The sequence below is a fragment of the Cupressus sempervirens genome, chromosome 7 (assembly GCF_028749045.1).
Source record: "Cupressus sempervirens isolate cs-2001-9-10 chromosome 7, ASM2874904v1, whole genome shotgun sequence".
Lineage (NCBI taxonomy): Eukaryota > Viridiplantae > Streptophyta > Pinopsida > Cupressales > Cupressaceae > Cupressus > Cupressus sempervirens.
The window spans coordinates 148,296,243-148,368,331 of NC_143124.1; the positions used below are offsets into that span (position 1 = coordinate 148,296,243).

The 72,089-nt window shown below is 36.5% G+C and overlaps 1 protein-coding gene and 1 pseudogene across 1 annotated transcript; both read right to left on the reverse strand.

Annotated features, from left to right (window-relative positions):
* Positions 1-1,328, reverse strand: part of LOC149545957 (GDSL esterase/lipase At5g03610-like) — a 2,741-nt pseudogene extending 1,413 nt beyond the window's left edge.
* Positions 1,329-42,095: 40,767 nt separating this feature from the next.
* LOC149545958 (uncharacterized) lies at positions 42,096-43,526 on the reverse strand. Its single transcript, XM_089790900.1, has one exon. The coding sequence runs from the start codon at positions 43,443-43,445 to the stop codon at positions 42,417-42,419; it is 1,029 nt and encodes a 342-aa protein (XP_089647026.1). The 5' UTR covers positions 43,446-43,526; the 3' UTR covers positions 42,096-42,416.
* Positions 43,527-72,089: the final 28,563 nt, after the last annotated feature.

Genomic DNA, 72,089 nt, shown 5'->3' on the forward strand with positions numbered 1-72,089 from the left:
AAAACAAAAACTTTGGTAAATGCATTCACCTATATATTTAAAACCATGGCAATATAATCATAAAGAAAAGAAGTATTTTAATTAATGAGAATATATTTTTACAATCTATGACAATTATTTGCAAGAGCTTCTGGATTTGATTTTGTATAGTTTTTTTAGCATCGACATTTTGAACCATCATCAGGATGAAATCAAGCATAAGAGAGATGAAACCAAGCATAAGAGGCCACAAGAAAAAAGATACACAATCATAGAGCATGGAATTTGATTGGAAACATCCATGCTTAAAAAACTATACACAATCAAATCTAGAAGCTCTTGTAGATAAGCATTTTAATGTTAATATATTAAGGAAACAAGACTGTTTCGGTCCATGGCTTAGAGTATACAAGAGAAGCACTACTATAGAGAACTTTTCATAGTTATCAAGACTTTGAAATTGAAAATTTCTTGTTCAATTATAATATAATTGTATCCTGAAGAGGGCATCAATTATGAGGAGTTATATGGATGGATTGAAAAAGGATTTTCAAAGGATCCTATAGTGCAATCCTAAAGGGTCATGATTTTTTTGTTTCATATGATTACTTTGAAAAGTTTTGGCTTGCCTTCCAAATGCAATTTCAATAAGATTTTTTTGATAGGATTTTTATATCTTATAAATTTTGGGGGAATTTCTAGATTCACAATGCAAAATATAAATGTACAAAATTGCAGACGAGACCCTTAAGCATTATTATGCTTAGAAAATTAGAAGTCAATACCATGATCTAAAATCATTATATAATTAGAGAGAAGTCAAACATATACCTATATTAGCTTATGGTGTAAAGGACTTGGAAACCCCAATACATAGCAATGGAAAAGTTTGAGGTAAATTGACTTCTATTTATATTATCTATCCAAATATTTTGGGCTAAAATATGCAACAACAGTTCTTGATATGAACAACAGTTTCTGATATGGACCTTTGAGATCATTAGAAATTTATTTTGAGAAAGATTACCTAAATAATTAGTAAGAATTCTGCTAGATGGATACCCTGCCTGATGGGTACCCAGGCCAAGTGATACCATATAGAAATTTCCATGCTGAAACTATTCTATTTTTCATACCAGGATAGTAATTTCCAGTGTCTGCATATGAATCTCCAAAAACAAAAAGAGCATTTGTTTCATCTCCACTGCATGTACTTACAAAAACAACGCTTCAATCAACAACCACACTAAAATTATATACAAATTTTGCAATAAGAAAAGCAATTATCAATCATTACCCATTAAAACTAGCAGAAACACCAACATGACTGATGACATTTTGGCAATCATTTTTCATGACCTTCTACATCTACGGTCAGCAAAGTTGATTATTTGGTTTATGTAGCAAAATCATCTGACTTGTTTGGTCAAGACCAATGTTTGTGAAGTTTTCAAATACCTTCTAGAGGAGTTCAAAATTAGAAGCTTGAAGACTGAGTTTACATTAAAAGCTCAAGAAAAGTAGAGAAATGTTGTGCTTAGTAAAACAAAACTTCTTCCAATCAGTAACCACACTAAAATTACATCCAAAAATTTTAATATGACAAGCAATTCTTAGTCATTACCAATTACCAATTACCAATTACAAAGAGTACCAAGAATATTGATGACATGTGGGCAACCATATTTGATGACCTTCTAGATCTATCATGGACAAATATCATGATTACACATGCCAATTAAAGGTATGATGATATAATTTCTTCCCTTTTTTCATATTTTTGGTGGAACATGCTACTTTATGCTAAAACCTTCATACCAATATTTAATAATTGACTAATTAGTACTGATCTTTATATCTATATCATCTAACATATTTCAAACTTTTCATAGGTTGCAGGACACATCAAAGGCAACAAAGGTGAGGCTAGAAAAGGTTGGGCAGCACAGACTTGGGCTCTAGGGGATATTCGAAAATCAAACCACGTGTTGTAAGTAGAAATAAATGAATTGCAAAGAAAAATTATTTATAAAATGCAAATAATTTTGTTAATTAATAAAAAAATGTAGGGCTCTAATTTTCATTTGGAGGCCATGGAAGAACACAAAAAAATTACCTTTAAGCAAGGCTATGGTGGCTGAACACCTATGGCAAGCTTCCATTGCCCCAATTGAACAGTCTCTTGCATCATGTGCACAGGTAAATATGCCAAAAAATATATTAGAAATTGAATATTTGAGCAACAATTTATTTGATAATAATGTGCATGACATTGCAATGCAGCCTGTTAATCGTGACACAGATCATATGTAGCATCGTGAAGCCCCTGATGTGCATCGTACTATCGATGGAGGTGCTCATTTGTTATTTAAAACTAATTATGTAATTATTAATACAATTTAACATCTTCAATAGAACTTGGTGTAACCTTTTTGTGTTGAGGATATAGAATCATGTCGTGCTGAATGAGTGCCAAAGGATGTTTAGACTGATCAGCAGGTAGATCATGTCACACATTTAGGTAAAGAAAATTTTAAATTAATTTTTTGATTTATAGTTCTTTTACTTAAATAAAAACTTGTAATTCACTAATATAAGATGGTGAGAATTTAACTCATGAAGTACTTGTTACTGCAATGGACCCCCCTTTGGTGTAGCGGCCTCATGATGTTCTTGAACGAATGAGGAGGAGACGTGTTAGAACCAGTAGAGGAGGGGGATGACAAGGAAGTTGATATTCCTCTTAGAAATTTTATGAAAAAAAGAAATGGCAAGAAAGCAAAAAAGATATGATTATTCATGAATGACTTACTCTTGAATGTTGCATGTTAATGAATTTTGTGTTAATGAATTATTCATGAATGTTGTGTGTTTATGAATTTTATGTGTTAATGAATGTTATCATGTGATTATAATGATTGAATGTTATATTTTTAAAATGGATGAATTGAATGTTATTAAATGTTAATGGGGAATTTAGAGCGATGTTAGGGGAGGGGGAGGGGGGGAGGGGCCAAATGAGCTTCCACCTTCACGTGGTTGGCCTTGTTAAGTAGAGAATATTTAACTATTCTCAAAACCAAGTGAAGCTCAAACTTTAAAGATAAGCTTATAGTTAATAGTGACAACCAATTAGCAATTCGAAATGAAGTTCTTCATTACAAGTACCTTTTTAGTTAAGTACTAAGTTTTTTGGATTTGATTGTGTTTGTTTATTTCATCAACGTTTTGGATCACACTACATGATCCATCATCAGGATACGAAAGTGCAGGATAGTAAGATATGGCAATAATTGTGGTATTAGTAATGATAGCGCAAAGAGAGCTTGAGGGACAATTGTGCATACCTGAGTGATCAGATAAGGAGCCGTTGTATGAAAGTGAACGTTGGGGATCACCCAAGGGAGAAATGGATCGAAACTCTTGCGCTGCAGTAGTGTGAAGCATAGCTAACTTAGAGTTAGATTGCAGTTGCTGTGAGTGCACTTGGGAGGACCTGGCCGCCGATAAATCCTCATGCAAAAGTGACAGTCTGTGCTTTATGATGCGCGGTGAGTCCTTATTGTGAGTTGCACGCGTTTCCTCTGCCATATGTTTCGTCGCAGGAGGTTCAAACCCAAGTGAGGACTTTTTGCTGTGACCTACAACAACACTGGAGCTGGACATGACATGTACAGACATATCCGCAGGTGCGACAATACCTTGGTGCAGCTCTGTAGGCCCCGAAAGGTGAGGGTGTGCAGAGAAAAGGGTGTACGAATGGGAATGATGCCAACTATGGCATTTCTTGAGCAAGGAAAAGAACTTCTTCTTTTGTCTTCTAATGCACACCGCTTGGCGTCCTGAAGCTCTAGCAAAAGAAGAGGTATCCAAGTGAATCCATAGGTCTGGACGAAGGGAAGCAGGCAACTCTAGATGAAGAGGCATCAATCTGGCATTGATGTGGTTGATCACTCTCCTTGTAGACTGGATGATTGATTTGAGCAGAGAGAGACCAGCACGGAAGAAAATATGCTGAGTGTGCACACTCCACAGATGGTGGTGGATACATATGAAACCCGTAAGTAGACAGGAGTCTCTACAACATTTGAGAAAGGCTAAGTCTGCAAACTTTTTCATTAGCTTAATCCTCAACACTTCTAGTTGTTCAGCTTTGTGATATAACTCCCTCCCATGAAGGGTATTAAAAGTACGATGTCATGTTTTAATATTGTATTGGTTTTTTTCTTAAGTTAAAGTATTCTTTTACTATAACAACATAATTTATGACCATTTTAGTAACTATTCTAACATTGCTTTATGACAAATCCTATTTTGGCAAAGATGGCGATAAGTGGTGTTGTCTATTCCTTAGGAGATTGGATTGCACAGGGTTGTATCTCAACATCATTTGCATGTGGTAGAAATGCATACTTAAAACCATTTCATTCTACATTTAAAAACATTGATGATAATATTGCTTGTTTTAATTTATATTTTTGTCTATAGTCATTATAAACGTTGCAACCTTAGTCAGCTTTTATAGGCTATGAAGAACATAGTTGAATACTACAATAATTTTGTGGTTAGGCAATGATAGTGATTCTTCTAAGCCAAAAAGATGAGACAACTATGTTTCATCTTAAGAGTGTAGCATAGTTATTCATGTATGATTCCTTTCTTTAATGGTGATTTGGATGTTTGACTAGTTCTAAATATGTTGCTATAGTGCCTATTCAACCTTGTCTATGTATACTGATTTTTTATAGTGTAAAGTATATAATCAACATCTTTTTGTAGCTCAAATGTTCAGACAGGTTGGGAAATACTCTATCCACATGCATATTCCATAGCAGACTACCTTTGCTTGTCTTTGATAACCTTGGTTTATTGGGCTTTTTGCTCTGGTCACAATCCTTCAAACTATTTGGTTATAAAAATATCTTGTGCCAAGATAAGTATTGCAAATCTAAAGGTAGTTTGACAATAACTCATAGCCATTATTTTTGAATAGGATCAGTTGATTTTGATTTTAACTAAATAAATAACCATCTCTAGCAGTTTTGGTGTGAAGCATGCTAACGGTGGTTTCTTTTATGTCCTATATTTTTAGTTTATAAATGCTTGTTGGTCCTAATGGTGAGCTTCTTGATAAGTTGCATAACTTGGAACCACATCTGATAGAGCATGTTAGTAATGAGATAATGGACCAGGATCCCAATGTTCGATGGGATGATATTGGTAAATTTAATATGGCTGAATGAATTGATGATAATATTATTCATGTTTATTTCTATGTACCCATGAACATTAATATTTATTTTTCCAAAATTATGCTAAAGCTGGGCTAGAGCATGCCAAAAAGTGTGTGACGAAAATGGTCATATGAACTCCATTACAACCTGACATCTTTCAAGGCTATCACTCTCTAGGCAAAGGGCTCCTCTTATTTGGCCCTCCTTTAAGTCAGTCTAATTTATTCTCTATTCGTTATATGTTGGAAATTCATTTTTGTTTACAATAAAGTACATTTAATTTGCTCTTAGGGTACTAGGAAAATGATGATTGGATAAGCTATGGCAAGAGAAGCTAAAGCTACTTTCTTTTATATTTCTACCAATTCATTGATGAGGAAGTGGCTAAGTTCCTAATAAAATCATGCTTTCAAGTTCTTTTATTGTTTTGATTCTTGAATGCAGAAAGCCTTGTATAATTGTTTTTCCAGGGAAGCACTTGTGCTTAATGAAAGTCTTACGTAATAAAGATAACATCAAAAAATAGAACAAATGGTTTCCATTTATGAGAAATTAGACACATATAAGGTTTGCATGTGCAAGTGCAATTTCTAAAGCATATACCATGGCAAGAGTTAATGACCAACAAATTTCAATAACAAAAAAAAAACATTTTCCTATGATTGATTGATGGAATTAAATATTGATTTAAGGGAAGAGTATAAATTGAAAGAGGTGGGCATCTATTATCATCATATTAGAACATGAAAAATGGTGTGAAATTGCACTTTCCTTAGTCATGGTTGCATACCTACTACACTCTTTTGTATGAAAAATGAATAGAAATACCATATCTAGTAGCTTCTCTATGTTGTATTCATTTATTGGTAATGATTCAATGTCATGCCATTTGATGGTAGCTTCTAGAGTTTCATTTAGTTGTAAGGTGTGTCTTATCTTTTCAAGTTTGTATACTCCATTTGGTAGTTTGGTATTAATTGATGATGTCTGGGATCTTCTACCATCACTATAGTCTTCATCATCATCCAACTTTTTGTTTGGTATTTTCCATGTTATCCTCTATTTCTATGGTCTTTAGCATGGTTTTGTATTTTATCTATCTAGTTCAAAGACTCTATGCACCTAGGGTGGAAGCCATTTAGAACTAATAGTTGGAGAGATCATGTTTCCCCCCATAAAAGTAGAAAATTTCATGAGTTTAAGGTCAAGAAGGAAGAAGTCGTAACATTTTGAGTAGCAAAATATGCTTAAAGATACATATTTAGTTGATTCTTTGGTGAAGTTTCTTATTTCAATTCAATTGATTTTGGTTGTCAACCAAATTCCTAACTCCAATGTATATTGTATTTCAGTGCTACATTTTTAAAGGGATCTAAGTAAAATGACAGTTGAATACTTTAGTTTTATTGATGTAGCTGAACTACAAGTGCCTTTTGTGTTCTTGACAAATCATAAGCTTTCAACTTTTGTGAAGCCATTACAGATGCAAATGAACAACTAGTGAGGTGTCAATTTTAAGGCAATTTTTTGTTTCTATAACATATAGTTCAATTGCTAGAAGTATTTCATCTAGATTGTTAATTGATAGATTTTTAACTTTTCATGTCATTTACTACTTTGGTTGGGTAGTTCTCCTTGCATTTGTAAATCATAAATCTTGTTGAAGTCTTTAGCCTAATGACAGTTTGGTATTACATCCAGGGTGATAACATAGTTGACTTAAAATTTTGCATTAAAGAAAACATCAAGGGATAATATTTGAATTGTGGATATTTGTAAATTATGTTGGTTTTAGACATATTTATAGTTATAGTTATATATGCACTCTTATGATGATGTTATTGGGACTGTAAGTTTTTTTGTCACGTTTATCTATTTGAAAAATAGATGAAATTATTGGCTTTCATTCCTGATAAATAATTCTTTCCTAATTTTATTCTTCCCTATAGGAACCAAAATTTAGATGCACTATGCCAATTATTGCAAAGACTTTGCTCTCATAGGAGCCTTTTAAACTACACAAAATTTGAGTTGTAAAGCATAATTTCTCAGTGGAGACTCAGGATATTGTGCACATTTCTTCCTCCTTCCCATTTTTTTGTATGAAATAAATCATGTGACAAATGAAACAATGGTGTGGAGGTAGAAATGTGCACGATACCTTGACTCTCATGCACCAAGCAATTACACTTTAGAATCAAGTTTTGTTCAGTTTAGAATGCTCTTGTGAGAGCAAAGCTTTTACAATAATTGGGATAGCTTGTTGAAATTTCTACATATCTTGGTCTCAATTTCTACACAAATGCATAGAAAGGGAAGGTGTTTTGGTCGCAATTTTGACTCCAAATTGGTCGCCTTTGACATTGCCTGTATGGCACCGGCGTAGAAAAGTAAGGGGTTTTCATCGCAATTTAGATGCCAAATTGGTGTAGGTTTACATCAAAATTTTGACCAATGGCGTCCACAAATGAGAAAATAACAGTTTAGGTTGGACTAGGAAAATCGACGAAATTCGCATCGATAAGTCCACCTTTATGAAGTTAAAATTTTGACGTAGAATGTATGTGGCAAAAAAATGACCAAAAAAGACTAACAGCAAGCTTGGTTGCCTTATCGACCTACTCTTGTCAAAATTTTGACCTTTTCGCATCGAAATTTAGGCCTAAATTTACTAGTGGTAGCATTAATCACAAACAATGCATGGATGTTAGGAGATACCCCTAGCTAAGATGTGAAAAAGATAAAATTATAAGAAGTGTGAAACAAATACCTTTTCATCTAGTGTACACCACTTACACAGGATGGGACCCATCATTAGGAAAAATAAAAGTAATAAGATGGGAAGTGCTAGGGGATAATAACAAATAAAAAGGAAGCAAATGCACCACTCTTATAAATGCATGTAGCAGAAGGTACGTTGACTAAGGTGACTAGGCATTACACATGGGACCTACATATAAAGGATAACTACAAAAAGGTATATGTTAAGTACACATTTTCATTAACTAATTCTCACTTATTTATTACAATAAACTTAGGGTGAAAGTATGTATATATTTATTTATTTATTTATATAATGAGGATTATTCTCAAAGTAACATTAAATGGAATGATAGGATATTTATGTACAAATGAGTATTTATTATTGTTGAATATTTTTTATTTATATAATCATTGTATTGTCTCCCTTACTTCTTTATGAGCTTTTGCCTTGATCTTTTCCTCTGAGAATGTTATTGTAGGAAGAGGGAGATTGAAATTCAGAGAGAGTTTGGCATCTCATTTGAAACAATCTTGAAAGAGAGGGAGTAAACCACGTTATGTTAGATTCACCAATGATAGGAATACACAAATTGTAAGATGTGTGTAATAGAGGCCAAATCAAAGATCAAACAAATACCTTTGCATGAACAAAGAAAATTTGAGTTGTTGTGAGATGTTAACGAAGTTTTCAAAATTCATTTGAACTATCTACGAGTCTCTCTTTGATGAGTGAAACCCAACATATGAGTTGTAGATTCACTCATGTGGCAAAACCATACTAAATCAATACATTGGTATATTGTGAACAAATTTAAGAAAATGGAAGGACGTGTTTGATTCTACTGTTAAGCTAAATGAATGCTTGGGCTTTCAATGATTAAAAATAGCAAGTTGGAACTTTAAAAGGAATTGTCATATTTGATATAAAATTGTTCACCAATATAAGAATGAGTGGAAATTCTTACATTGAGGGGGGAATAATGAACAATGTTCCATTCTCCCTTGAACCTTGTTTAAATGGGAGATGTTCCATTCTAAATAATCTAAGAAGAAAATTTTGGATCTTCATGTGTAGATAAGCATTCTTATATTAATTTAACTCCTAGTAGTCTCTCTCTTAATTTTAAATTTTAAATGTACTATATGAGTTATTTCTCTTGATCTTTTCCTTTGTATCTAAAGATGATCTTGCAAGAAAAGAAGAATGGTACATTAGACATATTGTGCAGACTCAATCTTATGAAGTAGCTCCAAAGAAGTTGTGAACTATAATTCATTAGTCTTATGATGATCAATTTGGATAAAGTGAGGATCTTTGATGAAAATATCAATGATGATTGAGGTTTTGAGTATCCTTCCTTATTAAGAGGGAGTTTTACACTTCTTCTAAGGCAACATTGGAGCTTGAAAGAATTATAATCAAAGGGAGTCTAGAAATACATGGGTGTGACTTCATGATTTTAATGGGCCTACCTCTATGTATATCATGAGAAAGTATTGACTTATCACCTAAAAGTTGAAAATATTAGTTTTTGATTCAGAGGGAGTAAACCATATCACTTCAGAGGTAAACTTGATATGATTAATGTTTGTTGTTTCTTATGCACTTATTGACTAACATCATATGGTTGATGATTATATGCATACAATGATAAATCTACTCTTGTAGAAAATTTACCATGACATAATGGCATGTGACCTTGTGTTATGTATCTTAAGAATGATATTGGTGCACTTATCACAAGGATGAGTTAAATCATTTAGTTGGTGCAAATATGTCATGGAAGGTGATGATCTTTCATTGACATATGTTTTAAGGTATTTATTATAAGATGACGATCTTATCAATAGATGGCCCTCCTTCAAATGTGTTCAAGGTAAATTGTTTATTTAGATTGGATGACCCTCATTCAAATGTGTTGAAGGTAAATTCGTGTCATTGTTCTCTAGGTCAAATTTTTTTGAACACATTGATAACCATCGTAGTTCTTGTTGTCACTTAGGTTTGCACCCTTGTCTAGAGCCTATGCGTGAGGACAACCTAGTGAAACATGGAAACAACCTCCAAGCTGTGGGACTTGAACTGTGAGGTTGAGTCTCTGGAGAAGGCCGACTTCCTCTTACTATCAAGATGCACCTAACTACTCTTGGAGGGGAAAAGGAAGAAGGGGAGCATGAAAGAAAATCTACCTAATCTAATCTAAAGAGGTGATGCACCAAAATAGCATGTTCAAACCAATCTCTGCCCATATATACACTATTGAACCAGAATGAAACTAAGGATATTACACATTTAGACTTATTTCAATCAGATAATCACATGCAGACCAGAAGAGCTAAATGAATGACACAAGGAAGAGAAGATTCACTTATATTTCATTCATAGGCTCAAAGAGATACAGTCATGCAGATTATAGATTTCCATAAAAAAATGGCGAAGGCAGAGAGTTCTGCACTTTCATACCAATGGCTGAGGGAGAATATAACAGAATTTCATATGATTCAGAGGCAAGAGAATTTTTACATTGGAGTTGCAGGGCAACAACAGAGAAAAGTCAGAGAAGGATCGACCATAACAAAATCTACAAAATTTGCCTTTATAGCTCAGGCATAACTAGATATATTCCTGACTGAAATTTTTCCTCAACCATTGCATTAAAGTCCTACAGAGAATAATCAAAGGGAAAATCTAAGGAAAATCCGATCTTTGCATGTCTTTAAGTACCATGAAATCTAATCTTGCTGTCAAAAGATGCCTCAAGAAGATAGAAGCGGTTCTATTACTGCTCTTACCAAGTAGATGGATCAACTGGGAGGCAGTGGAGTGTTCTCCCGTATTTGTATTCATTTCCTGGTGGTTGAGATTGATCACAGAGATCAAACTGTGTGGCAAAACCCGATCTCTTATCATTTTGGTGCATGAAATAGCAGAGTTAGCAAGTCAACCAAACTCTGCATCTAGAACGGGCCACAAGGACCAACTGCCTTTTATCTTTCTACCACCTTGCAAGTCTTCACACGGTTGACCATGCCCATTCACCACTAACTGCGCCATCCTGTTGGAACTTAACCGCGATGGCCACAACATAACCGCCAGCTGCTAACTGTTACTGCCTCAACATTACCTTTCTGGGCCCACGAGGACACGTGTCCTCAAATCGCTAACTCACCATGTATAACCATCGAGCTTCTTTCCATGGTGAGCAAACAAGAACCGTAGATTTTCTTTGATCATATGGATAATATTTATTACAACCTAATGAGAATAGTGGTGGGTCCCTCGCTTGCTACCTCGGCATACATATCTTTTGTGCATCTCTCCATGGCAACATAACGAGCACCGTCAATCTCCCATCATTCAACGGCTCTGAAAGACACCAAAAAATCTGTCAATAGCTTGTAAGGAAATAGGGCCCACAGGGACACATGGTGCAAGGTCGTAAACTCGTTTTAATTATCCTTTGAGCAACTTCCTATGGTGAGCTAACAAGGACCACAAATTTGTGTTGATCGAACGATGGTGAGAGCTACAATGAAGGGGCTAGCCCACAATCCACACTGTCATCGCCCTGGCCGATAAGAAATCCACCAACTGTCAGCGTGTCGCTCATCTGTAAATTCATTCCTGATGCATCATCAGCCCAAGGTCCACCATATGGCTCATGGAATAGACCTGGCCCCACAAGGACACTTGGCAGTGCATTACCAACTCACTATAGCTAAATCCTAAGTATCTTTTCATAGCGAGGCAACGAGATCCATTGATCTGTTTTGATTCGACGGTGGAGAACTGCATCCGGCATCCTGAAGGTTGGTGGGGCCCATTTTGCCAAGTCACTATACGTATCTAACTTGCAACTCTCCATAGTGAATAGGTGATGGCTGTCGATCTGAGATCCATCCAAGGCTGGGGAAGCTACACGAAGTTTTTGAGAAGTTGTGGGCCTTATTCTCACTAAGCCACATAGCCTAAACAACATGTAACTTTCCTTGGCGATTCAGTGAGGACAGTTGATCTACTTTGATCCGACGGTCAAAATTCCTCCCATGCACTGCTATCCATCCACATCGCAAGCAGTCCCACCAAACTCATTTCACGGTGACTCGCTAAGTCGCATACAGTGAGATTCCTAAATTTTTTGGTAGCAAGGTAGTGAGCACCGGTGACAATATCAAAACTCGACATCGGAGAAACAAACCACCTCCGGAAGACTAGGCCCCGGCAATCATTCGCTAAGTCGCTGTGAATAAGGGTCGAGCAACTTTTTTTGGCAATGTAGCGAGGGTCGTTGATCTGAGAAGATCCAACAATGAGATAAGATGTAGGCCAGCAAGGCAAAAAACATGAAATACATTGGCATTAAAATATCATTAAGCTGTGGACTAGCTGTTGGCAGGCAGAATTTTGAAATTTGAAATTTGGCGGGGGCATGGAAAATGGTAACTTTTTGGCAACTCACAAGGGACACAAGCTTGCTATGTGTTAGACCAGTAGCCTGAAGCATCCATTGGGCTATAGAGTCAAAAAGATGTGTATTTGTGTACTGTGAAACCTTAACCCTTCATCTGAGAGAAAAATCCTGAAACCCTTGTCTCTGTAACTGGAACTAGAGACCAAAACCTCCTCCTCTGTGACCCTCACAATTTCAAAACTGGCTATCTAATAGAGAGACAACTTGTGCCTGTGCACTTCTTGGAAGAAACATGGAACAACTAGAAAACAAAACTAATCTAATATGTACAAATATTTACAAAGAGAGGGGTCAAACAAACCCATTGACTGGTTTGCTGAAATAGCTGTCCTTCCTTATCAACTGGTTTCTTGTCCCATGCAAAAGGGTAGCCAAATGGATCAGCAGGTATGACAAGCATACTGCTGCATGAAATACCCTCCTCCCAATGCTGAAAACAGTGAAGCTTTCTAGCACTAGGGTGTCACCTTGTGGAGCAAAACATACTTTCTCCTCCTTGTGATAGTATTCCTCATGCTCTAGAGTGAACATGACTGGGGGCAACTTGCTGATTTTTTGTAGAGCTAGATACCTTATAGGGCATCCTCTTGATGGTGTAGGGCTAGAGGAATCATCCTTGACCACTTGATTTTTCTCTGACATGGTACTATTTAACTGGTTTGGAAGTGGCTCCTCTTGATTTTTTTCCACATCTTGTTCATGCTGCCCATGAACCACTTCCTTTGGATCTACTGGTATGGTGTGATCTCCCACTTGTTGGTGTTGTAGAACATGCTCCTCATATATAGGAGATATTGACTCAATATCCATGGAAGAGTAGAGAGCATCTAACTCATCCAAAAGATCATCCTCATCATTAATCTCCTCCATTACAGTTGCAAGGACATGCAGAGGTTGGGGGGAAACCTCATGCAGGTTAGCATATTCCTCCTCAAGGACAAAGCTATCCTTGAGGCCTTCTTGTCCGTCCTCCACATCATAGAGGGTTGTTTGCTGCAGCAAATGATCCTCTTCCTTCCCTAGAAGAAGATCCTCATTCACTGGCAAGGGCTCAAAAGCCATAACCTGCTCCTCAAGAGGACGAAAAGACTTATTGTTTTCTTCTTCTTCCTCAATGAAGGAGGGAGACTCTTCAAATAAGAGGACCGGTTCCTCTTCCTTTGGCTCAGCAGCCTCCTCTTTGTTCTCCTCAATATACTGCAACTCCTCACATGGAATCCATGTGGGTCTGGATTCACTCTCCCAAAACTCTATATTTGAACCATCAGAAGTCCATACAACCAGCCCACCTAGAAATAGTCTAATAGTAATAGGCTTGGTGGGTTCATGACCAGTCCAACTCTCTCTTACAAGGGATGGAGGGGCTACAATAGTAGGCTCTTGTAAGGGAGGGGGCTTCCTAAAGCTTGGGATGACATATTTGGGAGAAGGGGGGGTATCTACCTCTTTGGTTTGAGAAAGAGCTGATTGGAGCCTCGTTTCATCCTCTCTTGCTGCAACAACTTGCCTTGCAAGGTTCTCCTCAAAATCTCTCTATTTCTCCCTCTCTTCTTTCTCATGTTGGAGGTAGGCCTGGTAGGCCATCTCCTCCTGTTGTCTCTCAAGTTCTTGTTGCCTTGCAACCTCATCAAGCCGCCTATCCAACTCCTCAAGTTGTCTATCCTAGCCCAATAACTGCTCATTTCATTCATCTATCATCCTATCCCATGGATCCATCTTTCTTTGAAATCCCAAAAAAATATCTTTAAGTTCTTCAACTAAGGATGTTGGGGCTAATGGAGTAGAGGCAGTGGGAGGGTCATAATTTTGAGCAACTTGGCTATAAACAACTTGGGGTGAAGATTGAGATTGGTAATATGAGGGATGAGGAATAAAATTTTCATGATATGGGGGGGAATAATGACTATTTATATGAAATGAATCCATAACAAAGCTTTCATAAAAGCTGCAATTTCATAGAAAACTTGAAAATCACAAAAAGATCAAAGGTGATCTTTACATACCAGCACTGTTTCTGCTTGAAACTAGTAGATTTACACTAGAGTCACCATGGTGTTTGATTGAATGCCTCCAAAGGCTAGTAACACTAAGAATAACACCCAAATTCTTAGTGTATCAGGATCAGCTGGCTAACCAGCGAACTTTAAATTTTCTGACTAGGTGTCCCACCGAGCGTGCCAAAAATTGTTGTCACTTAGGTTTGCACCCTTGTGCAGAGCCTATGTGTGAGGACAACCTAGTGAAACATGGAAACAACCTCCAAGCTATGGGACTTGAACTGTGAGGTTGAGTCTACAGAGAACGTCAGCTTCCTCTTACTATCAGGATGCACTAACTACTCTTGGAGGGGAAAAGGGAGAAGGAGAGCATGAAAGCAAATCTACCTAATCTAATCTAAAGAGGTGATGCACCAAAATAGCGTGTTCAAACCAATCTCTACCCATATATGCACTATTGAACCAAAATGAAACTAAGGATATTACACATTCAAACTTACTTCAATCGGATAATCACATGGAGACCAGAAGAGCTAAATGAATGACACAAGGAAGAGAAGATTCACTTATATTTCATTCATAGGCTGAAAGAGATACAATCATGTAGATTACAGATTTCCATAAAACAATTGTGAAGGTAGAGAGTTATGCACTTTCATACCAATGGCTAAGGGAGAATACAGTAGAATGTCATGTGGTTCAGAGGTAGGAGAATTTTTACACTAGAGTTGTAGGGCAACAACTGAGAAAAGTTAGAGGAGGATCGACCATAACAAAATCTACAAAATTTGCCTTTATAGCTCAGGCATAACTAAGATATTTTCCTAACCAAAATATCTCCTCAACCACTGCATTGAAGTCCTACAAAGAACAATCAAAGGGAAAATTTGAGAAAAATCCGATCTTTGCATGTCTTTAGGTATCATGAAATCTGATCTTGTTATCAAAAGATGCCTCAAGAAGACAGAAGTGGTGCCATTACTGCTCTGACCAAGTAGATGGATCAACTGGGAGGCGGTGGAGTGTTCTCCCATGTTTGCATTCATTTCCTGGTGGTTGAGATTGATCACAGAGATCAAACGGCATGGAAAAACTCGATCTCTTATCATTTTGGTCCATGAAACAGCAAAGTCAGCAAGTCAACCAAACTCTGCATCTAGAATGGACCACATGGACCAACCACATTTTATCTTTTTTCCACCTTGCAAGTCTTCACACGGTTGACCATGCCCATTCACCACTAACTACGCCATCATGTTGGAAATTAACTGCGATGGCCACAACATAACTACAAGCTTCTAACTGTTACTACCTCAACATTACCTTTCTGGGCCCACGAGGACATGTGTCCTCAAATTGCTAACTCGTCATGTATAACCATCGAGCTTCTTTCCATGAGAAGCAAATGAGAATCGTAGATCTTCTTTGATCCTATGGATGACATTTATTACAACCCAATTAGAATAGTGGTGGGTCCCTCACTTGCTACCTCACCATATATATCTTCTGTGCATCTCTCCATGGTGACATAATGAGCATCGTTGATCAGCCATCATCCGATGGCCCTAAAAGATACCAAAAAATCTGTCAACAGCTCGCAAGGAAATAAGGCCCACAAGGACACATGGTACAAGGTCGTTAACTCGCTATACTTATCCTCTGAGCAACTTCCTATGGCGAGCTAACGAGGACCACAGATCTATGTTGATCGAACGATGGTGAGAGCTGCGTTGATCACAATCCACACTGTCATCGCCTCGATCGATAAGAAATCCACCAACTGCCAGCATGTCGCTCATCTGTACATTCATTCCTAATGCATCATTAGCTCAGGGTCCACCATATAGCTCATGAAATAGACTTGGCCCCACAAGGACACGTGGTAGCACATTGCCAACTCGCTATAGCTAAATCCTGAGTATCTTTTCATAGCGAGGCGACGAGAGCTGTTGATCTATTTTGATCCAACGGTGGAGAACTGCATCCAACATCCTCAAGGTTGGTGGGGCCCATTTCACCAAGTCACTATACGTATCTAACTTGCAACTCTCCATAGGTAGTAGGCAATGGCCATCGATCTGAGATCCATCTAAGGCTGGGGAAGCTGCACAAAGTTTCTGAGAAGTGGTGGGCCCTTTTCTTGCTAAGTCGCATAGCCTAAACAACATGCAACTTTCCATGGTGATTCAATGAGGACAGTTGATTTTCTTTGATCCGATGGTCAAAATTCTTCCTGTGCACTACTACCCATCCACATCGCAAGTGGTCCCACCAAACTCGTTTCACGGCGACTCGCTAAGTCGCATACGATAGGATTCCTAAATTTTTTGATAGCGAGATAGTGAGCGTCGGTGACAATATCAAAACTCAGCATCAAAGAAACAAACCACCTCTGCAAGACTGGGCCCTGCCAATCCACATGGCAATCATTCGCCAAGTAGCTATGAATAAGGGCCAAGCAACTTTTTTTGGTGACATAGCAAGGATCGTTGATCTGAGAAGATCCAACAACGGGATAAGATGTAGGTCGGCAAGGCAAAAAACATGAAATACCTTGGCATTAAAATATCATTAAACTGTGGACTTGTCGTTGGCAGGCAGAAATTCAAAATTTGAAATTTGGCAAGGGCGTGGAAAATGGTAACATTTCTGGCGACTCACAAGGCATGCAAGCCCACTATGCATCAAACCAGTAGCCTGAAGCATCTATTGGGCTACAGAGTCAAAAAGATGTGTATTTGTGTACTATGAAACCTTAACCCTCCATCTGAGAGAAAAACCTTGAAACCCTTGTATCTACAACTGGAACCAGACACCAAAACCTCCTCCTCTATGACCCTCACAATTTCAAAACTGGCTATCTAACAGAGGGACAACCTGTGCCCATGCACTTCTTGGAAGAAACAGGGAACAACTAGAAAACAAAACTACTCTAATATGTACAAATATTTACAAAGAGAGGGGTCAAACAAACCCATTGACTGGTTTGCTGAAATAGCTACCCTTCCTTATCAACTGGTTTCTTGTCCCATGCAAAAGGGCAACCAAATGGATCAGTAGGTATGACAAGCATACTACTGCATGAAACACCCTCCTCCCAATGCTGAAAATAGTGAAGCTTTCTAGAACTGGGGTGTCACCTTGTGGAGCAAAACATACTTGCTCCTCCTTGTGATAATCTTCCTCATGCTCTGGAGTGAACATGACTCAGGGCAACTTGCTGATTTTTTTCAAAGCTAGATACCTTATAGGGAATCCTATTGATGGTGTAGGGTCAGAGGAATCATCCTTGACCACTTGATTGTGCTCTGCAATGGTAGTCTTTAACTAGTTTGGAAGTGGCTCCTCCTCTTGATTTTTTTCAACATCTTGTTCATGCTACCCATGAACCACTTCCTTTGGATCTACTGGTATGGTGTGATCTCCCACTTGTTGATGTTGCAGAACATGCTCTTCATATATAGGAGATACTGATTCAATATCCATGGAAGAGTAGAAAGCATCCAACTCATCCAAAAGATCATCCTCATCATTAATCTCCTCCATTATAGTTGCAAGGAAATGCATAGGTTGGGGGGAAACCTCATGCAGGTAAGCATATTCCTCCTCAAGGAAAAAGCTATCCTTGAGGCCTTCTTGTCCATCCTCCACATCATAGAGGGTTTTCTGCTACAGCAAACGATCCTCTTCCTTCCCTAGCAACAGATCCTCATTCACTGGAAAGGGCTCAAAAGCCATGACCTCCTCCTCAAGAGGAGGAATAGACTTATTGTCTTCTTCTTCTTCCTCAATGAAGGAGGGAGGCTTTTCAAATAAGAGGATTGGGTCCTCTTCCTTTGGCTTAGCAGCCTCCTCTTTGTTCTCCTTAGTAGACTACAACTCCTCACATAGAATCCATGTGGGTCTGGATTCACTCTCCCAAAACTCTGTATTTGAACCATCAGAAGTCCATACAACTAGCCCACCTGGAAATAGTCTAATAGTAATAGGCTTGGTGGGTTCATGACCAGTCCAACTCTCTCTTATAGGGGATGGAGGGGCTACAATAGTAGGCTCTTGTAAGGGAGGGGGCTTCCTAAAGCTTGGGATGACATATTTGGGAGAAGGTGGGGTATCCACCTCTTTGGTTTGACAATGAGCTGATTGGAGCCTCATTTCATCCTCTCTTGCTGCAACAACTTGCGTTGCAAGGTTCTCCTAAAAATATATTTGTTTCTCCCTCTCTTCTTTCTCATGTTGGAGGTAGGCCTGGTAGGCCATCTCCTCCTATTGTCTCTCAAGTTCTTGTTGCCTTGCAACCTCATCAAGCCGCCTATCCAACTCCTCAAGTTGTCTATCCCAGGCCAATAACTGCTCATTTCATTCATCTATCATCCTATCACATGGATCCATCTTTCTTTGAAATCCCAACAACATATCTTTAAGTTCTTCAACTAAGGATGTTGGGGTTAATGGAGTAGAGGCAGTGGGAAGGTCATAATTTTGAGCAGCTTGGCTATAAACAACTTGGGGTGAAGATTGAGATTGGTAATATGAGGGCTGAGGAATAAAATTTTTATGATATGGGGGGAATAATGACTATTTCTATGAAATGAATCCATAACCAAGCTTTCATAAAAGCTGCAATTTCATAGAAAACTTGAAAATCACAAAAAGATCAAAGGTGATCTTTACATACCAGCACTGTTTCTGCTTGAAACCAGTATATTTGCACTAGAGTCACTAGGGTGTTTGATTGAATTCCTCTAAAGGCTAGTAACACTAAGAATAACACCCAAATTCTTAGTGTATCAGGATCAACTGGCTAACCAGGGGACTTCAAATTTTTTGACTAGGTGTCCCACCGGGCATGCCAAAAACTGTTGTCACTTAGGTTTGCACCCTTGTCCAGCGCCTAAGTGTGAGGACAACCTAGTGAAACATGGAAACAACCTCCAAGCTGTGGGACTTGAACTGTGAGGTTGAGTCTCCGGAGAAGGCCGGCTTCCTCTTACTATCAGGATGCACCTAACTACTCTTGGAGGGGAAAAGGGAGAAGGAGAGCATGAAAGAAAATCTACCTAATCTAATCTAAAGAGATGATGCACCAAAATAGCATGTTCAGACCAATCTCTGCCAATATATGCACTATTGAACCAGAATGAAACTAAGGATATTACACATTTAGACTTATTTCAATCAGATAATCACATACAGACTAGAAGAGCTAAATGAATGACACAAGGAAGAGAAGATTCACTCTTACTCTTACTCAAACTATCCCATGACCCTTGTGTTGACTTTCCTAGAACTTTGACACTAGAGCCTAATTGAACCCACAAATCACAAGACCTAAAACACACTTACCTCAACACACACACACACACACACACACACCAAATAAACCTTGGGACTTTATGACTAGTCCTTATTACCTTGGGGGTTGGCTAGAACCCCACTACAGGCCAAAATTTATAAAAATCCTCAAAAAGGCCTTAAGGCACTCCTGCATTAGTTTAAACTTTGAAAGTTCATACTAGGCATGTTATGCCCTTGTTGATGAGATCCTTGGAATATTGAGTTAAATTGTTGAAAAGGATTTGCTTGACTATGACCTTGAGAAGGAACATGTTGAGGGTAACCTTGTTTTGTTATGCCTTGTGGGGTCATCCCTAATTGATAAGATCCTTGATATGTGATGTTTGGTTGTTGAGTACGACCTTGTAATATTACCATAGGTGGACTAGGGCTTTGTTAGGTTACACCTTATTGCGGAGATCATTGTAAAGTTACCATAGGTGTACTGGGACTTTGTTGGGTTACACCTTATTGAGGAATACTTTGTTGGGTATGGCCTTATTAATGAGGTCCTTTTAAAGTTAATGTAGGTGGACTAGGACCTTGTTGGGTTATACATGGTTGAGGAATACTTTGTTGGGTATAACCTTGTTGAAGAGGTCCTTGTAAGGTCAAATTTTGTTGATGAGTATCTTTTTGGATTAACCCTTGGGATGTTGCACCTAATAAAGGACTTTGAGAAGAGGATTTTTGTTGAACGAGTTGTTGGGAAGGCGCAATATCTTGTTGCAAAAGATCACTTGATGAAAAAGGATCTTGCGAGGTTGAACCTTGTTGAAAAAGATGTTGTGGGGTTGATCCTTTTTGAGAAAGTTCCTCATCACTGGAGGTGTACTTAAGTTGGTTGAGATCAAAATTAGTTTGAAGCTCGACACCTTATTTTGCAAGTACCATGAAATATCAATCTTTATCTAGGTTTAATATCATTTCCATCATTTTATGAAACCTAGGATGTTTCATGGATTTCTTAATTTCTTCTTCAATTGGTTCATCATCCATTGATTGTCTAGAGGACCTAACAGGTTCAGTGGGCTAAGGATTCTCATAAGTATTTTTTTTCTTCTATGCTGGTTGTTTGTTGTTGTTGGGCTTTCAGTTTTTGAGCTCTAGTTTGAATTACCATATAATGGCAAAAGATGAAATTATTGGGTGAAGGTTTTTCTCAAATGGTGAAAATTTGTATGTAGACAATGATACTCTAAGTCTATAGGAGATAGAGACTTGCTATGATGTAGATGAAGAGGTTTCAAAATGTAGAATCTAGATAAGTTTCTAGATGAAGGATGATAAATCCTGATAAGGAAACTCACTAGGATAAAATGTGTTCAACACTAGAATTTTATGGATGCAATCTTTTGGGATGGTAGACAAGAAGTATGAAAAGGAGGTTCAAACTATATTTCATTATCTAAAAGTTGTAATTTTTTGATAAAACTAGAGGATAGCTCAAATTGGTACCTTGAAATATTTTCTATCTTTCCTAAAAAGGTTCCAAAATCTCTCTGTCACACATATGCAGTAACAGATGCACAGATAGAGTAAACAAATGTGCAAGAATAAGTGGTTAATGTGTGGAATTGTTGATTACAAACATGCAAATAGATAAACCAAATGCAAAAGTGTAATAAATAGAAGTGCAATACTATGAACAAAGGCATAGATAAATAGAATGAAAGTGCAGATACAGTGACTCAATGTACATTAGTACTAAATTGAAGCGCAACTATAGTTAACAAATGTGCAAATATAGTGAATTTTGAGAAAAAGATTTGGATTTTTTGATTATTATTATTATTATTATTTTATTTTTGTATTATTATTTTTTTAATAATGATTTTATTTAGTTGTTGTTTTTCTGATTTTTGGCAAGAAAGATATGCACACACATAAAATAGGATGAATTATTCCTAAATCTTTTTTCTAAAATACAATGCACAAACTGTTAGAAATTTGTTCAGCACTCCCCTTGAAATTCATGACAAGGGCTTAACCACCTCCTATGTACTATAAGTTGAGTGGTTTTATTGAGCATTGATAGATCGATCTTTTGGTGCAATGGAAACCCCACTCTAACAAGTGGTATCAGAGCTTGGTCACTAGTTCGAATCCTCAGATCCTTGGGTAACGTTGAGGGGGAGATTGTTAGAAAAAATTTCAGCACTCCCCTTGAGATTCATGACAAGAGCTTAACCACCTCCTGTGTGTTATAAGTTGAGTAGTTGTATCGAGCATTGATAGATCGATCTTTTGGTGCAATGACAACTCAACTCTAACACAAACACACCACAATCCTATGTTGGCCAAGATAGTATCTATTGAATTCCCACTTGGACTAGGTCTAGACATGCTAACTTAGTGTGGTTAGAATAGTAGGTTGGAGGAATAGGCTCCCCCTTACAATTTACTCACTTCTCAGGAACATCAAGCTATGAATTCCAAGGGTGATGAAATCCCAAGGAACCATTACCCCACAACAAAGTCACAAGAGGTGTGGAATGTCTTTAGGAACCCTTAGCACCATAAGATATAAGGTTTTTGGCAATCTATAACATAGTATTTAGTAAGTGCATCCTCTTAGAAGGTTATGCATTCAACAGCTTATACCATTAAGGGGATCTCTAGATTTTAGTGCACCATGTAGATACTAATAGAGCATCGCATCCTAATATAACAACATTACAACTGCTCCATGAAAATTTTGTTCCAATGTATTTCTATTTATAGTGGATTGGAAGAGCTTGGCGTTAGCTTGTTACCACTTGGATCATTCACTGTCACTGGCTATGCTAAAGCCATTATCAGGAGGCAAGCCCTCTAAAGATTAGTACAAACTTTCTCTTACACCCAAGATCCATTAATGGAAAGGAAAGAGGATACTTCTTCATACTAAAAATTGGGTAAACATGGAATGTGGCTAGACCATAAGACACAATTGACACGATGATCTAATTTAAAGAAGACACATGAAAGTGAAAAGCATGTCATATTTTAAGCACAAATAAAGGTTATGGATTTCATTTAACAACCACTTAGAAAAACCTACAAACAAAAAGGTACAATCAAAAATAATTGAGGGGCCTTCAACATAACGACCTGCAAAATAAACCTAGAGGGCTACCAGAAGGAACAACAACTCGGCAGAATGTTAGAAATCTATCAATGCAACTAGAAATTACTCAAACTATAGAAACAAATGTGTAGCTATACAGAACCAAAGTAGAGTACTAAAAGACATAATTGTAGCTATAAGAAATGGTATTTGTGTATGAATAGAAACGCAGATGTATGGAATGCAAGAGCAGAGGAATGGATGTGAAGTTATGATAAAGAGAAGCATATGTCTGGTGAATAGATGCACTGAAACAATAGATGTGTAGATGTATCAAAAAGATGCACTACTAGATGGAATGTAAGAACATGTGTGTGTGTGTGTGTGTGTGTGTGTGTGTGTGTGTGTGTGTGTGTGTGTGTGTGTGTGCGTGCGCGCGCGCGCGCGCGCGCGCGCGTGTGTGTGTGTGTGTGTGTGTGTGTGTGTGTGTGTGTGTGTTTGTGTGTGTGTGTGTGTGTGTGTGTGTGTGTGTGTGTGTGTGTGTGTGTGTGTGTGTGTGTGTGTGTGTGTGTGTGTGTGTGTGTGTGTAAGTGCAACATAAATGAGTAAATGGAAAGGTGTGGGGATTGAAAATGCTGAATCAACCTATACGTCACCTGCACACTTAAAAACTTCAAAAAAAGATCAAATTTCGGGGGTTGGGCCCCACGACGGGCACCAAAAATGTATGCAGAATTATGTATAAATGCCTAAATATAAAATCTAAGCTAATAAATGTATACACAATAAAGGATTACAAATCAAAATTAAATCTTTACCTTTCTTGACCATATGCAACATACCTCCATTGTCCTCCTAGTCTTGAGTCTTCTTGATTTGTAAGCCTTTATATTTTGATAACCTCCCTTCTACAAGATTGTTTCAAGATGTTGGAGATTATGAACTTCAATGCAAGATCAAATGGAATGATCCTAAAATAACTAAATAATGAAGGTGGATGATAATGCAAATGAATTATGAAATCGATAACTAATTGCTTGAGAATACTTCTAATGCTAATTTAAAATGCTAAAATTGAGTATGATTCTAGATGATGAAATGAGGAGAGAGAGGTTCCTTTTAACACTTTAGATATACGCTAGCCTAGGTAGAAACATCTAATGGTGGAGAGATAATTAAGGACACATCGACGGATGAGATTGACTTGGTTGAAGAGATGGAGGAAATCAAGGATTTAGTTGAGTTATGAGAGGAAATTTAGGAAAAGGAAAGACACTTGGAAGTCATCTCATCAAGACCTTTTTAGAGGACTCTAGCTCTAGAGAAGACTTTGACTAACTCCAAGTTAGTAGAGGAAGAGAAAAAGGACTTAGTCTCTTAGAGACATGTGTCTTAGAGGTTGTGTTAATCAAGGCCACATATCCTCTTTTAGTCTCACAAAGTAGGACACGCAGTTGAGGATAAATAGGATTTTTAATAATTAATTAAAATTAATTATTGGTCCAACTGTGAGGTAGCAAATGACTTGGACTGCTTAGGTGGATTGAAAGACTCAGTCATTTGGGTGAGTAGATAATTAAGTAATTTAAATAAATTACTTAATAAAATCATTTGAGAGACTTAGGATAGTGTAATTGACTTAGGTGAATTAGTTAAATAAATTTATTTATTTATTAATACTAATAGACGAATACTATTAATTAAATATAAAAATATATAATTCATTATTAGCAAGTGAATCAACTTAATAAATTAAATAATTTATTAATGTTAATAGAGAAAAAAATATTAATTAAATATATAATATTTGATTAATTAAGGAAAATGGTGAATTAACTTAATAAATTAAATAATTTATTAAAGTTAATAGAAAAGGTTTTATTAATTAAATATTTAAAATATTTATTTAATTAAGTTGATGATTTTTAAGTGTATACAAAAAGCCTACAAACGTAGTTCTTTTTCTTGCACCAACATATTGCCACTACTACATTTGGCCCTATTTTCCAATGACAAGACCTAGCGGATGGGCACATTTTGTGAAATTGATTTTTTTTTAAATTGTCCCTTGACCTTGTAGGAAGTCTGACTACTTATGATGATAACTATAATTCAAAAATCATAAAAAAATAAAGATAAACACCAAATCATTTTCACTCAAGACTACATGAAAGCCACGGTTTGAGCACAAACTTCCCATGCCATCTGAGTACCTCTCAACAGTGTGAACCCATATATCATCGACACTACTTGGGTAAAGACACATATTGCTTCAATTTTATGTGATTTAAAAATGAAATTTTTTGAAACGTGATTTATGTTATTTGAAAATGAAATTGTTTGAAACCTGATTTATGTCATTTGAAAATGAAATTGTTTGAAACTTGATTTATGTGATTTGAAAATGAAATTGCTTGGAATGAAAAAAGAAAAAAGGTGTAAAAACACCATCAATTATGCCCTAAGAACATTGTAACCCTTGTCGCATTTTAGCAACACAATTTGTGGTACCAAATTTTTTGGGAATGACTTCCTTTAGCACTAAGTTGCAAGAAAAATGCAACCCCCTAGCCCAAGTATACAACATTTCCCATTTTTGTGGAATTCATGTATCCATTTAGTAAATCTCTATACTAACCTTGATTATAGTTTTTTATTCTAGATTGTGGGGTTTTAATTTATAAAGCTAGGTGGGATTTGATGAGAAATGGTTGGGATTTTTCCATGGTGGATAAGAATATAAATAGTCATGAATGATCAGGCACTAAACAATGTAGTTCCTCATTTTACACAAATTTCATGTAGCTTTTTGACCATAGACTCTTTACATACAATAGGAAATCCAAATAATCCTTTATCAATCTTAGTTATAGCCCCAAACTCCTTTCTCTTCCCCTCTGAACTAATTTTGTATTCAGTTACTTTCTAGTATTACTAACAACACACATATTCAAGCAGTCATGGATTCTCTCTCTTAGCCTTTTGAGATACATCATAGGAGGATCTTTTAATAGTCCCCCTCATAAAACCAAAACCTCCCCACCCCTCTTGTCATGATAATGATATATACACATACTCTTCTAATACCAAGAAAGCTTGTCTATGGTGATGTTGTTCTTACACATGTACACACCAAGTTGAGAGAATCCATTCAAATTGCCAATAGGATTCATCTATATTCATCTTTGATCTGTGCCTCTCCACACATCTCATTACATCTTATTTTCCCACCTCTCCTAACACCCAAAAAAGAATTCCACCAAACATCTCCCCATAACCCAAATATTAGATTTTGTAAAAGGTTAGGTGGGAATCTAGCAAATTGGACAAGGCTACCTTAGCCTATATAGTGGAGGATAGTTGAAACAATCCATTTGTTTTCTTGTGATTTTCTGAGCAGATTGGGAAGAGAATTCAATAATGGAAGATCTTATCTTTAGTTACAGTCATGATAAGGGTGATGTACAATTGGCTCCTAGATTCAGGCTCCATCCCACTGATGATGAGCTTAGAACACATTATCTCATGAGAAAGCTTTTAAACAACAATCTCACAATTTGTTTTGGGTTCATTTGTAATGTGTGTGTGTGTGTGTGTGTGTGTGTGGCTCAATGCTATAAGCCAACATAACATTGGCATTACCTAGGTAAGGATGTGTATCGCTTTAAGTTTATGTGATTTGAAAATGAAATTTCTTGAAACCCCCAAAAAATTATGCAAAATCACCATCAATTACACCCTAAGAACACTGTAACCCTTAGGGTATGTGCATCAAGTTGTGGTGCCAAAAACATGACACATAATTTTATTTTTAAATTTTCCAAAGCGCGTGCATGCTATAGCACGTACGTGCTTTGGAAAACTTGTGTGTGTGTGTCTGTGGGTTGCAAACCCATAGCCCATTTTATTATTTTTGGGTTTTGTATTGTTTCTCCTTAATAGCACACATGTAGATTGGAAACATTGAAGAATTCTGTCACCCACCTCCTCAAAATGCCTCATCGCCAAAGATCAAGATTGGGATCACCTAGTATGTTTTGTACTCTTGTTTTTACATTTTTTTATATGTTTTTGCATTATTTTGTAAGTTTTTACATTGTTTTGTAGGTTTTTTTAGTTTTTCTTTAAAATTGTTTATTTATTTAAATTGCAATTGGTTTCTTATTAGGAACTATGAATAATGAACCACCAAATCATTAGCCAAATCAACAAAATCAAAATGAAAACCCTCCACAAGAAGAGCAAGAAATTCTACAACCTCCATTGATTGGAAGACCTCCTCCTAGCACCCAAGACAACATAATGAATGAAATAAAAAGAGGAAAAAATGAATTAGAAGCACTCATTGGTAGGTTGAAATTTTGTGGACAAACCAATCTGATGAGAGCACAATTTGCATCCTCTCTTGAGTCCATTATGACCCATGTAGCTTTTGTTAGTGGTTAGTTGGATATTTGGCATGTTAAGAGGGATGAACAAAGAATATATTATGCAAAGAAATTATCATATCAATATGTTAAAAAAAAGGAAATAGCAAAAGGTAACATTTGTGCATTGTTTAAAAAGCTTGGAGAACAAGACATTGTTAAACATACAACTAAAAGGTTTCCCATCCATTGGCGCATGCATGATTGTATTAGAAATAAATTTTGGGATAGATGGTGAATGGTCTTTGATGCCCCTCCCTGCAATAATCACAAGGTTCCAATGTATTTCTTAAAGAAATTGTATTGTGAATTTTTCCTTGGGGAGATCCCTAATTATTTTGATATATTAGAATCTCAAGGTAGAGGTGGGGGGTCATCATTTTTGAGAGGTTGGGGGCACGTCGTGACCCTAATGTAGTTAGAGCACCTATTGTCAAGCCACAGGGCAAGCATGTGATTATTCTTTTAGTTATGAAGGAACATGTAGAGACCAGCACTCTAGGGACTATTAGTAGTTTGATGCAAACCCTAATTGATTACGGCAGTCCATTAGTTGAGGAGGAGACTTCTGTGTGGCGTAGTCATCATGTGGATCATTATGCACATTTGGCAATCATGCTAGAGACAATATGGATGATGAGCTAGTCACTGATGAGTTCTTGAGTGACACATTTAGCATTGACACATAGGTAAATTACAACTATAATAAACTAATTTGATCACATTTTGTATGTATAGTGAATGACTAATTAATTAGCATGTATTGACATTGTTCGAAATTCAAGGTAAGAGTGTTGCTAGCCCTAGTATAGATTCTTTGGCCCCATTTTTCATCTCATCGACAAGTCAAGAGGTATGTATCGATTTAATCATTTAAATTAATACATCTATTTATTAAGTAATCATATGAAGGATTGACAAAAAAATGTTATGCATGTGCATCAATTCTCTACTGGACCATCGACATTCACAAGGGGCTCTAAGCCTAGACATGATACAAGCTTCATAGAGGTACATTTGTCTCATGTTAATTTAATTCATTCGATTATATTTGTTTCATGTTTCATGTTACATGTAAATTGTATTATATGACATGCAATTGTTGACGTCTAAGACTCCTCCTCATCTTTGCCAATCCATTGATTGTGGAGTTGTTGCAGTGATGGCTAGTTCAGAGCCATTGACCGAGGTATGAAAGAATTTCCTTGGTTTTACTTGTTGTTTATAATAGTTAGTATCAAAATTTATAATATTATTTATAAGTAATTGAATTATTGCAAGGCCTTATTACACTTAATCATCCATGAGCCTTTAAGGTGGACGTATAGAGTGACTATTTGATGGTGGTACGAAAATAATTAATTTTGTGTGTACATATATTTGATTTCAATGTATAATAATTATTGATTCATATCTACTTTGTTTATATTAGCTCAAGTTAGAGAAGAGCCTAAATAACAGGATGAATGAGCATGTGAGAAAGATCCCATCATCCCCATTATCTCCCTCCACACAACAACCGAAGACCTCTAGGGATTTTTTTCCTTCCCCTCATGAGAAGGAGAAGATATAGTTGATAGACACACATGTATAGACATTAGTGGACATATGTGTTGGATTTTATGTCAGTGGACATATTTGATATACATTTGATGTATATATGACATTTTATATTTGATGTATGACATATATTTGATGCATGCCATTATTAGAGTTATGACATTATTAGCTATCATAATATATTAAATGTTTGTTAATGTATGACACTATTGGTTATCATAATATATATCTTGTTTTTCTTGTTTACGATTTAAGTATATTTCATATATTTCATTTTAATGTAAATTGCATCCAAAATGATGTAGACTGCTCACACCAAATGCTAGTGGATTCCCAGCAAGAACACTTTTAAGGCAAACTACCTTTCCCACCTTCCTAAGTGTCTTCAAAGACTCTTTCCATCTTGGTTACAACATTGAAAAAACTTCTACCCAACTTCACAAAACTACTTAATTACATTCCCTATTCAAGACTTAGGAGACAATAAGGGGAAAATGAACAAAATTGAGAAATGGACCATAATGAACTTCTTGCTTCAAACTAACATCTTAGACATTTTCAAGGAACACCTAATAACTATCTCACAAACTTCAGTCTGTCATCTATTGCGTCCTTCCAAGAGATTCTTCAACATCCTATGAGTGAAAACAATCTTCCAACATCCAATGACTATATTTTCTTTGTAACAACATGTAATTTGTTGATTTTTGGACAATTTTCACAAAGGGGAGTGATTATGGTTCAAACCCATGACATGGCTATTAAGACAACCAAGAAGATCCTTAACATCTTCCACTAACTCCATTCAATGATAACATGTAGCTAAAGTGGTGTTTCATTCTGACAAAGTACGAGTTTGTTATTCCAAACAAGAAGTAATGATATTTGACAATAACTCAATGATCCTATATACAAGTTTAACATCAATAGTGATTCCTTGCCATATAAAAAAAATTTAATAATCACCACCACCTTATGCCTCCTCTAAATTCATAGAGGGCATTTTCATCATTTGACATCCATTCCAACTGATTACTAGTTGGTTTGATTGGTTACAAGGTTAATTTCCAGTTTTTCCAAAAAAATGCTAAAATTGCCAAAAAGTAGTTAATAACTTTAATTGCAAAATGCATTTTTTGCATTAACTCTTCCTAGAACTTAACCAAGTGGTTTTTGGTAACACATAGGACCTATATAAGGTGTAATGACTCTCAAAACACTTATTGAGTCAGCTTATTAACAAAAACAATAAAAAAGTAAAAATCATTAGGACTAAGGCAACTTGGGTTTATAGGTGACCTCAAGTTCCTTGACCTTACAAACAAGGATTACCTTATTACCATAAAAAAAATAACATGTTCAAAATGAGGTGTATGATCACCCTTTTACTTTCTATCACGAGTCTCCATCATTAGATGAGATGACATATCTAGTTGCCACAGTCAAAGATCATTGCCCTATGGCATTTAGTGACTCTTAAGAACGATTTGGTTTGGCGTGCTCGAGAATGTTCAAGCACTCAACAGAACAGGAAGAGCTTGGGGCTAGGGTTTACCCGGCCACCCAGAGCTAACGAAATAGATAGTTCGATCCCATGATGAGAGAGATTCTACAATTGGAAACTTTGTACTAGCTAACACTGCAAGTTTTAGCATCACCCGAGATGGGGTCACAAAATCAAAACAGAATCAAATCACCAATCATATATACCATGGAATGAAAAGAGAACAATAACCATGGAATGGAATACAAACACACCTTAGACCTATTAAGGTCTATATCAGTAGATAAAGTGATTCTCTTGTGTCCAAATAGCACTGATATACAATTACAGCAGTTTTCCATTGAAAAGGCTAGTAGCCCTTCAAACTGTAAATTGAACATTATATGGAAAAACCCCACATGAAGACATAGTTTAAAGTGAGATTCAAACACCCTTTTAGGACAAATAAAACATAGGTAAACTTCACAAACTGGAAGAGACTAGAAGCCACCATTGTAACAACGTTTGGAAAGTGTTGATAGGCCTAATTAGGCTGCAGTTACACTACAGGTACCCTTGCACATGTGCCAATCTGCAAAACAGTTATTGGAACATCTAGGGGCATGTGAAAGAAGTCCAAATCCAAAGTTACAGACCTTGGATCACTCTGGAGAAAAAGTTATAGTGACTACGCTGAAATGTTGAATGGTGCATGTATGGAGCCATACACCTAGGGTATGGTGGAAAAATTCATTCCTTGCTTGACCATCTGTAAAAACCTACAAAATCATGAAGTACACTAATAGGGCTTGCATTCCACGATTGGTCATTGTAATTTTTGATGAATTGGCATCGTAAATTGGTCCCAAATATAATAGTGTGTAAATCGGTGTTGGAATAGGTCTAGCACTCCTACATGCTCAATCTATTGTGAGTGAGATCTTATTGCTAGAGTTTGTAGAGATATGAAAAATTTATCCAATTATAATTGTTATAATTACAAGAAGTTTGGTCATAAGGCTAATGAGTGAAAGACAAGAATGAATACTCCAAGATGGCCCAATATAATTATATTAATATATAATTAAATTATATATAACTCACATCATTTATTATATATCAATTAATTTATATAATTAATATGTGGTTTTATTATCATTATATATATATATATATAATTGTGTTACATTATCTCAATAAATATAAGTATACTACAACAATAGCAATTTAATAATTATATTACAGTGACCTTTATGTTATATATCTTTGGCTAAAGAAATTTGATGATAGCTATAATAACATTGTGAAAGAGGGATTCAAAGGAAAAAACATTATATTTGCTTGAGAGCTATCATTAGTAGTCAAGGGCATTGAATGAGTGGAAGTGATTTCCAAAAAGAATGAATAAATTCCTAGAGTCCCTTTGGACACCTCTAATGAGGACCAAGAACAAGAGGTAAGGACAATGATTTGACTATAAATGTGTGTCTAGCAAACCATTCATAAGATGGGGGAAGATTTGCAATGATAATTTAAGATAATAATCCACAATCAATAATTGGATTGTTGTCTATTTTTTAATTCTGCACTAGTAATTATGTTAGCGGAGCACCTCTAGCTTGAAGAGAGATTTCTATTAAATCATAATCATTGTCCTTGATGTGTTTTTGTTTTCTATCACTAGATATTGATGTGCCAAAACCTCATTTTTTTGAAATGCTTATATCAATTTAGATCAAGTGATGGGAGGATTCATTTCTCTTGCTAGGGTAGATCAAAGAGGTTATTCAAATAGACAATTGGGTATTAATATAAATTTTTCTTTACTAATTTGATGATTAATAATTGGAAAAGAAGATAACATTATGAGATTAATTCCCTATTTATAAAAAAACTTAAAATTAAAAAAAAAAGTAAACTCAATAGGACATTGGAAATACCATCACCTTCTTCATACCTGGTGTGAGATCCATCAAGATATCCATAAGGAAAATCCTCAAGTAATTATGTTAGCCTATTAAAGTTACAAGTATAATAGGAAGAAACATAAAGGTGTTCCATGAAGAAAAAAATTTAAGTACAACCTAAGATACTCCATGAGCGCGTCACCATCAGACCCCCTCAAGAAGTACAAATTAATGCAATTTTGCATTAGGTTAAAAAAAAAGATCTTGTGTGCATATGAAATCACATGCATAGCAACAATTCTAAGTGCATTCTAGGTTATTTTAATATTAAGACCTTGGAAGCAACTTGTAAACAATCTTCTTGAATAAATAAAACTAAGTAGTAAAAAAAGAGCTAGATTCATTTCCTTTTTATGTAATATTTTTGAATGGCATTTAATTTCAAGCATAAATCTAAAAATCAGTAACTACTGAATGCAATATACTATTATTTAAGGTGTACCAAGTAGATAAAATCTTACAACAATTAATTTCCTACTTTTATGCTATGTATTCTAAGATAGGTGTGAATTCCTTCAATTAAACTTTCTCCCAAGATTTGATAGTTGTGTCATTTTGATTTCTTGTCACACTCAGAATACAATCATTTTGTCTAAAGAGTTATATGAATTTATCTTTGATATATTCTATGTATCTATCTATATACTATCCATCACCTAAAATATCTTTAAATCATTCTATCTCTTCATCTCCTACTCTCCTCTCTTCTCTTCCTATTTCTCTCCCTACTACTTCCTTATTAATTTCCTTTCCCTTCATATTTATCTCCATCATATACACTCACTCCCTATTTTTTAATCTTCAGAGGCATAATGATGACATTCTAAATGAAATCTATAATTTTAGAAGTAAGTTTAATAATTCTCATCTACTATTATTTGTACTAAAAATACATCTACTATATTATTTTTATTTTAGAGTCAAAACTTAACAAATAAGAAAGAACCTGTTTAATAATAAAATATACAAATTACTTTTAAAAAATTATAATCTAAATTAACTAAAAAAATTCAAACTTTAATAATCAAACATTTTCATATAATAAGCAGAAATATATTATTATTCTAATACATTAAGAAAACTTAAATCTAAACACAACTAAAAATTTACAACCACTTTTATCTACTTTTTATTAAAATGTAGAATTATTTTTATATGTTGTCTAGTCTCATTTAAATTGATCTCAAATATAAAGTAACGTAATTTACTAATTTTACCATAAGTTATAAAAATGGATAGCTTTACATCTAAACTACCTTGAGAAATTAAAATAGGTATAATAATGTGTGATTAATAATTCACTATGTTGGAAATGTGCTTAAAAGATTTTAATTAAATACATTTGATCCAGTCAAGCGGAAACATTTCCATATGATTTTAGCCATTTGTCTGTACTCTTCGGTGTTGCCACGACTATCACAGTACACTATGTATTAAAGATGAGTGTAAGGATTTCATTCGACCCTTCCTCTTTTACTCTCCCTTCATAATTATTCCCCACTTTGATCTTGAATTAGAACCTCTCTCTCTCTCTCTCTCTCTCTCTCACTCTCTCTCTCTCTCTCTCTCTCTCTCTCTCTCTCTCTCTCTCTCACACACACACACACACACACACACATTAGTTACTCTTCCCTCATCACATCACTCTCTCCATATTCTTCATTATAATTATCTATACCTCTAACAACATAGTTATTTGAAATCAATAATTCTAAATTATCTTTTTTCTCATCAGCCATGTCTCCTCCTTTCTATCTTACTCTATATTTTTATATCTTTTTTTTTTTAATCTATATGTCTCTCTTTAATACACACACTTTACCAATCACATCCCTATATTTTCTTTTATATCTTTCTTCTACACACATTCACTCACTTCTCCTTCCCTCTCTCTATTTATTTTACCCAAATCTTTACTATTCACCTCTCATTATCTATATATTCTATTTGCTCTATTTCTCTTTGATCTTCTTTATGTATCAATCTATATACTATCTATTTCCTCGTATATCTTTATTAGTCTATTTATTTATATCGCCACTCTCCGCTCTCCTCTCCTCTTTTTATTTCTCTTGCTCCTACTACCTTCTTATTTGCATTTCCCTTTATATTTCTCCCATACAAACACTCTCTTTCACTATTTGATATCGATATCATTTTTTTCCATATACACTGGATGTTCCTTAGGTGCAACAAATATTAAGGATAAGGACACCAAATTGATGGAGGAATGACACTATTGTTATGCTTTTCATTTATCAGTCATAAAAGTTATGTAAATGGTGATTGTTAGTGATGTCAATAAGTTGGGGTGAAGTTTATAAGTTTGAATGAATTTGCTATCAAGAAAATTATTTATTTAGATTATATCGGCTTAATTAAACCAGGGATAATAAAGATAAGAACCCATACCCATACCGTTTGTGTGAAAATTGGGATTATAGTTGTATCTAAATTTATTCTAATATTATTTAATATATAAAAAATACTCCATCCTATTACCAGTGACAAATTTTGGGACAACGTTTATTCAAATATTAGACTTCCGATTTCCAATGATCTTTTGTTTTATCGTGATGGTTACTCATCATAACATATGACTCAAATGCTTAATATGCCAATTTCCTCCTTAATAATAGTCGTATAGTTTTATGGTTTCTGGATTATTGGTAAATTTTGAGGCATATTTCTCTCTAATGAACTTTTATGAAGGCTTTCAATCACTTTCAATCACTGCTTCTCTTTCTCTCTCCAAATGGCCTGGCCATACATACTGCATCTCTTAGACCGAAGAATCAATCTAAGTCTGAAAATGTGACAGCAATTAGGTCCTGCAATAGACTGTAAAAATACATCATTGGGGCCCTTTATCTGTAATACAACTCAGAATAAATTTAAATACATCATTGGGGCCCTTTATCTTTAATACAATCAGAATAAATTTGGCTCTTCTTACATATACATGTAGACAAATATCAGATTCTTTTGACAAAAACTAGTTTTGACAATCCCAGATCTCTGGCGTTATTTTGCACCAAAAATTAATTAGTTTTAGTCACTTCATCCTTTTGATCTATGTCAGGCTTCAGCCTTTAAATACAAGTCCATCTCATCTGACCATAACCATTCAGTTGAAACATAATGTCACAGTTGTAACATATGGAATATACGAGGGATATAGTATAGGCCTTTGAATTCTAATAAAAAAAAAGACTACATGGAGCTTATCCGTTGCATCCAGCGATTACTTAAAGCCTCTAAAGATATAGGAAAAAACATTAATTACTTCATGTCGAATGCAAAATATCACACTAGAGCCTCTAAGGATAAAAATTACTTCCATATCAAATGCAACAAGCGCCATAAATAGTGTAAATCACAGTGGCAATAAAAAGCCATTTCTAAAACTAAAGATGAAGTATGAAACCAACTTAGACTTACTATTAATGAAAGATATTCTACCAAGCTGATGCATTTTCAGTAGTAGTTTGAGAGAACACTACTAATGAGAGGGTAAGACATAGACCTAGACCAATTTACCTAGCATTTTTGTAAAGATTTGCAAACATAGGAAGAATATTGGAGATTAGGAGTTACTTCATTAGCTGCAAGAAGAGATGATTTATACATATGTGAAGAAGAATCTAAATTTAATTTAGAAACCCATTATTAACTGGATTAAATTTAATCATCTAGAGAGTAAGAGATAGACCTAAGCCAATTATTAAGGTATTATTGCAATGGCTTTGCAAAAACAGGAAGAATGTTGCAGAGCAGAAATTATGCTATTAGTGAGCAGAAATTATGCTATTAGTTAGCAGAAGAGGCAACTGGACATATGTGAAAAGAATAATCTAATTGACTTCGAAACTTGTAATTAACTAGATTAAAGTGAATTATCTACAAAGTAAGATAAATCTAAGCTAATTTACTCAAGTTCTTGTTATAATGGATTTGATAATAGAAAGCATGTTCAGAAATTATAATATTAGCTACAAACTGAGATAATCTATACATGTGCGATAAGAAAAATCTATGACTAGTAAACCGATGATGAACTAGATTTGAGGTGATATTGACCCATGGTTAAATAGATTGAAGTGAATGCCACATTATAAGTATGATATTGAAAACAAATCTCAAGTTCAATGACCTATTAAAATTGCAATTAGGCTTTGTGAAAAGACTGCTGCGAATATCATGCTTATTCTTTAAGTCCAAGCTAAGCTGAGGAATTGAATTGTCAACTCTTATTCTCTGCCACTTACGGCGAGGAAAAAAATTCTCAGAAAATATCAGAGATAAATTGACAATTTTTTGGAAAAATATGGGGAATTTTGAAAATGACTTAAATTTAATTAGGAATGTATTCTTTTCCAAAATTTAATAAGGAGATGCATCTAATGAGTCAATAAACGAGTAAACAAACCAAACAAGCTGATCTAGATATATATAAATGCTATATGTAACAAAATTGTATCCTCGCATAGAATGCCTCTTCTCCCCTACCCGGCAGGGGATGGCTACTATGGAGCGGGTCACTGGCCCATCATGTATTCTCCTCAATCCCAGCCATGATCAAGCCATGGGCTCTATCCATATGCACACATGTGCCCCCACCATCTATGACTTATCTCATCCCTCGGGGCCCTATAATTCCCCCCCAAAAACCCATGTTACGTATATAAGAGGGCCCTACCCCCTGCCAACTATAGAAATTGGGGTAGTTGCCTTAAAATAGTAGGGGGGAATCTGTATCGTTGATCACTTCACTCGTGTAATAGCTTAGCTTAGAGTAGCTCTTGAGGAGCTACCCCAAGCATTGAACAGTGGAAAGGGGGGAGGGCTTCTGCATCTCTCGCTATCGCAGCGGCCGACTGTAGGTGGAGAGGGCGGTGGAGAGGGCTATAATATGCCAGGGGCGGCTGGTCTCCAGGTGGAGCTGTCCATTGTTCCCCTGCTTGTTGTTGGGATAGAGAGGAGGATATCTGCCCGGTGGCTGAATTATTCAGTTGTAAGTTCTACTGTATCGTTGATCACTTCACTGAGTAATAGCTTAGCAAAGGCTCTTGCTATTACCGGACTTTAATGTTACGGACTATAATGCCGGCATTGGGGAGCGCACACACACATCTATGGGGGGGGAGAACCACTTTTGAGGGGGATTAGGAGCCCTACCCAATTCATTGAAAAGAGTTTCACCCTACGGGCAATTATCATGTTATCTATTATCATGTTATCTTCGGATAATGCGACTTGAAGGAGCACCGGTTGGCCATGATTCTGGCCCCCCACTTCTGAAAGTAGGGATGCGAGTCTGGGGCGACCGGAGGGAACCCGCCCCTACTATTTGAGAGGTGTCAGAATCGGGCAGGACCATAACCACGATATAGAAGGTTGGGCAGGCAAGTCGAATGGTCTCCCCTCTCCCTGTGGCCTATAGAATAGTAGGGGAAGTGCCCGAGCCTTCAATTATCTATCTCAGGTCAGAACTACAATAATAGTGGGTATGCATGCAGGGGCCCCCTTTCATATTATTCCTGCGTGGATGAAACAGAGATACCTGCAATGATAGATCTGGATTGACGTGGATAGTGATAATGGATCAACCATAGAGATGGTCCCCGGCATCACTAACACGAGCTACTGCGGATCGGGTTGTTGGCGTGCATGTGGGCATATGTCGATGATCACTTGATGATCACGCATAAAGGGCCCCTTTTTAGATAGATAATTCAAGGGAAGGGTCGTTATTGGTGACCAAGCTCGACAGGGAACAAGTTTCTATATTCCCACAACTTGGCCCACTTTGCACGATCACCCTTATCTCACCTGGCGCCAAGAAGGGACCCATCGGATTCATGCATACAGAGCTGCCCTCATTCCGGTCCAATAGGTTGGTTGGGAGACCTCTGCATGTGCTTCACCAAGCATTATTTGAGTAGGCATGCTTGCAAGGCGAGATGAATAGAACCAAGCAAGAATGTGGTGGGAGCGATTGGTGTTAGTTACTCATTCGGGAGATATGAGGGGAGAAAGGAAGCACCGAATCATTTTCCATCATTTCCTTTGGTTCCATAGGGGCAATCTTCAATCTAACCCAATTATTGGGGCCTAACAGCTTTTAGAGTAGATGGTAATGATTCAGCCCATTCCTCTACGAGTTTTTACCCCTTTCTTCTCCGGACAAACAGCGTCACCCGGGCAAACCGGTGGAGTTGAGCGCCCAGAGACTCCTTGAATAAGCGGGTGGTCCCACCCAAACTTAGATGGTGGGAGGTTGATGCTTGATTCGCAGCGATCCCTGATTCGCTGTTTTCTTTTATTCGAGACCATGTTCTCAGGAATCAGGAATATAGTTCGCAGGCATAGGCAAATAGTAGAGTATCCCCTTGTGCACCACCATCCCAGTTGCCCGAAACAACTAGAAAGAAGGAAAGCAAAGTGCCCTTAATTGTTCATTTGCTGCTTCAGCCTCTGCATGCAGCGTTCCCATAAGTAAATGTGGCTCGTTCCCACTCTGTATTATTCATATCCCTATCTGTCTCCCTACTCGCTATTGCTGCTAAATACTATGGCTTATGGCTAGATTCAGTGAAAGGTTCAGGCCTGTGGAAGCGTTGATGGCTAGATTCAGTGGAAGCGTTTATGCATCCTTGGGCCTGCCTTCCTACATTACCTTTCCTCCCTTCCGACAATTATAGCTATAGTTCTGTCCCTCCTACTAATAGATATCCACCTGCCTGATCCGCCCACCCCATAATATACCCTTCGGGCTTTTAGGGGACTTATTGGGTATTTATGGCACTATTTCTTTCATTAGCCAGTCATCCATATATTTGGCCTGCCGCCCATAGAATAGTAGGGGCTGGGGGTCTTAGGTCGTACTTTACTGTGTGTGACAGGTGACTTTTGCCGGTACAGATCAACCCTTCCCCTTATAATAGTAGGGTGCCCGCCCACATTTCTTATAGGAAGAAAGTCAATTCTATAAGAGAAGCCCCAGCAAGACCAGCCAATTCATACCAATACAATACTCATACACACCTCCTCGAGGGCATCCACAAGATAAGCACTTACATACCGCGCCACTAGTCCCATCTACAAGCACCACTCACATACATCCCAATATTAACCTCCCCCATCTGCCCTCATGGGAATATAGGCGACTGTACCAATACGAATCTTTATATAGATATATATACAATAATTGGCTAGCATTGGTGGGACTAATACCCATAGGGCTGGCTTTTAGACCTGAGGTAGTCTCTGGGCTCCCATTTGAGTTGCCTTATAATAGTAGGGGAAATGGTGTTCTTATGTGGGGTAGGATGACGGAGCAGGAGAAGAGCCCTTTGACTGTGTACGAAGGTGGTGTAAGGCAAATAGAGATCCCGATGGACTATAGATAGTTGTGTTGTTCCAATATGGATCAAAATCTTGTTACTTGGTCCAGATCCCGCCCGATTTTCTGTGCATATGTTTTGAAATCTGTGCCAAATGCCACTTGCCTACTCTGCGTCCGGATCCACTATTGATTCCTGTTTATGTAAGGCTTCTGGCATGGGGAGGGTTGGGAGGCACCTCCAATGGTGGGGTGAGAGGTGTGAGATGCTCTGTAAGGGGAGGGGGGGGGAGAGTAGGGCAAAGCACCCGATAGAGGTGGGGATGGATGGCGGAATCTCATGGTGCATCGAAAAGTTAGGAGGGGAACGTTGGTTACTGTTTTCCCTCCTCCCCTTCCCCTCGACCCTATCCCTAACCCCTCCCCTTACCTGCAGTTGCTAGCTAGATTTTATGTACAGAGCATAGCCCATAAAATTTTAGGGATCCACCATACAGAGCATAGATGTGATTGATTGCTATCCCTGTGAGTATAAGTCATTCAATCCCTTGCTTGTTAGATCTCTCGTGTACAGAGCTATATGTCCTATCACTGGTAGTAGACTGCTGTATCTCAATCCCTTTTTAGTGGTAGTGCCCTACTATTATAAGGGGCCTCTGCATGCACAATCATTCCATTCCATCCCTTAATAGCATAGGAGTGGGTAGACTGTCTTGGTTGGATGGCTGTATCTGTATAATGGTTCGTGGATAGCATGGGTAGTCGTATTGGGGTTTATAGTTACAGTATCTGCTTCCTTCGATGGTGGGTTTGTTCCATCCGTAGTGAAATCCCGTGTATCTGTCTCGGTGCAGAACTGTCTGTGATTCGTTCCCATGGTGGCATGGCCTCCCTCCGCTGGTAGTGGAAGTGATTGGTGGAATGCCCTGCTTGTTTGTAGAAGTGAAACCATCCGCTGTGAGTGGCGAAGGCAGCGGAGCCAATTTCATTTCTAATAGATATACAGTCACCCTGAACACTCAGTTCCACCACCATTTTTTCCAGAATCCCCGATAGCCCTACTATTATAAGGGCGGGCATCTGCTAGTGTTCCAATAAGATATGTTCCAGCAGACATTCCTTGTTGTTCCTACGGCAAAGTGGTGTGCATCTTAAGGTATTCCTTTGGCATTTTAAAGTGTTCCGTTCCGATATCTGCTATTGTGATTGGTCTATATGTCATCTCTCGGCGTGAAGAGCGCCGAAAAAAAGTTTATGCAACATAGTTTCGTGGCACGTGATTCAATTCATTCATGGCAGAATCAGCTGGCTCTGGATCTGGAACAGGTTAAAGAAAAACTTGAACTCAGTTCACTGAATCCGCGGGATCTGCGCCTGGAATGGATTAGAAGAGTAGGGCAACGGGTGGCTCAGGATAAACAACTGCTGGTGGGCTGGCAGCCATGTTCAGAGACTGAACTCTGAAGAAAATTAAAAATAGCAAATTGTATTTGAAAAAAGATAAGCAAATACAAATGTCAAGTACAATATGAAAAGAATTCAGAAAACTTATTTTTGAATACGGATTTGCTTGGAAAATCTCTTCAAATCCACTTGCAATCGATCTACAAGACTACCAAAGACTATTTCTCTTAACCAAAACCCCTCTCCTCTCCTCCAAAACAACTCAAAATTGCAAAATAAACAATGAATGGGCAAGTTGCTGGGCATCTCAGTTTTACTGTTGTATTCTGCCAGAAAAAGTTAAGTTTTGCGAGAAGTCTTAGCAGCCAGAATTTAAGGTCGAATTTCTTGCCAGAAAACCTTAAGTCTCGTTCTGCAAAAGTTCTCGCAAAAAGTACAGATATCTCTCACTTCTCGAAGAGATTTTAATCTATCGTCCTGACAATGAAATGAAATCTAAAGTAGAAATGAAGCTAAGAGTATTTAACAACCATTCCTTTTAAATCAATCTGGAACAGAATGATTCCTAAAATGAGGCAATTTACCAGTGGAATTTAAAGGTATATCACAGATATCTGCCACAGAATGATTCTTTAAGTCTCGTTTTGCAAAAGTTCTTGTGAAGAGCACAGATATCTGCCACTTCTCGAAGAAATTTTAATCTATCATCCTGACAATGAAATGAAATCAAATGAAGCTAAGAATATTTAACAACCATTCCTTTCAAATAAATCTGGAACAGAATGATTCCTAAAATGAGGCAATTTACCAGTAGAATTTAAAGGTATATGAGTTTCCATACAACTAAATGAGAAATGATCGAAACAAGCCTGGGGACTGGCCAAACTGAATGGGCAACCAATCCAGGCAGCCTTGAACTACTGAATCATACTGCTTAAAATAGTTCACAGAGACAAGGTTAACCCAACTTCAATAAAACTGTCTACATAGGAAGATGAAATTAGCTTTATCTAGTGGGAAAATAATTATCATTCAAAAGTACTACTACTAGAAGATTGTGTGCATATACTCAAAACAGTGAGATAAAATGGAACGGCTTTAAAAACATTGAGTATCTTTTACATATCCTTTGACCGAAGAAATATGAAACAGAGTTTTAGTTCTGATAAAATAAATAGAGAAAGTCGGAAATTAAACTTCTCTGTTTCCATTGCAAATTCCCACACTTTAAAATTCTGTCTTGTCTTCCTCTTGCTGCTACCTCTTCCACTGTTGTCGCTTGTTTTCCCCATTTTTATCAAAAGTCCTGCTACCTCTTCCACGGTTGTCGCTTGTTTTCCCCATTTTAATCAAAAGCCCTTCAACACCTTGGAGAATGAAAAACCTGGGTTAATATTATTTAGAAATTTCCGTCACTGCTCCGAAATTCCTGCTCTAGGAGATTACCGAACTTGGCGAGGAATGCGCTTTCACTTAGCCTGAAGAATCGAATCGGACTAGGTAGACTGTTGACGTGTGAACTTTCCCTCAGATATTTAAAGACTTCATAGCGAGGTTTGAGCCTTTTCTCTAAGCTTAAATCCAGAATCACGGCATTCAAAGTAACAATCTTGAGCTCAATACCTACTGTGCGTACCAAGAAATCAATGTTTTCGGTCATTTTCTTAGTTGACGAGTTAAGTATTTGAGGATATACCTTAAGCATGTGATTTATTTCCTCTTCTGCCAGACCAAGATTTTCCATATGATGAATTTTCGCTTCTAGGGTTTCTATACTTTGGCTTATTACGTATGGGAGGTATCGCGCAAATACTATGGAATCTTTCAGAACGCCTATTCTATTCTTCAAGTACTCGATTTTTGGTTTCACATGCTTCTCAAAATCCATCTCCAAAAGCGTAGGCGTTGTTCTCAAAGCCTTGCACAGATGGATCTTCGAACCAAACAGGGTTTCAAGACGGAGGATCCTGGGCACTATACAGTTTTCCAAGCTCGATTTAAGGAATCTGGGTCTGCGAGATATAATATGTGCTACGTCTTGAGCAGACAAGCCCAAATTTTTTAAGTGCTCTATCTTGGGCCGCAACTGCCTATCTGATCTCTGTGTCAGCAAAGTTGGGTTTCTAAGAATTGTAGCCTTAAGCTTGTTTTCAGTGAGTCCAAGCTCTTCCAGGAGACGAATGGCTTCTCTAGCAGTGTGGTCGGACTTGTTCCGCAACAGTCCCGGTTTTGCCCTCATGATAGATGTCACTTGAGAAGAGGAAAACCCACATTCTTTTATTAAAAACTCTGAAACGACACAGACTAGAGGTGTGGAAGGAAATGCCGACGATGAAGAAAGTGGTGAGAATTGTCTGCATGCTGGAGAATGCAGCTTGGCGGAAAGAGGAAGAGGTGATGAAAATCTCCAAAACAAAACAAGCAGCATTGCATTCAATGAGAGAGATCTGTGCAGAGAAAAATGAATCCTAGTAAAAGTGTCGTAGCGCAATTAATGAGGGTTCCTGTATCAGCATTAGGGCTTAGTGGCATAAGCATTAAGAAGGATGATATAAACGCCAATGAACATTTCATTGGTACATTTGGGTCCCATTTTTCCCCTGTATCTTCAATGACCAGCCAATATAGTTTCAAATTTACTTTCTGTTCTAATATGAGCTTGAAAACGTCAAAATTTTGACAATACTTAAAATATTTGTCAAAAGTTTGACTCAACTTATATTTTCTGTCAAAGAGTTGAACGACACTTACTTTCGTCAAAATTTCAACGTTGTCAAGATATAAAGAAAAAAAAAAGTGAAACTTCATTTCATTTTGATGCGGGAAATTGTAGGTGCAGAAGGTTAAAGGGGAACCACTGCTAATCAGTTAAGTTTTCTTTGATTGTGTTAATAATGTTGCTTGTATATAGCCAAACAAAATTCCATTTTGATTATGTTTTTAGGTCATTTTGCTTGTATATGGTTTTCACATATGAATTTTTTTTTAACTAAGTGGGAACCCTTCCACTGCCAAATCATCGTAGATCCACAGAGCTCCTTATTCCTTATCGGTCATACTTTGCAACGAGCTATCGACCTACTATAGTTCTCACCCACCTTCAAACCTCTCGAATGGGAATTGAATATGCTTTTGTATCTAATGGCAAGTTCTACTAGTGACTAAAATGAAACCTAGGGTTCACGAAAAAAGGTTTAGCAAGTTGTTCAATTGCTTGGCCATAGAACATTTTTGCCAATTCTTTCACAAAATCTCCCTCCAACAGTCGATGCTACCCTACATTCTTCTCTGCACGTCGAAATCTATTGTGTCCATCTTCTGTCAATCACACACCCGCTTAGTTTTTAAAATAAATTTGAAATATCAACATTGAGCTGACAATATCAAAACCTTGAAAACAAGTTTTCATAGCTATATATGAAAAAAAGTTAGTTTTAGAAACTGATTCACACAGGAGTCTCTATCTAAACTAACATTAAACTTAAAACTAAAACACAACTGAATAAAAAACAAGCATATCGACTATGACATCTAGGACTATGATCTAATTACCACTTGGGACAGAGGACTAAACATTTTTCTCCTTATCAACAGTAAACCCCACCATTGAGTTCCTTCTATTTCTTGAATGTGGCCACATATCTAGCTAATGCTTGATGATGTAGCACCCCAATGTGGTCTAAGTGAAATTTCCATACTTCTTTCATCTTTCCAATGTGTTCCACTTTTATTTCATGTGTCCCAAGATGATCCCTACATATTATTAGTATTGAGTCAACCCTTGAGATCATTGTGAAGTCATTCACTCAGATATCATTGTGTTGAATTGGCTTATTTTAGTGAATATGTATGTGTCATAATATCACTTGTATTTTGAAACTTTATATGATAGACATCTTGCTTCTTATCCTATCAAGATAATTTGGAGCTTTTTTATAAATGTTTGTTTTGTGATCATCATCTATTATCACTTATCACTATTGTTTGTTTGCCTCCAAGAGGTAGTTACTATTAATTGTTATCTCACCTCCACACGCCACAATATAATGGTCATCCTCCCCTTCTTCACTATTAATTTAGTAGTACCTATTAGATGAAACTTATTAGTGTAAGAATTTGAGCTTATGTGTCCTTAGCAAAAGCAATCCAAATGACTAGAAAATAGAGTTGTAGTTGAATTAGTTGGTGAAAATGATGGATATTGCTTAAGTATGCCATTCATCCAAGGTCTAAATTCAAGAGATATAAAATAAGAGCAAAACATAAACTTTTTATAAAATAGATTGAATAAGTATTAAAGCAAACTCGTGAATGATATAAATTCTTCTATTAAAAGATAATATTAAAAGTAGAACTATCAAACTTTTTGTCCTCTGAGATATGCATGTATTTGATGACTCGAAGGCTTGAAGCAATGTTTACATTAATTAAAAAAATTGCAATGACTTGAATTGGTGTTTTTTGGTGTTTGGTAATGTTAATATATCGATGGACTGAATCTGATGATATAAGTGATTCAAAGATTAGTTGTATGTTGATTATTAACATGCCCCCACCCGCCTCCGACCCCCCGCCCCCCGCCCCCCCCCAAACAAATGGGCTATTTCGTCAGATACTACAACTCACTGTGTTAAATTTCTTTGTGTAGCTCTTCAATATGACTAGCAAATCATTGTCTTACATTTCCTTTTATATGAACATATGAAGAAAGTTTAGAATTAATCGAAGTATAAGCACTATTTTCTAACAACATAGCAATGGTCTCAATGAAAAGAATTGGTAAGATTTCCAAGACGTAAAAGAATGTATGATAATATAATGACTATGAGCTATTTTCTAATTCGTGCAACTGTAACTATTAAGTTATAATATCATAATTAGGAAATAGTAGGAATAAATTTGTATATGTACATGAAGGCTACCTGATTAAATAATTTTCAATTATATTTCAATAAGATTTCCATGGACTTGGGAATGTTCTAAGAAAATATTTTCATTTGTCCATGGACTTAGTATTATCTTAGGTTACTTGTGAGAAAAATGGTATGCCATCAAATTCTAGATGAATTACTTCAGATCGTAGTGGTGTCCCTTATAGTTTAGTATAGATTCTCCTTTTACAATTGCCAAATCACATTAATCAGCATCTTTTCTCTTAGCCTATGCCAAACTGAGAGCTTTAGAGAAACATGGTGGTATTTATTTTTGATAGTGCTAGTCATTTTCTTTGCAAGGATTTTACTATTCGAGCTAGCTTTTGTTCCAATGACTTGGAAGGCATTAGTTTTGATGGCATTATGGTCAACTGCTTCTTTCCTATTGATATTACCATGACATTTCTCCTTGTGTACTTGGATAGAACTTCCTATTTATGGTAAGAAAAACCCAAGAAAATTGCCATCAAGTATCAAAGAGTACATTGAATTCAAATCAATACATAGGGTATTATTGCTAGGAATACTACCCATATGTCAGTTGATAAAAGGATCCAGTATTTTCTATTCTTGAGACACTACCCATAGTATTGCTAGGGTATTTAATTGTATTCGAGGATTGTAATCAGATATAAAATTAGTTTCATAGCTTAAATATGTTTCTTCTAGCACTACTATATCCTAAGCCATTGAAACACCACCTAGAAGGGCAACTAAAACTAACAGAACTCACATCACTAGCAAAACTATGGGCAAAATTCAGTCTCACTGAAGAGAAAGAAGTATTAGTGCTCATATGATCAAAATGAATATCCACATTGGCAGCCATGAACTCTAATTCTACTTCCTTTCACCTACACATCATGTGACTTGTATATAATATGCATTGACAATTTGGAAAGGAACAAGATGGGCCATATTTGTAAATAGAGAAAATCTAAGGCAAAGAGAATCTAAGTAAACTTTAGGGTGGTTTTAATCAATGAATCAAAGACAAAAAAAATTTTGGAAATATTCAAGACTAAGCTAGGTTAGTGAGAGGGGAGGGGTGAATCGGTAACTTCAAAAACTTTATCAGATACATATCTTAATTGCAATAATCCCATTATCATTTAGTTCATCGTATCTGAACTACTTGCATGCAAGAGAAACTCAAAACATGAAACATTCAAAACATTTGAACATAATGATTTGGTGACCAAACAACCTTCCAAATAGAAAGTAAAACTGGGGTGGGGATAATACCCACAAAACTTCAATAATGTAGCATAAAGTTGGCTAGTTAAGGTTTACATTGATCACTTCTGATGATCTGCCCTATTAGGAGAAATTAGGACTGCTAGGTCCACCTTGTTAGAGGTTTTACAAACACACAATGAAGTATGTACTCGATAAAGAGATTTTAGAAAAGACTGTTAAGTCTACCTTGTTAAAGGATTTAGACTGGTTCATCTATTCGGATGAAATAGTAGATCTCTGACTTACAACTAAATTACTGATAGAGATTCCTTGAAGTACTAATCACCTTTCTGTGATGGACATGTCTCTGCTTCTCCTTTACTGATATGGCCTTACAATACACTTTTTCCATTACTTGTTCTCATTCGCATGCTTCTTTTTCACATTCTTGTCACACTTGGATATGATACAATACATTACATATATATATATTAATCCAATTTACATAATTACAAAGTCAACCATCATACAAGTTAACAGCAATATTACAAAGTCGGCCCACAGGTAGATACTCGGGTTCTGAAGACTGACTTGGTGAAGTTCTGATACTCGACGTCCACTATCATTAGTCGTCATCGTCATGCAATCGGTAGAAGTAGAAGCTCGGTCCATACTAATCACTTCAATGTAGTCTTGAACTTAGTCTACACCGGTGACTCGGTAGATATTGTGTAACTCGGTATAAATTGGATTACTTGTTTAGATTGCACTCAGTAAATGTTAATCATCATACCGCTCGATTAACATTGGCTTCACTTTACATACACTGATAGCTTGGTAAAAACTACAAAACTCGGTAACCACTAAAGTGCTCAAATTGAACTGCTTGACTTCACACTAATTGAATTCATTTGGTAACCACTGAAATGCTCAGTAGGAATTGTAGTGCTCGGTGGCTACTGAATTACATGGCAAACAATGTAGATTGTTCAGTGAGCTCGGTAGCCATACAAAATCTAAATATGTGTTGTCACTAATAACAAACTTGATTGATATGTCAACAATCTCCCCCTTTGGCATTAGTGACAAAAACACTTATCAGCCAAAACTTATGTACACCACAATGTCATACTAGCTCAATATGATATATTGGTTTTGATATTTTTCAAAAAAATTCTTTGTAAGTGTATATAGTATACTATATCTGCAAATTCTCTTCTGCTATATACATTCTCTCCCTTTGCATGATTCTACCCCATACAATATACATAGTATCTCACTATTCATAGCATAATAAGTGTCTCTACCCATATATAGCATATTGAGTGTCTCTCCCCCTTTTTGACAATAATGCCAAAGATTTAAGAAAAACTTATTTACATGGAGACACCAAAATGAGAAAGCAAATAAGAATGTACCTTAAGAATAAGTGATAAGGTCTTGTCCCAATTTTCTTGCAAAACTTTGCACGTATGTAGAGCAACTTGCACTTCTATAGATAGTTATATCATGTGATTTGCAATAAAGAAGTTGTTGTCATGGATCAATGTTTTTGAATAAACAATATGTTTCTGCATTGAATCCATGGTAGAAAGGATCATATTATGAATATCTATCAGTGTAGACCATATCCTTGCTTCTTCTCTCAACAACTCTACCTGCATGTCTAACAAGAATCTGATCTTCATATGATGTGCAAAGCTTGAACTAGAGTCAAGTTGTAACTGTTGTGCACTACCGTTTAGATCTTTATCAATCTTTGTTAGTTTGCTCTTTATCTCCTTTGTGAACTCAGTAACATCACACAACTTTCCAAAAAGTGATGTCACATTTGTGCAAGAGGTTTCAAGATTGGTTGAAATTGAGGAAAGCTCCACTTATTGGATAGCACTTTGCTAAGCAACATGCTCAAGCACTTTATTATCAATTTTCTTTCCTACTTTCTCAATCAATTTATCCTAGCCACTAATGTCCTCATTGAACTTTTGGACTGCGTCTTCTAGTTGCAAGAAAATGTGTTGAGAAGTATCAACTTCAATACTTATTGCCTTAGACAAGATATTCTTGGCATCATCTATGATTTTTTATTCTCTATCTCTTTTCTCTCTTAGTTTTTGTTGTTTTGCCTTCTTTTGGAGGAGTTCACCAACTATGTGCATTTGATCCACAGTAAAATTATAAATGTCTCATTTGGGAATTTCAATCTCCTCATCTAGGTCTATATCATCCTCTATTTCCTTTCCTTTACTCAAAAATCTTGTACTCAGTTGAGCCTTAGGTTCAACTATCCTTGTACTTAATGCCTTTGAATCCTAGATGGAAACAATAGTGGAAATAGTAGGACTAGCAGTGAAAATTGCTATAGTACTAACTAATGGAATACTATCTGGTATGCTTGTTGAATCCAAAATTGAGGTACTTACAAAAGTATCCAAAACTGAAGTGGCCAAAATTGTAGAATCCAAAATTGTAGTACTTACTGCTGAAGAACACAAAATTATAGAACACATTGTATCCATTGCTAATGATGTTGACTTGGTAGTTGAAGAAGAGGGATGTTACAGCTCGGTAGATGAAGTGGTAGATACTTCTATCAATGATGTGTTGAGCTGTGAGGGAGTGAAGAGTGATTAGACATTTGATGTATCTAATGTGGTCACAATCAAACTTGTTGAAGCTATCTCTAAGCTTGATGTTGCTACTGGTTTAGCTCGAGAGTGAGGAAGTGAGGTAATGATAGCCACAACTATCTTGACTGCATTAGTCTCCTCATCATCTTCCCTTGTTTCCTCTATAGCTTCTTCCTCTTTCTCTTCTTCATCATCCTTCATAAGTTCTTGATAGTCAACCATGACAAATTGGGTTGAATTTTCATCATTATCTTCATCCTTGTCATTGTCATCATCATCATCTTTTATCTCTACTAGTTGCTCACTCAGTGTGTGAAGATGAAACACATTTCTCCAAGTGTTTGTGGCATTCCTCATGGCATATTCTATGTCCTTCATCAAAACTAAACAAGTATTGAACTTGAGAGTCATCTTGTTCTAATTGTCCTTCAATGCCTTGTTTACCTTTGCATCTTTCAAGGTAGGTACCAACTATCATAAGGTTTGTGTAAAAATATCTTTGATAGTTTGCTTGGTATTCTCCCATCTTACCTTGATTTTATCTAAAAAATAACTAGGGATTTATGATGCCACCTGGTCAAGAGAGTATTTCCATTGGCCCATTTTGTCCATGACCAGGTCTTCAATCTCTTTCTACTCCGTTGGTGTCTTGGTTTCATACTTGAGAGCTTTGAAATTATGTACACCTACTCCTTCTCTCAATACCTTAAGTCTTTCCTAAAATGTAGGTGGAGGTTGATTAAAGATAACATTACCACCTTCCTTATCTACCTTCTTTCTTGATCTTTTGGTGAAAGTTGCAGTGGATGGCTTAGGTGGCTTGGTGATGATCACCTTGCCTTTCTTGTTCACAGGTTCTTGTTCCTTTTCAAATTCCTCTTCATCATCTGCTTCTTCTACATCTTCTCCTTTGCCCTCGGTTAACATAAGAGGCATGCTTGTTATTAGTTTGGCTTTCCTCCTCTTTCCTTTGTTAACTGCCTATGGAAGCTTAATTTCTAGCTCTATCCTTTCCTCAGCCTCATCATATATTCCAAAGTATGGTGCCTTTCGATCAACAGGTTCATTCACTAGGGCTTCAATAATGTCTTTGGTTTCATCAATGTTTACCTCATAGGGAAGAGGTTTTACCCATACAACTCTAGGTTTCACTGACTGAATGTAGACTCTATCACTGTCCACCATGAAACAAACATAATCTTTGTAATCTTCAACCTATTTCCTACATATCTTGAATCTATTATTCATTTTCTCCTTGAAGACATCAAAATAGTTATCCATTATGCTATAGTACTGGTGCACCTTTTCTCCATACTACCATGCCTTTAGAAGGGAAGAATTTTTGAACATAGAAAAATAAACAAGTCAACAGAGAATCGAATTTGCAAGGATTATTCTTGGAATTCTTGATAGTTTCCATGTTTTTGTTGAATTGCTTCAACAACAAATTTGCAAGATCCTATGACAGATTGTTCTTCACAACCTTGTACACCAAGTCAACAACTTCACATGACACAATGTTGAGATGGCTAGAATTGTATATCTTGTGAGCTATCACATGAATGCTGAATTTTAGTTCTACATTAGTTACACTACTAATTTTCATACCTCTGCCATCCCACTCAGCTAGAGTTCTCTTTTCCAACTCCACCTGACCTAGGGATTTAGTCACTTTGGCTTTGGTGAGCATGGGAAGGCTAGTAATGCGATGAATCATCCTCTTAGTGATCACAACTGGTTGCTCAAGCCACAACTGACCATTGTGCACCTGACTTGGAATGTATCTAATCCACTTGATTTCAAAACTTTGGGGCAAGCGGGGAATGTGGGTTAAACCTTTGTCTTCTAGATGTTTATGCTCAAGTTTAAGAATCTCATTAACACACAATTCACCTAGGGCATCATCCATTTCTAGGGTTTTAATTTCTTGAATAGAACACTTGAAATGAGTATGAGTATCATTGATTAGGAGTACCTTAGGAGGAATTTGAGATTCTGCTCCATTTGGGTCGAGGGTTTCAATGATCGCGAGCACAAGTTTGAAGTCTAGTGCTTTCCATTCTATTCCTCGGACGAACATTTATGACCCTTTCTTTCTTTGTTGTTGCTTCTTGATGCCATGGTTACTCAGTAAGCTGTGAAAACCTTGAAAAAAAATTATGCAAATTCCACTTGAAGTCGCTTGATCGCTCTATAATTCACTTCTTTGCAAAGGCACTTAGATTTATCAGTGAAAATGAATTTGATTTCTTGCTTTTTGTTAAAACTTTACCATTAATGCTCGATATAATGGTAGCTATGATGACATCATGCTTGACAGGTTGTCATCCACTATATGTTTGGATTGCTCGATAAAAAGCTTCGTGACTCGGTATCCAAACATGTCCATGTTACTCTTGAATTTGCTCAATAGAGTCCATGACCCAACCTTTCTTGGTAGAAAAGACAACTCAATGATAACTAATACCAATCTCCCTTGATGATCCTTTTGTATCTTGAATACTAATTTGGATCTTTGCTTCCTTTCAATTGGAACTATTTGGATGTGCTCTTGACAACATAGTTCTAGTTCTTCCTTAATAACTTAGTTGGAAATGGTGGTGTCACCCACTTCTTGAGTGACATGACCATCATTGCTTGGACTAGCATGCTTGGTAGATTTAAGAATCCATTGTTGTCTCATCTTCTTTCTGATGTTATCTTCTTTTGTCTTCTTTTCATCTTCAATTCTGCCTATATTCATGCAATTCTTAGCTAGATGACCAAGTTCGGTACAAGTGAAACATCTTATGGTGATATATTTCCTTCTCATGTGATGTTTAACACAATTCATTCCAATGTGTCTAAATTCTCCACAGTTGTGACATCTACACCAAGTGTTGTAGTCCCAATTGAATATTGCTTTTACAATTTGCTCTACTGGATTGTATGACTTAGATCTACATTCATATGCCTTCTGACCTTGTTTCTTGCATTTGTCACACTTGCCCCTCAAATTTTTGGTTTCTCTTTGCATTCATTAGCCCTATGACCATGTCGACTACAATTGTAGCATTTTCCATTGAATTTAGTTTTTTCATTGCTCTAACATTTGTTTAATATATGAACTATCTTACCATAGTGATTGTAAGTAGGTTTTTTATTCTTTTGAGAACCTTGTTTGGAGGATTCACCTTCTTCTTTATATCCAGTTATTGCTTTACCCTTTTGTCTATAGAGATTCTGCTCATTCAGTTGATTCAATTGATCCATGTCTACTTGGGATCTCATTATTCTTTCATTGAGTTGCTTTTCAGAATTCAGATCCTTCCTCAATCTTTCATTGATTTGTCTCTCAAAGTTTAGATAATTCCTCATCTTTTCATTTTCAGATCTCAAGCTCACGATTTCTTTATTTGTGTTGGAGAGTTGATCAATAAGGTCTGCTTGCTGAAGAGATTGATTTTTAATTTCATTGTTCCTTCCATCCAATTCTTCTTTTGTCTTGTTTCTCTATTCCAAGATTTCACATAATCTTATTGACTAAATTTCTTGTTCTCTTTTCAATTTCCTTACTTCTTCTTGTAGGGAACCATTCTTTTCTAGGAGTTCTTTGTTGCATCATTTGCTTCATCTAGGCTACTTGAAGGGAAAAAAATATTCAATTCTCTCTTTAGTATACTAATGATCATTCATCTGATTTGTAAGTTCCTTCTTTCTTTTTAGAGATTGGGAAAGATGCTCCTTTTCTTTCTTGAGCTGGACAATGGCCATTTCTAGATCTAGCTTTCCATTGTCAATGGCTTTGTCAAGTCTGAATATCTCCATTATCCTTTGATCTTTACTCAAGCTCTCAAACTTTATCTTGAGAATCACAATGCTTTGATACCAATTGTTGGAAATATTCAAGAATAAGCTAGGTTACTAAGAGGGGAGGGGTGAATCAGTAACCTCAAAACTTTTATCAAATACAGATTTTAATTGCAATAATTCAATTATCATTTAATTCATCATATCTGAATTACATGCATACAAGAGAAACTAAAAACATGAAACATTCAAAATATTTGAACACAATGATTCAGTGATCCAGAAACCTTCCAAATAGAAAGTAAAATTGGGGTGGGGATGATACCCACAAAACTTTAATACTACAACATAAAGTTGGTTGGTTAAGGCTTACATTGATCACTTCTGATGATCTGCCCTATTAGGAGCAATTAGGACTACTAGGTCCACCTTGTTAGAGGTTTTACAAACACATAATGAAGTATGCACTCGATAAAGACATTTTAGAAAAGACTATTAAGTCTACCTTTTTAAAGGATTTAGACTAGTTCACCTGTTAGGATGAAACAATAGATCTCTAACTTACAACTAAATTGTTGATAGAGATTCCTTGAAGTATTAATCACCTTTTTATGATGGATATGTCTTTGCTACTCCTTTATTGATATGGCCTTATAATACACTTTGTCTATTGCTTGTTCTCATTTGCATGCTTCTTTTTCACATTATCGTCACACTTGGATATGATACAATACATTACATATATATCAATCCAATTTGCATAATTACAAAGTCATCCATCATACAAGTTAACACCAATATTACAAAGTTGGCCCACATGTAGATACTCAGGTTTTGAAGATTGACTTGGTCAGATACTCGATGTCCATTGTCATTACTTGGAATTGTCATGCACTTGATAGAAGTAGAAGCTCGGTTCATAATAATTACTTCAATGCAGTCTTGAACTCGGTCTGCATTGCTAACTTAGTAGATATTGTGTAACTCGATATAAATTGGATTACCTATTTACCATGACTGCACTCAGTAAACACTAATCATCATACAACTCAGTTAACATTGGTTTCACTTTACATGAACTGCTAGCTCAGTAAAAACTACAAAGCTCAGTAACCACTGAAGTGCTCGGGTTGAACTTCTCAACTTCACACTATATGATGAACTAGATTTGAGATGATATTGACCCATGGTTAAATAGATTGAAGCGAATGCCACATTATAAGTATGATATTGAAAAAAAATCGTAAGTTCAATGACCTATTAAAATTGCAATTAGGCTTTGTGAAAATAGACTGCTGCGAATATCATGCTTATTGTTTAAGTCCAAGCTAAGCTGAAGAATTGAATTGTTGACTCTTACTCTCTGCCACTCACGGTGAGAAAAAACAAAAAATTCTCAGCAAATATCAGAGATAAATTGATAATTTTTCGGGAAATTATGGAGAATTTCAAAAATGACTTTTTAATTAGAAATGTATTTTTTTCCAAAATTCAATAAGGAGATGCATCTAATGAGTCAATAAGTGAGTAAACAAACCCAACAAGCTGATCTAGATATATATAAATGTTAGATGTAACAAAATTGCATCCTCGCATAGAGTGCCAATCGCTGGCAGCCATGTTCAAAGACTGAACTATGAAGAAAACTAAAAATAGCAAATTGTATTTGAAAAAAGATAAAATAAATACAAATGTCAAGTACAATATGAAAAGAATTCAGAAAACTTATTTTTGAATACGGATTTGCTTAAAAAATCTCTTCAAATCCACTTGCAATCGATCTACAAGGCTACCACAGACAATTTCTCCACCAAAACCCTTCTCCTCTCCTCCAAACACTCAAAATTGCAAAATGAACATTGAATGGGCAAGTCGCTGGGCATCTCAGTTTTACTGTTGTATTCCGCCAGAAGTAGTTAAGTTTTGCAAGAAGTCTTAGCGGCCAGAATTTAAGGTCTTCTCCGCTTGAATTTCTTGCTAGAAAACCTTAAGTCTCGTTTTGCAAAAGCTCCTGCGAAAAGCACAGATACCTGCCACTTCTCAAAGAGATTTTAATCTATCATCCTGACAATGAAATGAAATCTAAAATAGAAATGAAGCTAAGGATATTTAACAACCAGAACAAAATGATCCCTAAAATGACGCAATTTACCAGTGGAATTTAAAGGTATATCACAGATATCTGCCACAGAATGATTCCTTAAGTCTCGTTTTGCAAAAGTTCTCATGAAGAGCACAGATATCTGCCACTTCTCGAAGAGATTTTAATCTATCATCCTAACAATGAAATGAAATCTAAAGTAGAAATGAAGCTAAGAATATTTAACAACCATTCCTTTTAAATCAATCTGGAACAGAATGATTCCCAAAATGAGGCAATTTACCAGTGGAATTTAAAGGTATATGAGTTTCCATTCAACTAAATGAGAAATAATCGAAACAAGCCTGGGGACTGGCCCAACTGAATGGGCAACCAATCCAGGCAGCCTTGAACTACTGAATCATACAGCTTAAAAATAGTTCACAAAGACAAGGTAACCCAACTTTAATAAAACTGTCTACATAGGAAGATGAAATTAGCGTTATCTTTTGGGAAAATAATTATCATTCAAAAGTACTACTACTAGAAGATAATGTGCATATACTCAAACAGTGAGATAAAATGGAACTGCTTTGAAAACATCGAGTATTTTTACATATCCTTTGACCGAAGAAATATGAAACTTGCAGAGTTCTAGTTCTTATAAAATAAATAGAGAAAGTCAGAACTTGAACTCCCCTGTTTCCACTGCAAATTCCCACGCTTTAAAATTCTGTCTTGTCTTCCTCTTGCTGCTACCTCTTCCGCTGTTGTCGCTTGTTTTCCCCATTTTAATCAAAAGCCCTTCAGCACCTTGGAGAATGAAAAACCTGGGTTAATATTATTTAGAAATTTCCGTCACTGCTCCGAAATTCCTGCTTTAGGAGATTGCCGAACTTGGCGAGGAATGCGCTTTCACTTAGCCTGAAGAATCGAATCGGACTAGGTAGACTGTTGACCTGTGAACTTTCCCTCAGATATTTAAAGACTTCATAGCGAGGTTTGAGCCTTTTCTCTAAGCTTAAATTCAGAATCACGGGCTCCAAAGTAACAAGCTTGAGCTCAATACCTACTGTGCGTACCAAGAAATCAATATTTTGTGTCATTTTCTTGGTTGACGAGTTAAGTATTTGAGGATATACCTTGAGCATGTGATTTATTTCCTCCTCGGCCAGACCAAGATTTTCCATATGATGAATTTTCGCTTCTAGGGTTTCTATACTTTGGCTTATTACGTATCGGAGGTATCGCGCAAATACTATGGAATCTTTCACATTGCCTATTCTATTCTTCAAGTACTCGATTTTGGTTTCACCTGCTTCTCAAAATCCATCTCCAAAAGCGTAGGCGTTGTTCTCAGAGCCTTGCACAGATGGATCTTCGAACCAACGAGGGTTTCAAGACGGAGGATCCTGGGCACTAGACAGTTTTCCAAGCTCGATTTAAGGAATCTGGGTCTGCAAGATATAATATGTGCTACGTCTTGAGTAGCTAAGCCCAAATTTTTGAAGTGCTCTATCTTGGGCCTCAACTGCCTATCTGATCTCTGTGCAAGCAAACCTGGGCTTACAAGAATTGTAGCCTTAAGCTTTTCTTCAGTGAATCCAAGCTCTTCCAGGAGACGAATGGCTTCTCTAGCAGTGCGGTCGGATTTGTACCGCAACAGTCCCGGTTGTGCCCTCATGATAGATGTCACTTGAGAAGAAGAAAACCCATATTCTTTTATCAAAAACTCTGAAACGACACTGACTAGAGGTATGGAAGGAAATGCCGACGATGAAGAAAGTGGTGAGAATCGTGTGAATGCTGGAGAATGCAGCTTGGCTGAAAGAGGAAGACGTAATGAAAATCTCCAAAACAAAACAAGCAGCATTGTATTCAATGAGAGATATGTGCAGAGAAAAATGGATCTTTGTAAAAGTGTCGAAGAGCAATTTATCGAGGGTTTCTTTACCAACGTTAGGGCTTAGTGGCATCCGCATGAATAAAGATGATATAAACACCAATGAACATTTAACTAGTACATTCGGGTCTCATTTTCGACCTATATTTTCCACGTCCAGCTAATTTGGTTTGTCAAATTCACTTTTTTTATTTTAATATGAGTCTGAAAATGTCAAAATTTCGAAGATACTTAATATGTTGGTTGAAAGTTCGACGCAATTTATTTTTTCTGTCAAAAGTTCAACAATATTTAAGTACTTTCATCAAAATTTTGACATTGTCGGGATATAAAGGAAAAAAAAGAAAAGTGAAACTTCATTTCATTTTGATGCGTGAAATTATGTACGCGAAAGGTTGAAGGGGAACCATTGCTAATCAAGTAAGTTTTCTTTGATTGTGTTAATAATTTTCCCTATATCTAGCCAAACAAAATTTCGTTTTGATTTCATTCTTAGGTAATTTTGCTCGTATATGGTTTTCACATTTGAATTTTTTTGAACTAAGTGGGGACCCTTACATTGCCAAATCATCCCAGATCCACAAAGCTCCTTATTCCTTACCAATCATACTTTGCAACGAGCTATCGACCTACTATAGTTCTCACCCACCTAGTAACCTCTTGAATGGGAATTGAATCTGCTACTATATCCAATGGCAGGTTCTACTAGTGACTAAAATGAAACCTAGGGTTCACAAAAAAAAGGTTTAGCAAGTTGTACAGTTGTTGGGCATCTTAACATTTTTGTCAATTCTTTCACAAAATCTCCCTCCAACAGTCAACACTACCCTACATTCTTCTCTGCAAATCAAAATTTATTATGTTCATCTTCTGTCGATCACACAACCACTTAGTTTTTAAAATATATTTGAAATATCAACATTGCACTAACCCTATCAAAACCTTGAAAATAAGTTTTTATAGCTATAGCTATAGATGGAAAAATTAGTTTTAGAAATTGATTCACACAGGAGTCTCTATCTAAACTAATGTTAAACTTAAAACTAAAACACAACTGAATAAAAAACAAGCCTATTGACTATGACATCTAGGACTATGATCTAACTACCACTTGGGATAGAGAACTAAACATTTTTCTCATTATCATTAGTAATCCCCCCCATCGAGTTCCTTCTATTCCTTGAATGTGGCCACATATCCAACTAATGCTTGATGATGTAGCACCCCAAGGTGGTCTAAGTGAAACTTCCATACTTCTTTCATCTTTCCAATGTGTTCAACTTTTCTTTCATGTGTCTCAAGATGATCCCTGCATATTGCCATTATTGAGTCAACCCTTGAGATCATTGTGAAGTCATTCACTGAGATGTCATTGTGTTGAATTGGCTTAGTATGTGTCATAATGTCACTTGTACTTTGAAACTTTATATGATAGGCATCTTGCCTCTTATTCTATCAAGATAATTTGGAGCTTTTTTAGAATTGTTTAATATTTTGGTCATCATCTATTATCACTTATCACTATTGTTTGTTTGCCTTCAAGAGGTAGTTACTATTCATTAGTGTCTCACCTCCACACGTCACAATATAATGGGCATCCTCCCCTTCTTCACTATTAATTCAACAATACCTATTAGATGAAACTTATTAATGTAAGAATTTGAGCTTATATGTCCTTAGCAAAAGCAATCCAAATGACTAGAAAATAGAATTGTAGCTAAATTTGTTGGTGAAAATGATGGATATTACTTAATTAAGCCATTCATCCAAGGTCTAAATTCAAGAGATATAAAAAATAGAGCAAAATCATAATTTTGTTATAAAATAGATTGAATAAATATTAATGCAAAACTTGTGAATGATATAAATTCTTCTATTAAAGAACAACATTAAAAGTAGAACTATCAAACTTTTTGTCTTCGGAGATATGCATGTATTTCATGACATTAAGGCTTGAAGCAATGTTTATATTGATTAAAAAAATTGCAATAACTTGAGTTGGTGTTTTTTGGTGTTTGGTAATTTTAATATATGAATGGAGTGAATCTGATGATATAAGTGATTCAAAGATTAGTTGTATGTTGATTATTAATAACACCCCCACCCCTCGCCACCCCCCCCCCCCCCCAAACACACGCACGCACACAACAAATGGGCTATTTCGTCCAATACTACAACTCATTGTGTTAAATTTATCCACGTAGCTCTTCAATAGAACTAGCAAATCATTGTCTTACATTTCCTTTTATATGAACATATGATGAAAGTTTAGAATTAATCGAAGTATAAGCACTACTTTTTAACAACATGGCAATGGTTTGAACGAAAAGAGTTGGTAAAGATTGCCAAGATGTAAAAGAAAGTGTTATAATATAATGGTTATGAGTTATTTTCTAATTTGTACAATTGCAACTGTTAAGTTACAATTTCATAATCAGGAAATAGTAGGAATAATTTTTTATTTGTACATGAAGGCTACTTGATTAAATAATTTTCAGTTATATTTAAATAAAATTTCCATGGAATTGGGAATGTTCTAAGAAAATATTTCCATCTATCCATGGACTTGTTATTATCTCAGGTTGCTTGTGAGAAAATGGTACCTATGCCATCAAATTCTAGATGAATTACTTCAGACCATAGTGGTGTCCCTTATAGTTTAGTATAGATTCTCCTTTTACAGTTGCCAAATCACATCAATCAACACCTTTCCTCTCAACCTATGCTAAACTGAGAGCTGTAGAGAAATATGGTGGTATTTATTTCTAATAGTGCTACTCATTTTCTTTGCAAGGATTTCATCATTCAAGCTAGCTTTTGTTCCAATAACGTGGAAGGCATTAGTTGTGATGGGCATTATGGTCAACTACTTCTTTCCTATTGATATTATCATGGTATTTCTCCTTGTGTACTTGGATAGAACTTCCTATTTATGGTAAGAAAAACCCAAGAAAATTTTCATCAGGTATCAAAGAATACATTGAATTCAAATTAGTACATAGGGTATTATTGCTAGGAATACTACCTGCATGTCTGCTAATAAAATAATCCAGTATTTGGTATCCCTGAGACACTACCCATATTATTGCTAGGGTATTTAAATTTATTTAGGGACTGTAATCAGATATGGAATTGGTTTCATAGCTTATATATGTTGCTTCTAGCACTACTATATCCTGCCCCATTAAAAGACCACCTAGAAGGGAAACTAAAACTAACAGAACTCATATCACTAACAGAACTATGGGCAAAATTCAATGTCACTAAAGAGCAAGAAGAAGAAGTAGTTCTCATATGATGAAAATGAATATCCACATTGGCAGCCATGAACTCTAATTCTACTTCCTTTTACCTACACATCTCATGACTTGTATATAATATGCATTAAAAATCTGAAAAGGAACAAGATGGGCCATATTTAAAAATAGAGAAAATCCAAGGCAAAGAGAGTCTAGGTAAACATTAGGGTGGTTTTGATTAATGAATCAAAGACAATAAAACCATTGGAGGTTATATTGAAGAATAGTGTTTGCTATACTTAAAGCAACAAAAGGGGAAGATAAACAAAATTGTGGGCTTGCAATTTAAGCTTTGGGATACAAGCATAGCTATCTAGGGAGACATTAATCCTCCCTTTCTCCTTTCCTTTTCTTCTCTCTTACTTCAAACTAATTCAAATGGATCTTTCAGTACATTCCTGAAAACTTCCTGTGATTTATGTAACTCTTTTGGGAAGCTCAACAACATGGGGAATGTATGAATCATCATATATATAATAGGAATGTATGAATTATCATAGCTTTTGAGGCACCATCTTTTCTAATTATTATTATTATATATTGTACAATTCATTTGATTTGTTTAGATGTCACCCTTACTGAAGAGATAGTAACATTTAATTATTTAATTATTATCGACTATATACAAGATACTACTAATGCTTGTATGTTTATATTTGATATAATTTTATAGCCTGAAAGATATTCCTATGAAGAAAGTCCACACCTAACAATATGAACCCAGAAAAAATAAGGTGACAATTTCTAGATAGTGGTTTTAGTTCAAAAGAAAAGGTGATGGAAAATGTTATTGTCCTTGCAAAAAATGCAAGTGCTTAAAGAATTGAAGAATTCTAATCACAACACCTCAGAGACATTGTAGGCAACATGATCACATTGAAGGGGGAAGGAATATTTCATCCTTCAGTAAATGTGGATTTCGAACTAGTGGAACATGGAGGTGTGAATATCAAAGCAGAAGGTAATGCTCCCATGGAAGGAGATGATCCTGAGGTAAAGAACATAATTGAAGATGTTGGTATTGGTGCAGTTGATAATGTGCCAGAGAAAAGGATTGAAGAAGATGTTACTGGCACAACTGATGAAGATGATGAAGATGATGATAGTCATGCATCTAATGATGATGATGAAGAGAACCTTGATATACCTATAATTAAAAACACATACGAGCCCCTGTACCAAGGCTCCTGAACAATGCTTCTCTCTGTTGTATTGTTGCTAGTAAACTATAAGGTTATGAATGGTATATCCAATGTAGCAATATCACGTATGCTAAGGTATAATGTTATTTTTGTCATCTTCTATGTTAACGTACCATTGATGTTTTTTATATTAATAATATTTTTACATAGGTTGATAGGTGAGTGTTTGTTACCACCATCAAACATTCTACATTACTCTTACTGAGAATTATCAACCATTATGAAAGATATTGGAATAGAGTATCAAACAATACATGCATGTCCTAATGATCATATTATATTTCATAAACAATATGAATTTGTAACACAATGCCCTAATTGTCACATTAGTAGATATTGATTAGATCAAATAGCAAAAAAGGTGGCTTGCAAGGTTCTTTGGTACATTCTCATTATTACATGCCTGCAACGATTATTTAGGTGTACCATCTTGGCACAATTTATGGATTACCGTGCATGCAACAGAAGTGAAGATGACATTATGTGAATGCCTATGGATGGTTTTGCATTTAAGGACATAGAAGATAGGTGGCCAGTATTTAAACAAGAACCTCATAATCTAAAGCTTTTATTGGCAGCAGATGATGTCAATCCATTTAGAGAGATGATATTTGTTTACTCGGTCTGGCATGTTCTTTTTATTAACAATAACATTCCTCCTTGGTTGTCCATAAAGAGGGAGCACAAATTGTTGGCAATGATTGTACCATGTATTTTTCCATTTAATAACTTCATATAAATTAATTTATAAATATAGTATAAAAATAACCATAATAATTATGTTTTGTTTATGTTTATTCAACTAGGTAAGTATCGAGTGAAAGATGTGAATGTATATATTAAGCTCTTGATTGATGAGTTGCTGGAGTTATGGAATGAGGTCACTATGTACAACATCTCTAGACCAACTGGTGAAAGACAATTTCAATTCCATGCAATGCTTGTACGAACAATACATGATGCCCCTGGACTAACACAATTTTGTAGTATGTAAAACTGTTAGCACATATTTTTGGTATGTAATAGTGCTAAAACATTTTCATTATATATTTAAGTTGTGTGTGATCATTGTAAATATGAATCTTCTAGTACACATGTCATTCAATTATACATGATCTTGTAGGTCTTCAAACAAAGGAAAAATTTGCATGTTCAATTTGTGGTCCAAAGATGAAATCTCGTCATTCAAAAATTTTAGGAAAGCAGGTATTCAATTTTCTCCACAAAAATCATAAGTATCAAATTACCAAAAAAAATCTTTTCAATGGGAAAGAAGAGACAACATCAAAGCCATGAAGAATGATACCTCACATGTGGAATTTGGAATACAATAGAACGAATCATCGAGGTAATGTCATTCCATCTGATGTAGGTTTTTGTATAAAATTAAAATTTGGATATTGTCTATTGATTAGTAATGATATAATTGATGTTCATGAAGGTTGTCAAGGAATTGATGAGAAACTTCCAAAAGGACTTAAAAGCTATCATAGACAATTTAGTAGGTTGTCATACTACAAGCACCTTCCAATCATGCATGTGTTTGATACTCTACGTATTGAAAAGAATGTAACAGAGACACTATGGAAAATATTGGATCGAAGGTGTGACAAAAAAATTTGGTCAAAATTTGCAATGACATTGATGAATCCAATCATGCATTAAAGTTTTTCCTTGAGTCAAATAGCAATGGAAATTGGATTAATATGAGTGTCATTCCTTGGTTATCAACATAGAAACAAACTAATGCCATATATGAAGCCATAAAAAAAACTAAATTTCACATAGGATTTGTTACAAACATAAGCAGTCTCATATCAAAGAAAAGTGATTTTTGCCTAGGGTTGAAAATGCATGATTGGCATACTTTCATCAAGGTAAGTCATGTTCTTTTCTATTTATAGTAAATTTGTAAAATATCATGTACTTTTGATTGTTTTATTTATAATATATTGAAAATATCATTTTATTATTATTACAGTATGTTCTACCTCTATCTCTCCCACACAACTTTGACAACATGAGTGTCAAACACATTATATATATGATATTAGGAAATACATGAGGTTAGAAGTGTTATTTGTTAGATTTGTTTTATATAAGTATTATTAGTCTCGTTGATATATTTTTGCATGATGAATATCTTCTAGGTGGTTGTCATCTAAAGAAATTGATAAAAAGACATAAAGCATTGGAAGAGAAAAATTCTTTAGCTTTTGTGTGAGATGCAAAAGTGTCTACCTTCAACTTTTTTCAATGCACAAGAACATCCTAGTACCTCATACTTCTAGTTAAGGAGATTGACTTGTGTGGACCTATACCAACTAGGTCAATGTGGATGGCTGAGAGACACCTGAAATTTTTGAAGGGCTTGGTTCGATAGAGAGCACGTCTTGAGGGTTCCATGGTCAAGGGATATATGGTCTACTAGACCACAATGTACATTAGTAAATATCTTCCCAAGTTTGAATCAAAGATCCATGTAGATCACATTTCGGATCCCAACTCCATTATCATATTTGAAGAGGAGTACTTGATGGGGAAAGGTAGATTGAGAAAAGTGAGAGGTAATTATAAGATGTTATTGTAATTAATTAATTCTTATCCATCATCAATATAAGTTATTTCTAACTGATCTATTTATTTTATATAGTTGCTTGTGAGTAGGGAGCACTTCATTTGTATATGCAAACAATCTTGACTGGTTGATGTATGGATTGAATGATCTCAACAAAATGGTTGCTCATTAACATGGGAAGGTGTTTCTTCATTGGTTAAAGAAGCTCATCGTAATGGAGATCTCAATATTACGCCAATGTTAATTGATTTAGCAAATAGTTTAAGAGGTGGAAATGTATTTATAAGTTAATCTATCATGACCCATTTGTTTAATATCAACTCAAAGATGGATACATTATTTTGACATGTTTGAAAAATAATAGGTCAAACACCACAACACTGTATACTAAAATGGCTATAAATTTCCCATAAAAAAGGTGGACAACACTAAGAGAACTTGTGATTTTGGGATAGCTACAGTCTTTGAGGTCACCAATATTTCATCTAGAAATGACATGCATCCTCAACAATTTAAAAGCAAATACTATGATGTTTTGGATGATTTAATTGAGTGAGTCTTTAATTCCTTCAAACTAGTTCTATTCGTTGTCAAATGGTACAGGCTATGATTGAATAAAAATGATCTTGATAGAATTGTTATTAAACATGATAAAGGATTTACAAGAATTAATATAAGGTCATTTGAGCCAGTTGGAAATGAGCCCTATGTTCTTCCAAGCCAATGTAAACAAGTGTTTTACTTTGGCGTTCCACATAAATCGAGTTGGTCATTTATTGTTAGACATGATCTAAGAGGAAGACTAGTAAAGTATAATGTGATTAAAGAAGAAGATACCAAAGAAGTGGAAGATAGAGTAGATGTAGATGATGGAAAAGATGATGATGATGATGGTGGTGGTGAAGACATTCATGATGATGGTGATGGCATTGTTGATGATTGTGGTGGTGGTAGTGAAGATTATGATGTTCGTGATGGTTATGCTAATGATGACGATGATGATGACAATGATGATGGTCATAGTGATGATCATGATGTTGACGATGGTCATTCTGATGATTTGGATGATGATGGTTATTATGTTGATGTTCATGATGATGAGATGGATGAAGAAGATGATCAATGAAATGATCAATGGAAATTTATTAGGTGTTGATTAGGTTGAAAAAAATTGTTACAATGCTCAACTCTTGGTGATGATTACTTATAATATATATCTTGTAGAGGTAACCAATTAAAAAGTATACAATGACTATGATGTATGCATATTGTTCATGTTATGTTCTATGTAATTTGTTGTAATGACCCTGACAGGTTATTGCTTTCTCCAGCACCAAAAAATACTAAAACTTCAAAGGTTTGACATTTCGTCAAATTGTTAGCTCCCAAGGTTGTTTAACAAACTGATGTCAAGTTCTATTCTTGTAATCTAATACATTATGGGATTTGTCATGAATGGAGTAATTCAGGGAGTAATGTTTTTGCAAGTAATAGCAAATCCCTTTTTTAATCAAATCACAGAGCTTGAACTGAAAATATATAACTAAACAATATTAAGGAAAAACCTGATAATTGCTATTTCCCTTAATCGTCATGAGTTTGTCAGTTCTATTTTTGCCTTTCACAGTCTGGGAGAAATGCTGGAGCCATTTTTATTACAAACCGCCATTTAGACCTACACAACTTTTCAAACAGTGCTTCGGCCTCTCTGGTGGCATGAAATGCTTTGCACCGCTATAAATCTCTAGAGTTGCGCAGCTCCTTCACTTGCTTATCCATAACACCTAAAAGCAGTTGCATTTCCCACAGTTGTCCACTCTCTGCCTTCACCTGCCCTGCAACATTTCGAATGGATGCCTCACAAGTATTTCGGCCGCACACCACTTTTCGCCCGGTCCAAAACTTGCAATGTCACTTGCTGAGAGTTATGCTGTCACCTGCGACTTTGTTCAAGCCTGCGTTCCTCACACTGCAGTAATAGTTCCAGACTCTTGCGGTTATTCGATTGGAATCGCCGTGCTTCTATATATATAAGGCGGCATCCATTCTCCAAGCTTGATGCAGATTGTACTCCGCCCCTGGAATGCCGCTGATGGTTGGTTCGACTGTTGGTTGTTTTTACAACGACGGGAAGAGGCTAATATCCAGACAAATCGGGAAGCAAACCTAATCACCTCCGTCTCCCTTTATTCACGTAGATGATATTGGGAACTGCCTTAGCGACCCTCCACCGGTTGTAATATTGACTCCTTCGGTCTGGTGCGTCTTCAATAACTAATACTGGTTGATGGACGGAAGGATGGGTCTGAAAAAAAATTCACAGTCTGCCCTCGATCAGATTCGTCATTCCCTTGGGTCACACTGCGATCTTCTACAAATTTGCACCTTTCTTTGAGATGCCGCTCCTGACATGGATTAAGCCGCAGAGCACAGATAGGATTGGGCAATGATCTCTATTCGTGATACATGAGCGATCGGATTTGTTTGACTTCACTAGTGTCGTTTCCTTTGTTCACAAACTGCCGCTACTTGGCCGGAATTCGGAAGTTGTTTCTGAATTAATCTAATTCAACTCTGCTTCCATCTACAGCGATCTTTAAAATGTAAATCCAAACCTTCCGTTGCAACGTCACCACTAATGTAGATTCAGCCGCCTGGGTACGGGGAGAGCTATGCGGCCATTCTCATGCAAATTCGATCAGATATGGGAAAATGAGCTTCCAGCTTCCCTTCGAATCTCTCCAGTTCCGCAATTAGTTAATCCCCTTTTTAACTAAACCTCCAATGATTAATGAATCGCAAGATTTGGCCTTAGGCCACAAATTTTTCCCTGATGAAATGACTGCAGCGTCACCTCCAATCTGCAATAATTCGGATGATATTTCACACCCTCAAAATCGCGTACCAATTGAGAGTTATCGTTCTCAATGGCCAACTGTGACAATTGCGAAAACCCTAGGTTCCACAATGCACCTGTGATTGAATCACAACCTGAAAACAAAGAGAGATAATCAACTGCCTGATTCGAATGGAGCCCCGAGGTGCCTATTTATTCTTTTTCTCCATCCTCTCTAGAGACTTCTAGAACCTTTTTGATCTTATCCCTCAAGTGACTTTATTAAATACTCCAAGTAACTTTATTAAATACAAGGTCATCTTTTAATATTTATTTATTTAATTAAAATAACTAATTAGTCGTCCTTGGACAACCATTAATTAAATTAATTAAATTGAACTGTCACCAAAAAATTGGGGACATGATAGTCCGCCCTTCCTGAAATTGCTTGTCCCCAAGCAATGGCTGAACCATGAACCAATCCGTATGCCTGGGTCCCAAATGTAAATCTGTGTATCATCCCAATCCGCATCATATTCCCATGGAGAAATCATCAATACCAGTAGCTGAGAAACTGTATTCAACATCCAAACAACTGACACTTCTGATGAAGTCATCTGAAAACCAACTGTAGATGTCAGTAGAAGAACCCATTCTGTAGAACTCAAGCCAACTAAAACATCAACTCTATCGAAACTCAAGCCCCTGTCAAAAAGACACCTGCACCCAACTGGATTGTAGATATGACAACAGCCATAGGTACCTGAATCATTGCCATCAAATCCAATCTCTGAAAAACTACTCCAGGTGTGTCGATGCTGCAGGCTGAGTAACTTGCTACTACAAGTTTTATTTTCAAAAGATGGTGCCAATCTATCCCCTAATGGATGGTAAGAAACTGGAGCCAATCTACATCTGCGTGAAATAAAATCTTCTATCTCTGTGTCAAAAGAAAAATGATGAGCGTACCCTACCGTATAATGCTGGTAAGAACCTCCAAATTCTGCTGCTAGCTCATCATCACTGAACTGGGAATCAACAGATGGCTCCATTTTTTGACTCCAAGTGACTGTAGGCTGGCTAGGATCCTGTGCATTCTGCTCAACAAACCCCTCCTCAAGATCCCTGTGAGGTAGCATAGTAGAAAGGACCCCTATAATCTTCTCAACCAATCTGTAAATAACACTAGTATCTTGGATGAGAACACCTTCTGTCACTTTATGCGAGTCTAACTGAACACACGCACTATCCAACAAAAACTTCATGAACGGTTCAGTGCAGTAAAAATTATACTAGGAAACATCAACATACTCTCCTTTACACCACAACTGGTCCTCCTGTAAGGGTGGCATACTCAATTGTACCACATTATCAACTATCTGAGAAGAATCAGTCTGGGGACTTGACTCTACCGGTATCCCGAACTCATCAGAACCAGCTACTACCAAATCCTGAATATGTGTGTCGACTTTAACAATATGCTCCCTAGTAGTAACTGTGGAAGTGTACTTACCATCATCCTCCTCAGTAGTCAAATGAACTGGGTCTGGGGCTGGTTTTGACCGCAAGTGCTCCAACTCCACGATCACCTCCTTCAACTGAAACTGCGACTTCTGTAGATCTCGCTGTGTGTCCTCTAATACCTCAGTAGTCACTATGAGCTCTTGGGAAAGCTCACTCACCTCCTCTTCATGATCCAAGAGTGCCTCATATGCTGTACTCCCCCACTCAACCAGGTGATCACGGTCGGCTACCAATCGTAAGTAATCCTGCTTCAAAATCCAAACAGCTTCATGCAAGGCATGAATCTCTGCCAAAGAAAAGTAACCACCGCTGGACTCATCTGTCATAGAAGAACCCCAACCAGTAATAGCCAACAACTGGCGAGCAGTATCAAAATGCTCACAAGCGATAGCAATGTCTCGTTCACTAACTTTCAACTGGCTAATCACATGATGGCTCTGGCTAAACTGTCTTCCACAAACCTTCTCTGTCACATTGTCTAAAGGAGTATCTTCAAGGTTACTGGTTTCTAGAATATTGTCATCCATATCTTGCGAATCCTCTCCAAAACTCATATCCTCATCCGGAGTGTCAAAATCTGTAGTTCTGCTGTCAAGCTCTTCTGTACCTAAAGAAATTGTCAAGGAAGCTGAATCTTCAAAACTGCCCACTTCATCCTCCTGGATGTCATCAAGGCTGAAACGATCCTGGGACTCATCAGTACACACTGGTAAATATGAAAAATCTTCAACACCTTTCAGCAAGAATGGTCGACTGGAAATATGAACCAAACCCAACAACGGTGCATAAAAACTAATACCAACATCGGATGTTCTGCTGCCACAAGGAAAGATAACACCGTATATTCTGCTAATCAAATCCATGATAGTACTCAAACAATCATGGCTATCATAAAGTGCTAAAGATCTTCGGTTGACTGAATCCCAAATGCTGCTGAAACATTCCCGAATCCATATGCAAGAAACAACTGGTAACTCAAGCAAACTACTTACCTGAGTAATGTGACCAATACCAGCTAACTTCACATACCTGTCTGCCATTGTCCTTGTATCTTGGATGTGAATGCAAGATGAACTCGTAGCATTATCAGCTACCATATATGATCCGTTAAATGTAGAAAGCTGAGTGCAAGATGATCTTAAGCTCAGCTCCATGTCGTGCTCTTGCCCTTGTTTCTCCCAGTCCCGTAATGCCAAAATTGCTCGAGTGTCCTCAAGCTTGCAAGAAAGCTTGACAACTTCCTCCTCCTTCCTCCTCAAGGAATCTGAATAGTCTTTGGCAAGGCTTAGAAGATGGTCACGATCTGATAGAAGATGTAAATAGCTTAGCTTCGTCGTCCCCATCCCTTCACCAATTGTATGTAAGTCACAGCAGGAAGAATTTGCCTGAACTCCCTTATGTCTTCCTTGTAACTGAATCATCTGGATGTGCTCTTCTAACATCTCCCGCATCCTGTCATGATGAGATAAAGAAGCCACAATACTATCTTTACTTACCTTCAGCTGGCTGGACAAATCATGTGAAGTACTGCCATTCTCATCCTCATGTGATGAAGCATCTAACTGAGCCTGGTATTCTCTGTCAGCAAAATCATAAATGCTCGATGTCTGCTCATTTCCACCAGGTATCTCATCACCATGCACAATGACATCTTCATCATCATCTGAACTTACTTCTCTGTAATCATTGCTTGTCGGAACCAAACTTCCTTGAGTACATGAGACATCACCTTCGGAAAACTCATATTCAACTGTCTCAACTTGAGTGTCAAGTTGACAGTTACTATCCATCAGCGTAATGTCCTTCACCGCTTCTTCCTGTGACCGAACTGAAGCCTCTGACTGGCTGCACACTTGTTTCTCAAACTCCTCATTAAGGTTCCTAGTAGCATCTCTCATTGTATCGGTCAACGCTTTGTGAGAAGATTTGCCAAAATGAAATCCAGTTGATTTATTCACCTTAGCTGGGACGGACAACCTGTCAAGCATACGGTGGTGTTTAACCAACAGTTCAGACATGTTATGTTTGATCTTTCTGAGCTCATCCTGAATGCCTGAATAGTCCTCCTTTCCACATTTTCGATTCTGAATACTACGTCTATTGCTTGTCCGAGATTGTGTCCTTGGAGACTTTGTGCTGTACCTGTCCATCTTGGTTGAGGTAGAGTGTTGATCACTCATGTAAGTCAGTTCTCACCCCACAGGATGGCAAGAAAACCGCTCTGATACCACTGTAATGACCCTGACAGGTTATTGCTTTCTCCAGCACCAAAAAATACTAAAACTTCAAAGGTTTGACATTTCGTCAAATAGTTAGCTCCCAAGGTTGTTTAACAAACTGATGTCAAGTTCTATTCTTGTAATCTAATACATTATGGGATTTGTCATGAATGGAGTAATTCAGGGAGTAATGTTTTTGCATGTAATAGAAAATCCCTTTTTTAATCAAATCACAGAGCTTGAACTGAAAATATATAACTAAACAATATTAAGGAAAAACCTGATAATTGTTATTTCCCTTAATCATCATGAGTTTGTCAGTTCTATTTTTTCCTTTCACAGTCTGGGAGAAATGCTGGAGCCATTTTTATTACAAACCGCCATTTAGACCTACACAACTTTTCAAAGAGTGCTTCGGCCTCTCTGGTGGCATGAAATGCTTTGCACCGCTATAAATCTCTAGAGTTGCGCAGCTCCTTCACTTGCTTATCCATAACACCTAAAAGCAGTTGCATTTCCCACAGTTGTCCACTCTCTGCCTTCACCTGCCCTGCAACATTTCGAATGGCTGCCTCATAAGTATTTCGGCCGCACACCACTTTTCGCCCGGTCCAAAACTTGCAATGTCACTTGCTGAGAGTTATGCTGTCACCTGCGACTTTGTTCAAGCCTGCGTTCCTCACACTGCAGTAATAGTTCCAGACTCTTGCGGTTGTTCGATTGGAATCGCCGTGCTTCTATATATATAAGGCGGCATCCGTTCTCCAAGCTTGATGCAGATTGTACTCCGTCCCTGGAATGCCGCTGATGGTTGGTTCGATTGTTGGTTGTTTTTACAACGACGGGAAGAGGCTGATATCCAGACAAATCGGGAAGCAAACCTAATCACCTCCGTCTCC

Coding starts and splice junctions, on each gene's coding strand:
- LOC149545958 (XM_089790900.1), bottom strand. CDS start 43,445: ATGCTGCTTGTTTTGTTTTGGAGATTTTCATCACCTCTTCCTCTTTCC.